Source organism: Anser brachyrhynchus (assembly GCF_964034855.1).
Source record: "Anser brachyrhynchus genome assembly, chromosome: 23".
NCBI classification, from domain to species: domain Eukaryota; kingdom Metazoa; phylum Chordata; class Aves; order Anseriformes; family Anatidae; genus Anser; species Anser brachyrhynchus.
In genome coordinates this window covers 1,984,306-2,045,253 of record NC_137716.1, presented here as the reverse complement: position 1 = coordinate 2,045,253, position 60,948 = coordinate 1,984,306, and the positions used below count along the sequence as shown (strand labels likewise).

Genomic DNA, 60,948 nt, shown 5'->3' with positions numbered 1-60,948 from the left:
ACCAGTTACTGCCTCTTGGATGAGAAACCCAGGCTCCAACACTTGCTCGTTTGGCACAAGTACGTTCCGCAGCCCCAGCCTGCTGGTCTACAAGCACGCCCTCACACAACGGGCCGCCGCAGGAGGGGTAAGAGCTTCTGTGTGTAGCGTGACTCCGCGGCCACACCAAGTAACGCCATTTGGCCCCTCAAGTTGTTCAAGCTGGAAGGACACGCGTCACACCCAAACCAACGCCATTTTCTCCTCCAATTAGCCATGCGGCGGCATTAATAAGCCCAGCATGCAAATTTCTGCTGATTAGCTGCAAGCCCTGACCACACGGTGCTTGTTCGGGAAGTTTCTCCCAGACGCGTACGACGCGCGCCGCCCCCGCCGCCAGGGCCCCGCCGCCAGGGCCCCGCCGCCAGGGCCCCGCCGCCAGGCCCCCGCCGCCAGGCCCCCGCCGCCAGGCCCCCGCCGCCAGGCCCCCGCCGCCAGGCCCCCGCCGCCAGGCCCCCGCCGCCGCCGGGCGCTGCCGGCCCAGCCCCCGAGCCGGGCCCTCCGCCGCGGCGCTTGGCAGCTGGAGGAGCCGCCCGCCAATCACGGCAGGGGGCGGGCCTGCCAGGCTTCCCGCCAACCGGGCCGCGCTGCCGCCGTCGCGCGGTCGGTGGAGAAGCTCCCGGCCCCGGGTGATTTGCATATTCCTCGCGTTTCAGCCAATCCGGTGCCGCCTGGCCGCGGCACCTTCCTTCCCTCACGAAGCCGAGCGCCGCCGCCCGCCCGGCCCGACCCGCGGGGGCAGGAGCGGGGCTGCCCCCGAGCCCCCGCTGCGGGCTCCCCTCTCAGCGCCGTTTTCGCACCGCCTTCCGCCCCCCTGCCGGGCCCGTGCGCCCCCAGCCAGCTTCCTGGTGCACGCCCACACCCGCTCCTTACGCAGACGCCCCCCCCTTTTACTCCCCACGCGGTCCGCGGTCATCTTTTGCGGCAGGTGCATGCAGAGGTTTGCAAAAGCAGCGGGGAGGGGGCTGAGGCTGGATGAAGGGTCTTTCTGTGTAAGCTTCTGTTCTTATCAAAGACTACTACGATCAGCTTGCAAATAAATCTTCTCCCATGTTGCTCCATTTCATCCCCTTCTTGCGCGTGACTCGTGCTTTCAGAGGTGCACGAAGTAAAGGTGCCGTTGACCAAAGCACGATGAAATTTGCTTCTCAGAGCCTCTCCGTGTGTGCTGAGCAGCCACAAGCCCTTAGCCATTACCGGGGGAGGAGGGAACGCACGTGTGAGGCATCCTAGTGCATGTCCCTTGTTGCGGTTCAAGCCCCACAGCTACTGGCCTCAGCAACGCTCCCAGGACCTCTGTTCCCAGCGCCCCTCTGTTGCCACTAGCGGTGAAACAAAACAGCTTTCTCAACACCAAAGACTGTTTGGTGTACTAGTAATATACACTCCATATCTGAATTAGTAAAGTAGACAAGGAAAAACCTATAAACCTAAGTTTTATTCTAGTTTTAACACACCTTTGAAAACGCAGGTCAGTAACCAGCCTTGCATGGTTTCCAGACACTGCTGTTTCTCCTCTACGGGAGAATCAGGAAGAAAGGAGCTAAATAAGAGTATCCTGGGGACAAAAAGCAGATGGAGAAAGAGGGGTGGGGAAAGGAAGAACGGTCTAAAGGCTTGAGTCCTTCCAATGAGGGAATAGGTGAGTGGGGATGAAAAAAAATCCCAGCAAGGACCGGACAATTGGGCTGACTCAAAAAGCCACAGGTCTTTGCATCTTACTGCCTTTGGCTTTTCCACCTTGAGTTCCTTCAAGGGGAAGCATAAGCAGGGAGGAAGGCTGAGGGCTCACCTGCTGAAAGCCAGACTCTCTGTACCTCAGTTTCTCCTGCCAAGAAAGGAAAACGTCTGTCCCGTTTTGGTGGAGAATTATAAAACACTCTGACTAAATATGTTCCTCAAGCAAATTTTAGCTATTAAAATGACTGCAATATAAAACCAGCAAAAGTATTGTTTTCACAATGCCAAACTCTCACAACAGTGTCTCCCTTTCCTCTTCTATTTTCTTTGCTCTGTGCACATCAAATTGTGCTGGCCTGGGAAACACCTTGATACACACACCCAGAAGCCCTTGGTCCCAGCAGGCTCTGGTCTTGTTACAGAGAGTACTGCAAGCTGCATTCTTCCTACGTGGAAAAAGACTCATACTTGGTATGCAGAAGTGGTGGTGCTGGTAGGGGGTTATTCTGCTTCCCCCACCTGGCTACTGCTCATCAGCAAACGCAGAATGTGGGCATAACAGTTCTGCTTGTCATTCCCAGAGCCATGAAAAAGAAAGAATCCCCACCTTCCTATCCAAGATATTTGTTCTTTACCCATGCTGGGAAACTGGCTGTGGAGGGAGGGAAAGCACTCAGCTGAGTGATGACTCGTTTTAGCACCCCAAGTACCTGATGACCAACAAGGGAAGGTGACTCCACTCCCGAAAAGCAACACCCACAGTAGCATGTCTCCATTAGCAAGAGGGGAAAACAGCCGTATGTGCCTGGTTTGCCATTCCCAAGCAATGCCCAATAACCCTGCAGAGCCCACCTCAGTTTTGGTGCCATACACTGCAGTATCTGTTAGAAAAGGTTGGAAGGGCTCTGAACACTTAGTTCCTGCTGAAGACTGCTGTTTGACCCTTGGCAGAGAATATGAGGCACTAATAACCTTCAGACATTACAGATGGAGCTGAGGGAAGAACTTGAGGTGGTAAGAGCAGACAGGTGAGGCTGAAGGAGAGAAAATGGGTGGAAAGCTCAGACAGTGGGACAGTGAACAGTGGGAATGGATCTCTGACTACTGGGCAGAAAAATCAGAACTATGACTGATGCAGGGTGAAAGGGAGTCCAAGCAGACTCTTATGAAATGAGCTAAGCTTACTTTTCCACCACTGCTGCCTTGCTCCCAACTGATACTGGTGGTTGACCGGAATGCTTAGTGGGACAGGGGTGACTATAATTAGAAGGGATGTAATACAGCAGAGGAGACTGAGACTGTGCAGCCTTCAAGGGCTGCTGTAGTTATAGAAACTCTGTAAAACCTGGTTCCGGTGGCAGGGGAACAAAACCCAGAGGCTGCATGTGTGCTGCAGCCACCACGGGTAGAAAACCTCCTGCACCTTGGTGGCACCTGCTTGGATGATGGCGAGTGCTGCTTCAGCAGCAGGAGAAGCAGTTAGGTACACTTTGCCCCTGGAAAGAAACAATCAGAGAATCACTCAAAGCTAGTCCCTGTTGTGGTTTTAACTATGCAGAATGACTACCACAGGGTTCTGCATGCTCATGTTCCACGCAGAGGTGGACATGCACAACCCATATGATGTACCCAAGCAGAGGTACTCTTCATGTTAGTTTTCCTGCACATCCAAACAGATGCCCACACCATCTTAAATACAGTTGTTTGCACTTCTTTGCATGCTTTCAAGGGACGTGTTCCTGCAGACACTCCCTCCCAGACTCTCACACCCTCCTCCAAATACATACCTGGTCTTCTCTAATGCCGTATCAGTATCAATCAGGCCCAAGATGCACAGTGTGACAGAGATGTTTCTCTTCTGCATGATGAGTTCATGGCGCAGTGAGCTGAAGAATCCATCCAGAGCAAACTTGGTGGCAGAGTAAGAAGTGGTGAAGGGAGTGGGTATTTTCCCTGGAAAGGAGAAGAAGAGAATGGAAAAGACCAGGAAAGTGGTTGTAGGAAGGATGGCGCCCCATTTCATGTAACCACATGGACTGGGTCACATGGTGGTACATCTGGCCATGGCAGTTCCAGTCACCCAAGCACATTAGGTCGCAGGGAAGGGCCACAGCTGTGGTGAATGCAGTGCCCTTGAGCAGACACACTGAAGGCTTTCTCCTGCCTTTCCATCCCGTACAGTAGGTACAGCTACTTCGCAGACTGTTATTTAGGCTGGCCAAAGCCAGAAGGCCTTAGAGCAGCAGGATGGTTTTAATGCTGTGTCAGAAATGCAGGAAATGGGCTTGGGTGTGAAGGACTGGATCCAAACAAGTAGATCAGGGTGCATGCTGAGTAAAGAGAAAAATTACAAGGGAATACAAAAAGGTGCAACACAGAGAAGGTCTTCCAGAAAGCAAGAAGCCCAGTCAGCCACCATCCTGCTTAATATTAGAAAAAGCACAGCTTGAACATCTGTTGAAGGACACAGAGAAACAGGGTGTGCCGGGAACCATGGTTTCGACAAGAACACCACTTGTGCCAGTTACAAACACTAACCTGTGAGGGAAGAGACGACCACCAGAGAGCCTTTATTCTTCTCCAGGGTGGGAAGAGCTGCTGTTGCGAGGGCCACATAACTAAAGAAATTCACCTAAAATGATAAAGTAGTTATGGAAGGAGTAAGATTGTTTGGAGAGAAGGTCATCATGAGCCAGGAAACTAACTCAGTGGTCAAATTAAATGGAACATGGCTTGGATTTGCAATTTCAAACATCAGGAGGAAAGAATCATCTCTGTGAGAAGAGGGATAGGTAGTGCATATGTAAACCTTTCAGATTCCAGAAAAAGCAATGGAGAAGAGTCAGAGTGAAGGTTATTCCTGGGCTTTAACATACAAATGTATTGACAAGAGATAATTAGCTGTCCCTGATTTCTCTGTATGCCATTCTTTACTCCACATTGTGCAACTGTCTGTACCTACCATACCAATTTCTAACAGTTCTGGGCTAATGGGAGATAAGAAGGACAGAATGAAAGAGAGAAGAATTGAAGTTTTTCCCAGACATTCTTCTGCACATATATACACCAGCATAACTAAGCAAAACACCTAGTCTAGTGACAAACCATTGACTTGACACATTAATGAAATAAAAGGTTTGCTCTAAACCATTGCCACAGGCTTGAATTTGCCTTTGAGCCTCTTGAAGTTGTCCCAGGAGAAGCTAGACTCACTCAATTCCAGATGAGCTCTTCCTGCTGGGAATCCTCACCTGCATGAGCCAGCGGGTGTATTCCACATCTCCATTCCACATCTGGAAAGGGGAAATGCCTATGTGGTTTAACACTAGGTAATCCAGTCCCCCTGTGGACAGGAGAAAAAACAGTGAAATAGGGTGGCTGTCCCCAGTCAGTCACTGAGGAACTCAGAAATGCCAGCAGGAGGAATGAACCTGCCCCTCAGGAGGCTGGAAAATGCTTTAGCACGGCAACATTAAACACGTCCATCTGACAGCAGCTGTGCCTGCTTCTCAAGGGTAGAACTGGAATGAAAGCTCTTTTTCTTTGACAGATGCTTTCTGTAATGAGATTTCAGGGTAATGCAGACTTGGAATTTAATTCCAGTGGTGTGCTCTATTTTTAAAGTTTTAAGTACAGAGAATTATAACAGAAAAATTAAGATTGGTATGAGAATGTATATGTGTGAAAACAACAGCAGAAATAGCAAAAGGGTTAAAAGAATGATAATATATTGATGGCTGCCGGATTGGCAGGTCATCCAGATCACAGCACACTTTAAGACAGTTTCTTAAGACACTCACAGCAAGAAAACCAAAAAAATAATGAAGTAATTAAGACACTCAGACAACGGACAAATGGACAGTGAGTACAATAGAAAATGTTGCCTAATAACAGCCTTAAGCGAATAAGATGGAGTGGAGAGGCGAATGCTTATAATCACTCAACTCTTACAGGGTAAGGAAGACAATCAAAAAGCACGTGGTCACCAACCAAGACCCAGGAAACATGATGAGGACTCTACAGCTGGTATTCCTTGTCCTTTATATCACCAGTAGTAAACCTGGACAGGGTACTTGGTCATACACGTCTTGTTGCCTGTTAGTACAAAAGAATGAGTGGCTGAGAATCTCTGAGGGTATGAGATGTGTGAATCACTTCTGGTTAAAATAAGAACCTCCTATGAAGTCTTGGACTGAGCTTTGCTAAAGGAACAGGTCACTGCTTTCAGACCTCCTAGTTTCTGTTTCTCTTAACACAAGACGATATGTCTGCTCAGGGCTGGGTGTGTGCAGCTGGTTCCTGCTCATGTATAGCAAATGTGTGAGGTACTGTAGCTGTTGCTATGAGGGCACGGTTTCAGCAAAGTACTTTGAGCAAATATTTTTTGCATATTTTTCTCCTCTAGCAAAATACATGTGTATATGCTGCCTGAAGAGCCCTCCTCATGAAAAGGAACTGAAAAGTCAGCCACTCCCAGACTGGTGTTTACAAATGCCACATCCTCTCTTCCTAAACACTCCCCTCAGTGAGGGACATGTGGAAGCTGAAGCAGGAGGCTCCTACTGGAATGTGAGTTATCTGTGTATCTGAGAGCCTGAGAGATGCCGAAGATGAAGCCAGAACAGGATTAAGATCACAATCAGAACCCCTCCTGGGTTCTGTCCTGGTTCTGACCAGGCAAGCAGTGAACATCTGAAAAATTAAGACACCTCTCCTTTCACAGCTTCCTGAACTCAGGTAAATTACAGAAACCCACATCTCTTGACTCCAGGGTTATCAGAGAGAAGCCAAGATTGGCAAGGCCAGAGGAGCTGGGATGAGGACTGTTATCAGATTTATTTCCAATCAGTTTCCTCAAACTCGGATGTCAGTATAAAGCAAGATATGGCTTGAGAACTATAATCCCTGAAGGGTGACCAGGCCAAGGTGTCATCTAAACCTTTACTGAACAAAGGAGTGTGGTATAAACTGAAACAACCAGCAAAGTTTGTTTTCACTCTTCAGTATCTGCCATTTTTCTTCTGCTTACCCAGTTTTTGGACAGCAAACTGAACCACCTTTTCAGGCTCTGAAGGGGAAGACATATCGGCCGGAATATAAAAGGTTTTCTTTGCTCCAAGTGTCAGGCATTTCTCCATCACCTTGAAAAACAACACTCCCCCAGAGATTAAACAAAATGGGGTGGGAGGGGAAAGAACAGAAGGGCACTGTAAGGAACTTTTTTCTCCCCACACTACAGTCAGTAACAGTCAATTCTAGACAAAGACACACACTTTAATTCTAAATCTAACACTATTCAGCCTGCAGAGGGCTCGTTTTACATCAAGACTTCATCTACCCAGTTAAATAGAGGTAACTCTTAGCAAGATGCAAATTCAATAAACCTTGGAAAAGGATCAAGAATCATCCAAAAAGACAATCTTCTTCAGGAGAAGTGTGATGAGTACGTGAAGGTGCGAATGGTACATCTAGCTATCTGCTGAAATAATGCCTGCCAGGCTTTAGGAAGTGTCCTAATGAGTACCATGCTCACTGTCCCTGACCCTCTTTTTGCATCATTTCATAATGCAGAACTTTCCAGGCAAGTCGCTTAACCCCACAGTCTGAAAGAGACCTCTCAATTTTGTCTCATTTTATATACTACAGATAAAGGAGTCTCATCTATTTGAGCTGTTCAAACATTATTACAGAAAGTTTGTAGTCTTTAACAAAAAAGATACAAATAGAATTGCTTGGACACTGAAAAGGTACGCAGTATCTTATAGGAACTGTAGTTCAGACAACATATATCCATGTTCCCATACAGGCCAAGCTTCCTTCTAAATAACATCTTCCTTCTAGATTACATCTCCCCAGAATGCCCTCTGGTAAGAAAAAGGTATATTGCAGCAGACATTGGCGTATGACAACAGAGACAGAGCAACCCATCCAGGTGACAGATAGAATGGTAGAGGACACTGACAGTGAATCAGGCTCAAAACATACTGCTGATACATTTTTTTTTCTTCCAGAAAGCGTTAAGGATTTTTTACAGTAATTCAGTTGGTGAGTAAAACAGTTGCATTGGAAAATGCCAATATTTGTGTGTGTATGTGTGTGTGTGCAAAAGTCCAAATCCCTTATGTTTTCCCTCAAACAAGGAAGTTCTTACCTTCTGCAGCACAGCTTCCCTCCTAGCAGTCAGAAGAATTTCAGCACCAAATCTGGCATAATGGTATGCCATCTGCTCTCCAATCCCACCACTGGCTCCAGTCAGGAGAACACGGGCACCAGAAAGGCTCTCTTATTCATGGGAAAAATGAGAAAAAGGTATAGAAGTAAAGGAAGCAGCAGAGCAGCTGTCCCTAGCTAATGGCAGAGCTCTAAAGTAGGAAGGTGTGTGTGTGTGTTCTCAAAAGACTCAGTGTTTCTCCAGAACTAGTAAAGAAGCAGGACTGTCCCAAAGAAGACATGAGATTAACACGGTGCATCTGATGCTAGACTGAAAATAATCAAGGATCATCACCTAACCTTTGAAGAATGAGCTACTTTTCTCTTCTGACAGGTGCCTGTAGCACAAAGCTAGTCATCAGATAACCAGCCACCTCATGTCAAGTAGCGAGCCACCTTGACCTGTTTTGGACTGGGTCACAGCAAAGATCACCTAGCTCACGAGCCCTGGCACATGGCAGTCAGCTCAGCCTAGCTCTTCTGATATATAACAGACAGTTCCTTCCTTCATCCTGGCAACCCCAGGCTCGCAATTCAGTCACAGAGTAGGAAGCTCAGTCTGACCCATCCTGCTCAGACAGTAGCTGACATGTTACCTGGCTCCAACTCTGGTAAACCATGGGCAGAAAAAGACCACCAGTCAGTTTGGAAATACAGTATCTTCTCTTACACATCTTATATTCTTGTTTGGACTGAACCCTGTGGTGAGTCTACCTGGGTTAAAAGTGTCTTTCCAGAAGAAAGCTAGAAGTACAGCTATAATCCCCGTGGCACAAAGCACTTTTCCAAGTGGCCTCATATCCCTCAAAGTCGTAAAGAACGAAGCCTCACAGCTGAGCACTGCAGCCAAAATACTGTAATCTCCTTCCTCTGATGCTGTCAGCCAACCTGCAAGAGACAAAAGGTTTTGTATGACAAAAAAGGAATTTACATATGTGAGGCACTGTGTGGAACTGAAACTCCACCTGAGGCTTCTCTCCACTGACAGCCAAAGCCACCTTTGTTGAGAATGAAATATGGGAAGGAGATTGACTTTTAACCCTTGGATAAGATGCTGCAAAGTTGCTGTTTCCCCACTGAAGGGAGAGGACACCACAGTCCTGCAAATGGTTTGAATTTGCCCAGGAAATACAAACTTGGTTATGCCAATTTTATGCAGGCATTCGTAAAGACTAAAGGGTTTGGAGCTCAATTTCTTTAAAAAAAGGGAAATAAAGGAAAGACAAAGAAAATACATCTGATTCTAAGAAAAAGGTCTTTCACTGTCAATTCCCACAGCTCTCTGAACTCAGACAGCCTCTATACAGTAAGAGTTCTCTCTATAGAAAGAAAACAAACAAAAACTTGTGTCTAATCTTACAGAATGTTTAATTAATGAAAGAATTATTATGCTCATAGCCGAGAATATTCACCACACAAAACCAGTGCTTCAGGATAACTGGCACATCTTATTGCACACTGCAGAAATGAAGCAGCAGACAGGAATAACAGGCTGAAGTCTTGCTACAAACATTGGTGCTGAAGACCTGGCTGAACTTCCATGCAAAGGGGGCAGGGGTGAAGCCTGGCAAGAGACCGCTTAAGGGTATGACTGCACAGCATGAAAAAATGGAAAACTGCAAACAGGGCAACTGCCATGGGAGGCAGGGATCCTGTGGCAGCACACGGATGTGTCTGGAGGCCTTGAGAGTGGCTGTAACTGTTCCCATCAAAGTCGGTCAACAAAACTCTCTAAGACTCAATTTGGAGCTTTAGAAAGCAGGCGTTCTTTAATTGCGGTGCTGGACGCACAAGGGATCGCTCCACCTAGTGCACGTGCCAAATTGCTCAAGCTACAGGGGTTAGATATAATCAAAACATACATATTCACTGGATTTCCAAGAAATAATTAACAAATTTGTACTTATTCCTAGAACTCATTAAAATATGTAACTGTCCCCTATGCACGTGCACTTGTTTCTACTGGTGGTCCTTTGGGGTCTTCTGGTGGTTGTCGGTAGTCTTCATTGCTGTGTTCACCGGTTGGACCCAGTTCAGCCCACGCTCAGGCCATCTCTGTGGTTATTAGGTTGAGAGAAGTTCTCCTCCCTCTCTACTCTGCCCTGGTGAGACCAAATCTGGAATAGTGTGTCCAGTTCTGGGCCCCTCAGTTCGAGGACAGGGAACTGCTTGAGAGAGTCCAGAACACTGTCATGAGGATGATTAAGAGAGTGGAGCACCTCCCTTACAAGGAGAGGCTGAGGGAGCTGGGTCTCTTTAGCTTGGAGGAGACTGAGGGGTGACCTTATTAATGCTTATAAATCTGTAAAGCGCGAGTGTCAGGAGGACGGAGCCAGGCTCTTCTTGGTGACACCTGATGATAGGACAAGGGGCAGTGGGTGCAAGCTGGAACATAGGAGGTTCCGCTTAAATATGAGAAGAAACTTTGTCACACTGAGCGTGACAGAGCACTGCAACAGGCTGCCTGGGGCGTTGTGGAGTCTTCTTCTCTGGAGACATTCAAAACCCACCTGGATGAGTTTCTGTGTGACCTGATCCAGGTGTTCCTGCTCCGGCAGGGGGACTGGACTGGGTGATCTTTCAAGGTCCCTTCCAGTCCCTGACATCCTGTGGTTCTGTCATCTTCTTCTTTCTTTCCTGGTTTCAGTTTGGGTGCATGTACCGGGCTCAGCCATTCGCACGCCGAGGGACATGTGCGTGTTGTGGGTCCTTCGCCTGCTCTGCTCAGGCTCATCCTCCAGGCCGGGGCTAATCCCGCTCCGGGACACTGCTCCGCGCGGCCTTACAGACGAGGCTGGCTAATTAATTAGCAAGGAAGGCAGCACCGCAGAGACAAACTTTCTGCTCTTCCCTCCATCTAACTAAACACAGCTTAGCTTCGTCCTGTACATTCGCAAAACTTTTCACACTAGGCTCTGGTACTCCGCGTCCCCGGCCCCGGCCCCGCACGGCCCCGACCCGCAGCGCCGCCCCCCCCCCCCCAACTTACGGCGCCAGGACCCAGCCGCAGGCACCACGTGACCGCCCTCGCACCTCCCCCGCCCGCCCCCGGGGGAGGGGCGGCCCGGCCACGTGACCAGCTCCCGGCAGCCCCGGGCCCAGCGCAGTGCCCTTGGCGCAGCCATGGCCGCCCGCCTGCTGCCCGCCGCCCGGTGAGTGCCGCCGCCCGGCCCGGCCCGGCCCGGCCCCGGCCGCCGCTCCGCTCGGCGGGAGCCCTGTGGCCGTTCTGCGGAGGGCACGGATCCGTGAGAGGCGCCGGGGGGTGGCCGCCCTGGGGCGCTGTGTGCTGAGGGGACGCTTTGTGGTCTGCACGTCGAGCCGAGGTGCAGGGGGAGGCTGTGGAGGGGCGCGTTAGGGAGCGAACAGTAAATCTTCGGTAGGGAAGTCCCTTTTCACCCAAATACTTGCGAATACGTGAATTTAAGTGTTGACTCTCTCCTGCCTCTCTCAGTGTCTGTATCTATCATAAGTTTTGTTGCATTGCTGCGATCTGGCGAGGTTCTTCCCCCCCCCCCAGGTGTTCAATAGCTTTGTATTTTTTTAATTTTATTTAGAGGAAATAGCTCGCTTTTCTATGAATCTGTAGAAGTCACTCTCCCCAGATCTTTCATAAATAACGAAAAAGTAAATAAGGGTTAAGTATTCGCATCTGTTTTGCGGGATGCCACCACAGCTGTAAAACTGTAGTGTTAGGACAGCACGTGCTCTACTGGGAAGCTTGAAAAGCCTTGGCCGTGTAGGCTTGGCTAAATGTTACCCGGACCATAATGAGCTAAATAAGATATTGGTGCCTATCAAATTAATCTGGTGACTTATTAACAAGATGGCAAGAACCATATCATTAATATGCTGAATCCTTTAGTCTTTTTTATCAAGGGTCTAAGCCAGTGGTTCTCATACTTCGAAAAGCGGCTCATACTTAGAGATTTTTGATGCTTCCATGTTTTTTATTCTTGAAAACTCTTGCTGATAAAAAAGGGAACAGGTATGCTTTCTCACAGTTGACAGGAACTACTTGGTCTAGGGAAAAAAAAAAAAGGATGATAGCCAGATACTTGTCTGCTGCTTTTTGTCTGAAGTAACACCTCACAGGAAAGCATTTGTGACCTTTGATTTCTTTATCGATCCTCTCTATTTTACAGTCACAACCTGCTGAGAGAGATGCAACAATACTCCTAATATGAACTGAAATGTTGCTACTTTTGATTCTTTCAGATTTATCATCAAAGGAAGTCTGGCTGGAGCTGCTGTATATGTGGCATATGATCAGGGGTTGCTGGGCAGTGGCGCAGAAGGTGCTGAAGCCCTCAAAAAAGCTCAAACAGTACTGCCTCCAGCTATCAAAGAATGGACAAGTTACATAGGCTGGGAGGTAAGGACCATGCAGATAAAACACAGTCAGCAAATTGGACATTCTCTGAATAAGGAGGAGAAAACATTGGGATGATATTCAGGTTCCAGTGACGTTAGCAGAAGTTTTGCTGTTTAATCTGATTTTCACACTAAGAATTCTTTGAAGAGAATTAGGGGAGAAAATTGTTTGTTGATGTCGTTTGAAAGCAGACAAGGTAACTAGCCTACGCAGGGTCAAAGAGGAGAGACTGCAAGCTTGATCTGGGAGATATTTCAGTATGCTTTTTATTGAAGGATCCTACATACTTTTAAAAAATTAAAGAAAAGATTCTTCTCCAGATTTGTCAGACTGCTAACAGTAAAGCTGAATTTAAATTGCTTGAAGAAGCCCTTGTCCTTGAGTAATTCTTAGTTTTTAAAATCCTCAGGACAAGCCTTTGCTGAAAGTTGGAAAAGTATTTCCCATATTGGAAACTATAATAAGCAAATATATAACTGTAAGGAGTAAGTAATTAAATATTTATGGAGGTGATTTTTCAGGAGTACCCAAATGTTAAGTACTACCTTCTGCCTCTACTTTATACTGCAGGAAAGAAAAAAGTCCAGGCTTTAGGGCACATATCTGATGCTTTTTGAGACTTAAAGGTATTTCAGTGCTTGCTCTCTCTGAGATCTGAGGACACGAAGAACATGTCCAAGGTGATGTGGCTTCTCGTGTAAGTGAAACCTCCAAGTGCTGATATTTTGTCTTTTTCTTTCTAGCTCCCGCCCACTCCAAAAATTGACTTTTCCCCCTCTGATTCCTGGAATAAAGGTAAAATAATTTTACGTTAAACTGTGAAAGGGGCAAAGGACCAACAGTGATGCAGCTTATCTCAGTACTGCCATCCTTAAGCGAATTATGGAGAAAGGGATGATTGTGTGGTCTGGTAGAGGGAGCACTGGATGTTGGACTAGGGATGTGTATTCTGCTTCAGGTTCCACAACTAGCACACTGAGTGACTGTGCAGTTCATTTTATCTCATTACCTTAATTTCCAATTGTGAAATCAAGAGGAAGATGTGCGCCCATAAACCTCTTTGCCTTTTCTAACTGGAGGAGCTAATACTTCTTTTACCTACAAAGCTTGCTTGCCTACTGGTGGGTACCGCCAGTGCCCCAAGGTACTCTCTTATATCCCAGAACGTAAGATTGAATGTTTCAGTAAAGTATCGGGGTGGGGGTCTGTGGCTCCAACAATAACTAGACAAGAGTTTATGGACCAGTAACATGAGGTCATCAATAGTCACAGTAGCGATCAGGGAAACTAGAGCATAAAAAATAAGTCATGACCTACTCTTGAAAAAGGTGAATCTTTTATAAACTCTTCATATACTAGTGTCTGAACTCCATTTCTGACTTTTGAGAGGGGATGAGTATTCCCGTAATTGCTAGAATTTTAGAGATCACGTTTGAAGGCCAAAACATGTTATAAATACCTAATAACTTATAGTTCTTATGGTGCAGCAAATAGTCTTAATTTAACTGTGAGGAAACAGCCCACAAACACTGTGACATACCCAAAACCACATGTGGAACCTGTGGCAAGACCAGAAATGAAGTTGAACTTAGATGAGTATCAGTTCCTTGTTTTAACCTTGAAATTGTCTATCCCTTATACTGGTCCTGAAGCTGGAATTTTTCTGTCACGATACTGAGACAATAAAGCTGCATTTGAACCAAGGATTACTCAGGCCTCAGGTGCTTGAAAGCTTCTCAGAAAAAGCTAGATCTTTACCTCTGTCTTTAAAGAGTTCCATGATGCTAGAATAACATTAGGAGTTTTTGCTTGAATGATGCTCTTCCTGGGAAAATAATTCTCTGCTTTCTTTGCAGGAGTGCAGACAGTCATGTCTGCTTTATCTGTAGCTCCCACCAGGGCCTGTGAATACACTCTGGAAGGCTGGAAGTATATGAAGGATCTTGTCAAATGAAAACATTCTCCAGGATTCATGGTTCTCTCTATGGTGTATTCTTTTTGGGATGATATATAGTCCATCCCTCTAGATGGCAGCTCAGCCATGCAAGGGCTACAATAAAAGACTGTGGAACATCCGTTTCTGTTTGGGTTGGCTTTAGCACGCACCTTAATGATTGCTTTGTGCCTTACTAATGATTAGGCACATCAGCAGAGATCACAGAAGATCACAGATCAGCTGTACTGAAGCATTGGTTATATGCTGAGGTACAGCCTCTGCAGCTGTGCTTCTAAGAGAGGGACAGAGATTGTACCTGATGTTGGCAGTGGAGGCAGCACTTCTGCCACACTGATGTGCTGACACGGCCACGTTGTTTTTGTCTGTGCTAGTAGCAGAATGAGCCAAGACAAAAGAACAAGGCAGAAAATAGGGGGGTTAACAGAGAGAATGGGACAAATGCTTACTTGGATCAGGCAGCAGATGTAAAACACAAGAAGGAAAAAGGATTTGTAGGGATTTTGTTTCCCTTTTAAAAAACGTTTTATGATGAAACTTCCTGCCAAGGGATTTCAGAGTTGGCTAAGGTATAAATGGCTTTAAAAAGTGCTTAGGCTAATTCCTAGAGGCTAGATCTGTCAGTGGCTCTTAAACCTAACGGTCTAGATAGAAGCTAAAGGTCAGTAAACCATGGAGTGCCAGAAACTGGGAGTTTATCACCCAGTTCAGTAACAATAGGATTGCTCTGTATGTACTCTGTCCTGACATACTTTTCTGTAAGTATCTGCCACTAGAAGGGAAAGAATACTGACTGGGAAGAGCCTTTTGACCTAGTCCACCTATACTCCTCTTACTACATCTTAATGGCAATGAATATATTCAGTAAACAACTGATCGTTTCACACGATTGCTGAGTTTAAGTCAAATGTTTTGCCAAGTCTGGTTTGTGACCTATAGAAATAAAAGTAGGTAAGATGGTGTGAATTGGATTCCTTTGCTGAGCAGACAGGCTGGATGGCCTTCTTCACCACTTGTTCTACAGGATCTTTAAATCAGTTTTGCAGTGGAAGATTGCTCGAACTTTGACAACTGCAATGTATTAATTTTCTCATGCTGGTGTGTATGCTAATTGATTTTAAAACCTGTAAAGTAACACTCTATTTCAATGTATTTCTGGGAGCTGTCTGCTACTGAAACTGCAAAGGGAGGCCTGTAAGGCATTCTGCTCTTTCATCTTTGAAAGAAAGTTACATAGTTTAACATATAGCTGAATAAATTAGCTTTCCAGGGACTACTGAAACAAATCAAGTAACTGTAAACTTTTTTATTTATGGAAAATGGAATGCTTCATTAACAGACATTTAAAATGGGATATGAACAACACATTACAAAAACAAATGAGTTCACATTGGATTGAGTGACATAATATGGCAGCAGCTTAAAAAAAATACACTTACAGTAACCCTTAAGTTACAATTAATGGTAACCCTGGGTGACAAATTCATTTCAGTTGCCACCTTGCGTTAAAAATTAAAACACATTCAATAGCGACGGTTGAAACGGGGATCATTGGGTCTGCTTGCTCTCTCCTGGCCAGCAAATCCTTCTCCTTGCATTCCTCCTCCATGCATCATCTGACTTTGGTTGCCACCTTGGATGAAACCTCCCCGCCTAGAAAGTGATTCAGAAGTTATTTTTTTCTTCTGACTGCGGTAGTCAGATTGAAATAATGGGTGACTTTTTTGTTTTAATACTTTTTGTGTGATTTCGTTCTCTTCAAGAAGATGTACTATGTAAGAACCACAGGAATATTTTATTATTCGTTGACATTTAAATAAATTAGATAACTGATGTTTCCATAAAATGCTTCTTTGGCTAAGTTAAATACAAGAGACACACCTTAAAAAGGAAAAGAAACTAACATGAAGAAATGCTTTGCTCTTTTTAAACTTCTTACCCTGACATGCCTCCACGATGCATCACATGGCCAGGTCTCCCTCTACCTCCACCTTAACAAAAAAAAAAAAATTCTTTAAATCCACGGTAAATTTTACTTCATATCCAAGGATAATGCCTGTATTTTCTGCTGTAAGTACTACACCTAATGAGCCATTGTGCAAGAAGCATACCTTGCCATCTCTCGTGATCCCGTCCTATCATTCCTCCATCCACACTGCTCTGCCATGAACGATCTTGATGTCCTTCAAACTTTCGACCATGATCTCCCCAGTCACGTCCATCCCTGCAAAAAGTATTAAAATCATACCTTTTCACATTAGGTAGGTAGAGCACACAAAATAAATTCAAGTGAAAACACCTGTCACAAACTTATTCAAATAATTTACCAAGGTATATGCCAGTCTTATATTATCTATTTAGTCAAATCTTAGTAATAGGCCTTCAATCCCAACCTCTCTACAAGGACAAATATGAAAATAGATTTTTTTCATCGGGTTTATGCTACATTGATGTCCTCGTTTCCTCCAAACAATCTTAGATTGTGGTTTTGACCAGTCAAGTTGTTTATGGTGTTTTCTGTAGGCTGGCTTACTCATAGCATTTATTAAAAAATCCACAATACACACAATAACACCCTCTCCCCATTCTGTAAGCATTTCATTGACTGGTGTTCTTTTCAAACATCTGACAGGACGATGCTGTCAGCAACTACAAACCTTGGAAGAACCGCTATCCTGAAAGTGTCAAGCTTTGACAGAAATGTTAAGTAAAATTAACTGAAAACACGAGGACTTTCAGACAAGAAGTTACTTTAAAAAAATCATGCCAAGATACGTATTTCGATATACAAGGCAAGCTGAAAGAGCTACTCAAGTGTAGTCCCCTCCAAAAGAGAACAAACTCAGGAGTGAAACTTGGAAAAAAAGAATTGTACTTTCAAAAAACACATCACACTTTCACATACAAAAATATTCACTAAACGCACAAGAAAAAAATAGTTTCAGTTAAATGTACTGACCGTGACTGTGGGGGTATCCCCCTACTTTCACTCATTCTTCTATCAGATCCATAGCTACCCCAACTTTCCCGAGAGTCTCGTGAGTGACGGTCTGGTCCTCCGTGGCGCTCATCTGGATAATGCTAAAAAGCAAAGAACATTTATATGAGTGCCCCTAACTGACTCTATAGTTCTTGAAAATTGCTTGGACATAATTATTCACTCTCACAATCGTTTAGGATGCAAGGCATCTCCTGAGACCATCTAGTCTAACCTTCCTAACTCAGAAAGGGTCAGCCAAAGCAGGCTGTCCAGGACCATCCTTGGGTTTTGAATATCTCCACAGCTAGAGGCTTTACAACTTCACTATGCAACCTGTTCCAGTGTTAGATCACGTTCACAGTTTAAAGAAGTTTCTTTTTCTTCTCCTTTTTCCTTCAGATGAAATTTCATGTGTTTCAGTATGCCTGTTGACTCTTGTCTTCCAGCAGGCACTACTGAGAAGAGCCTGGCTCCATCTTCTCCATAGCCTCCCATTAGGTAGCAGTGCATATTGGTAAGATACCCCCTGGACCTTCTGATCTCCAGACTGAGCAGTCCCAGCTCTATCAGCCTCTCCTCACGGGAAAGATGCTTCAGGCCCTTAATCATCTTTGTGACCCTGTGCTGCATTTGCTCCATTAAGTTCTGTTCTTTCTTGTTGTGGGGACTCAGTACGGGCCACAGTACTCCAAATGTGGCCTCACCAGTGCTGAATAGAGAGGAATGATCACCTCTCTTGACCTACTGTGGCAACATTCTTCCTGATATAGCCCAGGATGCTATTGACCTTCGCTGTGAGGATGCACTGCTGTTTCACAGTCAGCTTGTTGTCTACCATGACGTCTCAAATCCTGCTCTGCAGAGCTGTTTTCCAGCCGGTTGGTCCTCAGCCTGTAGTGGTACACAGCGTTATTCCTCCTCAGTGGCAGGACTTTATTTCTTCTTGTTGAATGAGATTCTTCTCTGCCCAATTCTCCTGCCTGTCCAGGTCTCTCTGAATCTCTAATCTGAAGCTCAGCCATCAGTGAAGGGCAGCTGAGCATTCAGTGACTCCACAACATTCATCTCGCACTGCTTGAGCATGTCATGAAGGTCCTTTCCCCTCAGATCCCAAAAGCACATGAACATCTACGCTAGTTTTGCTGTTATTTCCATACTACCTTATAGAGTAGATTTTGTGTTCCTGTACTTTTGCCTTCTCTATAGCAATCTCTTCTATAATCTACTTCTTTGACATACTTCACTTGTTTTGTTTACTGAGTAACAGAGTAACTGTATCTTACATAGTAAGTCTCTGAAGTACATTTCATTTTATTAATGAAAATGAGACTATCTTGTTATGCATACATACATCTGGCATTATGATTTACTTATTAACTACTAAATTTTGATTTGAATCACACTATGTAAAACCTATTTATAGGAAGTTATTTTTGTAGCTTTATAAAGCAACTCACTTGTCCATCCCGATCTCCCATCATTGTCCTTGATCCATCTCTCCTACAAACAGGCAATTAAAATCAGACCATAGTAGTAAAACATACAGCAGTGTGTATGTGTAACAACACCGATAAAAAAATCGGTGTTGTTACACAGATTTGTGTAACAACACAGATGAAAAATCTGAAAAATAGCAGGAACATATGGAAGTTATGACACATTTTAGCTTCCTGGAAAATCTAGTTAATTCTAAGGTATGAAACAGAATATTCTCTGCTAAGATGCTAGGTACCTACAATATTATTTAGAGGGTTTTTTTTTTAGAATCCTACAAATCTGTCAAACAGCTTTACAAGCAGAACACTCTGAACAAGCTCTGCCGGAAAATTTAATTCATGGCACAGATCTCTTCATGGTTGCGTATGGCCACAGCCACTAAATCATGCTTAAATCACAGCCAAAGTCCACAGCCACTAAATTATGCTTAAAATTATGAAATGCAAAATAAACACGCAGTGAAGAAAAAGCAGCAAAATATGACACTAAATACATTTTTCCCTTGATTTCAGACAACACAGTGGAGGTAAGACACCAACCTGTCTATTGAATGGTCTTGGTAACGGCCACGATCCCTGTGATCAAAGTCATGGAAGCGGTCCTGGCGACCAAAATCTGAATGGTACCTATCGTTCATTGCCATTCGTTTTGCTTCTGGCCAGTATGGATCATCTCTCCTGAAATAAAAGGTACATTGATTTTAGTCAGGTTAAATAACTTTTGATATTGTTCCTTCCCTCCACAATACGCAAACCAAAAGCATGTAAATAAGTTCAAAAAGGCAGCAGAAAAAAAATCAGGATATTTGGAGGTTTCCACACACTATCATCTCAGTGCAGTCAATGACAGCAGATTAACAGAAGCTGAGACTATATGGAGTTTTTCATAGCGCAGGCTGATGAGACACAACCTAGCAGCAAAACGTTCTCTGCTTGTATCAGTTGGCTTTACCTGCCATCTATGTCATATGGTCTTCTCATTGCAGACCGACGTTCTTGTTCATAGCGCAGTTGTTCATGCTGGCGTCGCAACTCTTCTCTTTCTCTCTGAATGCGATCTTGTTCTCTTCTCCTTTCATGCTCTATATGCATCCGTTCTCTCTCCAGTCTCTCTCTTTCCATTCGCTCTCGTTCAAGACGTTGCCTTTCAATTTCCAGTCTTTCACGAGCAATCTCAAGCCTCTCCCTTTCTTCACGTTCCCGGATAGTCTGCAGATGCTGCTGTCTCTCCCGACGCTCACGTGTACTATTTTAACGGAATGAAAGGTTACAGATCTGATACTTCAACAAATAAAGGAAGTAAAAATGGGAAAAATTTAAACCACAGTGACTGCAAACTTGTGTGAGCTCCTGTAAATTAGTTCTGGGGTGTGGGGCAGTAAGGGAAGACACTCAGTGTACACACTAATTACTTATATTTAGAGAGTGATCTTATTACTTCCACAAAACCCACCTTTGGGGCAAATAATCCTATATGGTCAGGAGAATATTCTGAGAAAAACAACCTTTCTCCTGTTCTTTCCCTATGTATTTCAGTGTGGCAAGTTTAGAATGATTATTTCACCTCTAGTATAACGTGTGCTCAGCTAAGGAGAGCTGATTATCTAAATCTAGAGAATGGAAAAAGACCAAAAAAGAAACTGCATTTTTTTTCCCAAACAAATTCAAGCTCAGTATTAATAGTCAATAATCCATACCTTCCCAGTTCAGTAGGTATGTGGCCCACACACATATAACAAATGACAAGTAAAAAAAAAAAATAAAACAAACTCTCTCTTAGACAGTTTAATTAAAGAAAATTGCATTAATTCTATAAAAAAAGACTTAAAACAATTTAACTGTTGCTCTTACCGGCGCTGTTCTGCCTCCCTCATTTTTCGCTGTGCTTTAATTTTGTCAAATGGCACAATGCCTTGTCTCTCTCTGCTCTCTGATTTGCGATCCTGGCTCTTAATGCTCTGTATTTAATATTGAAGTACAGAAAAACTTAATGGAGTACATTTATGAAAGGACAACTATTACAAGCAGTACTCAATGCTCTATTTCCATTCATACATACCATGTCCCAAAGCTTGGCCCCAACTTTTTTTTTTCCTAAACATTGCAGACACATAACAACACAGTACTTACCTTCCCACATTTAGTTTGGCAGGATTTCATTGCTGAGCACATATCAGCTGTATGAAAAGTATTCTACTAATTAAGATCTAAATCCAGATTACAGAAACTCTGATTAGACAGATCAGTAAGACAAATGTAGAAAGATGCATCTTAGTGGGATTCCTTATCTGTTTTGAAGGAAAATTTATACATCATGTTTCCTATGCAAAAACATTACTTACTCTGTCTTTTGATGCAGTTGATGTTTTCACACTGATAACAGGTTCTCCTTTGGATTTATCCATTACTACAGTTCTCTCTGTTCCTTTACTTCCTATATAAATCAGAGGTTGAACAGAAAGAGGTGGAAAAAAGAGTCAAACTACATAGCATAAGCCACACGTTTCTATGCTAGAAGCTACCTCCTCTGGAACGTGAAAATAGGCATTTAAACCCCTCTTCAAAAAGCATTTTTTCACTGCACCTCTTCCAAGTGTTTCTGTTAAGGCTGATAAAATGTCAACAGCCCTCCATTACACTATCTGGACTTCCAAGTTAGAACCTGAAATCATTCCAGAATATCGGTAGCCTCTGGAAACTACCTATAATTAATTGTTTATATTTAACCATATCTTTTATTCTAAGAAAAAAGAATAGACAAATTACCTGATTTGTTAGTTTTAGGTTGATCTGATGAACCAGGCTTCAGTTCATCTTTATCTTTTCTTTCTTTTTCATCTTTGTCTTCAGTCTTTTTAGAATCATCCTTTTGGTCAGATTTCTCATCCCTTTTAATACTGCCCGGTCTATAAATAGATATTGATACAGATTAGACTGATACAGAGTAAGAGAAAAAAATAAAGAAAGATGCTAGCAACATATTAACAAAGTAGAATTCTGATTTGCTAAGACAGACATAGTTAAATTCCCACAGATTTCTTTCTATAACTTTTTCCACCGTAACGTAAGACAATCAGACCATGCTGTGCAGTTTTCATAAAAACCTGGCTGAGATTCAGATATCTCAACGGGAGGCAAAAGGGAAATAAATAAATAAATCAACCACACTACTATGTACTTAATGCCCACAAAGATTCTTATAAGACACGACAGTTATGAAACGTAAACGTGAACCGTTTTTGCAGTGGAACTGCCAAGCCACCAGTAAGTTAACACTAGTGCCCAGGCAAGCCTTCCCAAGGACTAGGTGAAATGAAGGCAAAATCTTCTCAGCAACTAGCATTTAATAGGTGTTACACCTCAAGAAGATTATTAAAGATAATTAGTGTTTTATTCACTCTTTCATAGTGTCTTTTTCAGCTACTTTAAGTAGTTCTGAAGCGAGAAAAAGCATAACACTGAAGAGGAACACATTCTGGAAACATGATCTTGGGCACCTGATCTTTCACTGTGATCACATCAACATGAGAAAGCCCTGTTCTCTAATGTAATGAAGAAACAGCAACATATCAATCAAAAATTTCAAATAGCCTGTAGGTTTATGACACAAAAGCACCACTCTGTACCGGAAAAAAAATTACAGTTAAATGGAAAGGTATGCTTGCAAATGCAATACTTCCAATGCCTACCTTAAAGCATGTAACAGAAACAACTAAGTTAGATATGGTGCATCAAGAGCAATCTTGTACTAAGAGTTAGAAAAATGTACTTTTTGTCACAGAAATTCTTACTGTAACTTTTTCCCTGACAAATCAACATAAACTGAAGAACAGCAAAATCTCTGAACACAGAATTTTTCAAACAGTACCTCTCACTGACTGTTTCTTTCTTCACCTCGTTCTCTTTTTTTTCAGTTGGCTTCTTCCCAGCAGGTTCATTTTTTGCCTGAAATTTATTTTGCACATCAGCTGAGATTGTGGTTTCAATTATTTGTACAATGTAATGGTAACAAGATATCTTCGAGGATCAATACTCACTTTTTCTACAGAAATTATTTTCCCATGTAACTCTGTTTTGTGGAGGTGAGTAATACACTTTGTTGCTTCCTCAGCTGTAGACATCGTAACAAAGCCGTAACAGCGAGCACCAGGGCTGCGAGCATTGGTGACCACTTTTGCACCAACCACCTTTCCAAAAGAAAGATACGTTACACTCACCGTAACAAATGCCCACCATTTAACAACAAGTACAATTGTAGAATATCTGGAGTTGGAAGGGACCCACAAGGATCATCGAGTCAAACTCCTGGGTCTGCAGGGGACCACCCGAAAAATCAAAAAACATGTCCAAGAGCATTGTCCAAACGCTTCCTGAACTCCAGCAGGCTCAGTGCCATGACCACTGCCCCGGGAAGCCTGTTCCAGTACCCAAACACCCTCCCAGTGAAAAACATTTTCCTATTATCCAAACTGAACCTCCTCTGATGCAGCTTCACACCGTTCCCTTGGTCCCATTAATGGTTACCAGAGAGAAGATCGGTGTCTGCTGATCCCCCTCATGAGGAAGCTGTAAGGCTGCAAAGTCGTCACCATTCAGTCTCTTCTTTAGGCTGAAGAGCCTCTCCTCACACATCTTTCCTCAGCCGCTCCTAACACATCTTTCCCTCTAGACTCTTCACCATCTTCGTTGCTCTCCTGTGGCCACTCTCCGATAGTTTTATGCCCTTCTTATATTGTGGTGCCCCGAACTGCACACAGTACATGGAGGTGAGGCCACACCAAAGCACAGCAGGACAATCCCTTCCCTCAACTGGCTAGTAGCGCTGTGCCTGATGCATCCCAGGCTATAACTGGCTCTTTTGGCGGCCGGGCCACACTGCTGACTCATATTCAACTTTCCAACTTTTCTCAACTTAGTCCTAAGTATGTCTTTAATAAATAAGTGTTCTTTGTTTACTGTGAACTTCCAGTGAGCAAAGATACTATACTACATCACAGGACACAGAAAAATACATAAACAATGACTGGCTGTTTACATAAGGACTGGAAAAAGATTTTTATTTTTGTTTGGAAGTAAGAGATAAAATAAAACAGCAGTCATTTGGACTTGTGCAGGCTTTTTTCCTGTTATCCCACTGACACTTGCAGTGACAAAATCATATAAAGTCTTAAGACAGTTAAAGGGGAGGGGACAGGACACAAACACAGGAAGACCCTTACCTTCCCATATTTGCTAAACAGATTCTTCAAATCTGTAGCTCTGGTAGTAGAAGCAAGTCCACTCACCCAAAAGTTTCTACCAGAACTGCTGGCAGTGCAACCTAATCAGGAAAACAAACAAACACACACACACACACCCCAAATCCTAATTATTTCAATTATTTCTGAACTAAAACGAACAGTTCCACAAATCTTATTTTTTACATCATAGAGCAAAGGAAATGTAAAGTGTAACAGTCATCCCCTAATAATTCACATTCCTGAAGGCAACTAGTATTAAAAAAACAAAACCTTTAAGATAGAACTACAGGCTTTGTTCTGTGCAACAGAGGTATGTCAGATCATTCCTCAAGAAAGAAACTGGACTATGGCATCTCTGAAATAACTGTGGCTGTTCAGAATGTGTAAGGATAGGTCCCAGTAACTTTGCACTTACAGGAAAAGGTTGAAGACCGGCTAGGCTTGTGGGAACTGTGACAGTACCCACATATGCTCATGTCTTGCCTTTACCTCCTCAATTCTTAAGGAATGACAGCGGGATGCAGATTAACTGTACCTCTCAGGCAAAAAAATTCAGCATAAAAGCAAGAAAATCTCTTCCTGAATGTCTGCCTACATGGATTCCACAGCTGGGGTACGAATGGTTCACATGAGACTTCAGTTACTGGAGTCAGAAAAGACCTAGCATTGTTCAACTATGCAACTATTCTTCAGCTATGCAAGAACTACAGAACACTTTCCCAGTTTGGCACCCAAAATGGAAAAACAGTTTTATAAACGTGTAGGTACTTGAAAATCCATGGCCTAGTGATTAAAAAGGGTCCAAGTTAAACTCTGGCACTCATAAACATGTCTTAGACAGTGAGAGATGGTTCCTCATTGCCCAGATATCTGTTATTCCTAAATGACTGACTCAGGAGCATCTCCACAAATTGTGACAAGCAAGTCTAACCAGCTCTTCCATGATTTCACTGATTCCTGGTTTAATTCTTCTTTTATAGATAAATGTACTATTGGAAAATAAAAAATAAATAAATAAAAAAAACAGGGAATGATCTTTAAATTTAAATCTTCAAAAAACATTCTGTTATTATTAGGGTAACAAAGATGGTAAGGTATCTAGAGGGGAAGATATATGAGGAGCGGCTGAAGTTACTTAAGATTATTCAGCCGGGAAAATAGGAGACTTTAGGGGAGACCTCATCATGGTCTACAACTTCCTCACAAGGGGGAGCGGAGAGGCAGGCACTGATTTCTTCTCTCTGGAGACCAGAGATAGGACTCAAGGGAACGGCTTGAAACTGACAGGGGAGGACTTCTAGAAACTTCTAGAAGACTTTTTCAAGTGTCCCTCCCCCCCTTCCCCCAGAAACTCTTAAGTCCTTTGGTAAGTGAGAGAATCCTTTCAACGGTCCTTAAAATATTCTAAAATAAGAGAATAAAAGAATACAGCTGAGAGGTAAACAGATCCTGATGGAGCTGATGGTAAGGTCTGGTAGCTTGTACAAACAGTCATAATCCAGAATCCTGGAATAAGCTGCTGATGGTGAATTCATACTGTGTTGTAAAACTTAATTAAAACCAAACAAATCCTTTCTTTTCACTCAGTAGACAGATCTCAGAATGAATTTCTTGACAGTTATAAGAACTGATGGGAATTCCATGCTTGCTGTACTGAACTACCTGCCAGCATCAGGTAAGCAGAATTTAACAGCCAGTTCTAAGTTTGCTGCCCTGGACGGGCAAGAGAGAAAAGAAAAGCAGGGTGAGCTACGGAGACTCAGCAGCCTGACATATTAAAACAAAGAAGTATGATGAAAAGAAGGAGCAGGCAAGACCCCACCTGGCACTGTTGATCGAGAAATTTACATCTTGTTTATCGTGCAAATTTGCACTGTGAATAGGATCTGAGTGGATAGAGATTTAATAACATAAATCCAATTGGAAGACAATATTAAACTGTAAGTTTCGGTGCCATTTAAATATGTGAATACTACATTTCAAATTATTTTCGCAAAACAGAAGATTGTATAAAGAATCACAAGTATATAGTAAACCAAACAATCATTAAAGGCTCTTAACTCACTAACTGCTGTTGGTAAGTATCTTCAGTGTAATGAAGGACATGTTTGCCACGTATTAACATCTGCCTTTGGAGATCAAGATATAAACAAAAGGGTGCGACACAGATCTCCTTGTATAAAATAGTTTGTTGTAATTACATTTTTAAAAGTTCAGAAAAAAATGTAACATGATATTTAACAATTGCACAGATTCCAACACTCTCATGCCAAAACACTCCGTCCAATACAAAAACTGCTTCGCCAATGAATATTTTTTTCAAATGTTATTTTTGAAAATAAACATACCTTTCTCATCTTTTGAGATTATCTTTGTATCTCTGTCCTCCTCAACAGGGCTAAAGACAAAACATCCTGTTATTCAAGTCAGAGAGAATAACTACTAACTATAAATTATTAAAAATGCTAAAATTAAATACCTACCAGAAAATATGTTGTAAACAAAAACACACCTTTATATACTTGATTTAAGAAATCTGACAAGAAATAAGGAAGGTCAGATTCTTAAACAGACTTATATTAGGAAGAAGTTTACAAATAACAGTAATTTAAGAAAACAACCTTTGAAGGTTGAGGAAGGAAAGAAATCAAACCCTCTGCGTTTAAAAAAGTCTGCACAAGGAGAAATAAAACAGATTCTTTAGGAATAGGCTACAATTTCATGAGTCTTGGTGGCCAATTGAAGGAAACAGCTTATTCGCATCACTTAACGACCAATGAAAAAAGATAGCATCTGGTCTATAACGGAGAAAAAACAAACCTCTTTTTCTGATCACCGCCCTCACTGGTTGAGGACTCTCTAGTAGCAGGGGATTCCTCAGAATTAGCTTTGTCTTCTGTTTTCTTGGCATCTTCTTTGCTATCTTTGCCTTCAGGACCTGCGCCTTTTTCCGCTGTTTCCCCACTAGAGGCTTCCAGGCCTTGGAATCGTTTGCTACTCTGATCGCTTAGGGTCTCTAATACTAAAGATTCAGAGTCCAGTTTCTCTTCCTCTATTGTCTGTTCACTTCTCTCCCCTTTTGCTACAACTAAACGCTTTGCCTCCTTCCTTGACATAGCTTGTGCCGATTTGCTGTCCAAATCTAAAGCATCTTCCTCCAACTGAGCGGCAGCAAGAACATCCTCTTCCTCTGCTAGCCTCTTGCCTGGCACCACGTTACTTGCTTCCTGTGCATGTGGCTGCTCCACTTCGGAAGTTTCTTCGTTAAGTAGTTCAGATTTACAAGTTTCCCCCAAAATGTCGAGTATTTTCTCATTTTCTACGGATTTAACAGGAATAGAATGGCACAAGATTTAATCACCAGGGAAATACAGCAATCACAAATGTGGAACTGGCATGGCTGCCACACTAACACCAAGAGAACTTCTAAGCTACACAGAGATTGGAAAACCCTAGTGTACACAGTGTTAAAAGTGCTATGCTAACTGCAGTCTGACAAACTACCTTATCAGCCCTAAAATGTTAACAGGGAAGAAAAACGTCCCCACAGATTTAACAAAAACCTTCTGGCTGATCCTTGGTATTCTTCATGAAATCGTTCAGCTCTGTTTCTTCTCTAGTTAGCTTCCAAAGTCCAAGATGCTTAACTGAACATATCAATGCACTGAGAGTTCAATTTTTAAATTTCTGTGAAATTCTTTTAGCAGACAGTCCAACACGAAAATTGGGCATCTTCTGATGGTGCATGAGTGTGTTTGCAGTCCAGAAAGTGAAAAGTATCTGTATGAAATTTCCATGAAGAAACTCTTCTTTCTTCTGTATCCAGTAACTAATCTTTACTTTTTAACGCCCTAAAATAGCTTTTTACTGCTTTCACTGCTCTCTAAAGCGTTAAGGTGTGTGCGATATCACAAGATCTGTTTACAGGTAGAATGTTTAACTCTTAAACTGTGATTAACTTCTCTAAATCCATTTATGTAGTTTAACAGGTTTTTAAACCATTTCATTTCACTGAAAATATTTCAAAAATGACAAGCATCACTTCACAGATCTGGGGATATGATTGGGTTTCCAATCTCTATGACCCTGCATGATCTGGGTTGTCCATCATAAAAATAATGCAAATGATATGTTTGTTTGTTTGTTTGTTTTAAAATAGTTAATGGTTTAAAAAGTATTAGTTGAAAAGACAGGAATATGCTTTTCTTTAACAGTACCTGGCTCCGAGTGTAGTTTCTCCGTTTTCTGTTCAGGAAATAAACACAGAATAAGAATTTTATAGTACGTATTTTGTAACAGAGAATAATACCAACCCCCCAACCCAACTCCAAGATTTAAAAATACACCGGTTCATCTGCTGCATTTAGTGTTGCTTCTCAGCATCCAGTGGAAATAAATATTTTATATAAGCAGTTTTGGTCAAATTAAAGCCAAAATTTCATCCACTATTATCCTCATAACTGGGAATATTAAAGCAAAGGGGGCAAAAAAAAGGGGGTTTATGTACCACATCAACTAGAGTGAAAATCAAACCCAGCTACTACTTCATATAATCAGCAGGAGAAATAAAAAAACTGTAATTTTTAAAACATCACTTCTCCCAAGTAAGATGGTTTCATTAGAATACTTTTGGTATATGTTTTATGTTTTGGTAGGGGCACAGTTTCCTTTACAGTACAAGAATATTTTTGTTTGAGAGAAAAGACGAAGTCTTGATAGCAGACTGAAAAGTAGGGAAAACAAAACAAAACACTCATTTGACAGGCTGTACTCTAAGCAAGATTACTTATGGCTTGGATTCTGTTAAAAATTCGTATTAGTCATTATTTTCTATTTTGTAGTATGGTCACAGAGTGAATAGCATTAAAAACCCATCTGAAATGGTTGCATTGTCAATTTACCTTCATTTCAATTAAATCAGAAGAAGAGGAATCTACATTGTTTTCAATTTCATCATAATCTTCCTGAAAAGAATAAAAAAGAAATTATAGCATTCCCTACAAAAAGCAAAGTTAGCTTACTGAGAAATACTACTGTAATTCCATTTTCCCCAGCAATAATATGAGAAATATTTTTCAATACTTAGAAGATCTCGATTGCTAGTTAAGAATGTTACCCAAGAGGACTAACATATAAATATTCTTGATCATTAAATCCTAGCAGGAGAATATTTTTTCCAGTTACCTTTAATTTCAACATAATATTGTATACTTCAAAGTTACTCTGATTTAGAAGGAAGCCTGGTATTTCATGTTTCTTTGGTTATTTTGCATAACCTGTTTTTTCCATTTCCCCCCCCCTCCATTTTTTAACTTTATTTTCTAACTTAAAGAAGCTAGAAGTGAAGTTGACTTAGGTTTCCACTTTTCCAAAAAATGAAATGCCCCCAAATCTCCCTTATCTAACACAGGAGCACAGGACACAAGAACTGTTAAAAATGAAACAGAATCCACATTATATGCATGTCCTATATTTTATGGAAGTAACTCATTCATGTGCCCATTTACGTATCAAATATCTTAAAATTCTCAAAGACCTTTACTTGCCTCATTTTCTGTTAGCTGATCTGGAAGTTCTTTCATCTCTGCATCAACGTTGTCTTTATTATCAGACAGTGAATCAAGAATATTATCAGGACTATAGTCTTCTCCACAGTCTACAGCACTGCTGTTGTCTATTTCAGCTTCATCTAACACACTAATATCCATCATGTCAATATCTTGTAAGGTATCCAGGCTTGCTTCAATATCTTCCTATAGAAACAGAAAGGGTAGGTGTTTATTTATTGAGTTTTAAATGATGCATATGCTTAGTAAATGCAATCCTGGTTTCACTTACTTGCCCATCTCTGGAGTTTTCTTCTAGTCCATTGTCTTCAGCACCTTCCTCCTCTGGTTTTCTTCCTGAAAAAAAGATATAACTGAAGTGAGAAATAGGACTAAATTTCGTAACACATCAATTCTTTGCCAACTCATCTAGTTAATACTGTTTCAATGAATAATCATTAAGACCCTGATTCAGAAGTCCAGGTCTGTCTGGATGTAAGTGAAGACTAACTACTCTTTACAAGTATATGGCATGCACATGAAATTGAAGTAGCCCAGTTAGGTGAAACATCTTGAGCAGGGGAGGTGCTGGTCTTCCTCCCTTCACCCATGACAGGACATGACAGGAAATGTGGGAATGGTTCAAAGCTGCACTTGGGAGGTTCGGAATGGGCATTAGGAAATTTATTTTTACTGTGAGGGTGGTCAAACACTGAAACAGATTTCCTAGAGAAGTGGCTGATGCTCCACACACCGGTGTTCAAGACGCATTTGGACAATGCCTTCATTAATACGCTTTAGCTTTTGGTTAGCCCCGAAGTCGTCAAGCAGTTGGATTAGATGATCTTTCTAGGTCCCTTCCAATTGAACTACTCTATTCTATTCTATTTTTCAACAGCTAAGCACCTCTCATGACACAACACTACCAAGACTTAAAAAGGCAACATTGCCTAGGAAGGTGTTACGTTCAGAAAAATGAGTTGTTACAAAACCTCCTGCTTTTCATTTAAGAAATTAAATAATTAAACTGATTTAGAATTCATCTTCATGTCTAAGATCCTGGACACACTGACTGTGTTCAGCCATATTTGTCACCAGCAAATTTGTAACACTGCTAAAAATCAGCTGCTCTTTTTTTTCCCCTCCCCTGTGTTACCTTAAAGGAAGCAGCTTGAAAATAAATTTCAGAAAGTCTTTCAAAAACTGGCTATGAGCAATGACAATAAGCCATGCGTAACATGACCAACATCAATATTTAAAGTTCTTGAGGCAAAACATACTTCAATCAGCAATGAGTAATTCAAAATAGTTTTTCAAAACAATACAGTTATAAAACGAAGCATGACACTAACAAAATTTATACTTGTTTTTATTTGTGCAATAATGCTTTTTGATTATTCCTAGAGTACTGTAATTCCTTGCACTTAAAAACATGTCACGATGATGGAGGTTCAAGAGCTTCAAAGAAAAAAAAGGAAAAACTACATGCATAGTTCTGGCAAAGAAATTAGTAACTGGGGTGTTGCGGATCCAGATTAATATACATTGGCAGAGCTTGCAATGAGAGCTCACACCACAGCTGCTTGCTCTGTCCCAACACAATTCTGAATTCCTGGTCACAAGTAGAGAAACACCTGCAACTTTAAGTCCTTGTCTACAGGTTTCAGGACTTGCTAATGGAAGTACACCTAGTTGTCCTATTATTGTTGTCCTTGCTCGCTAATGCAACAGAGTTTTACCATTCTCTGCAACATAAAAGGCACGAAGCTTTTATTTTTTACATAAGCCAGCAAAATAAAATGAATGACCACTGTACTGTTAAGTTCCAGCTACAATAAAATACAGCTGTATTTGTCTGGATTTTGTACCTTTACTAGTTCTTTTTGGCATTCTCTTGGTCAGTTCTGAAGCCACAGGAATTTCATCAGGATCTCCTCCTTCATCCTCAATTGCCTGTTGGAGACAGCAATACAATATGTGTTGTACTGTTTGCTTGTACGCACTTTTAAGAATGTCAGAAGGAAATAACAGCATCTCCCTCTAGCTCAGATCATGCAGCCAGGCAGCCACATCAGCCATCAGACACACAAGCAATAAGGTGCTATAACACAACCCCCCAGACAAGTCAACCTACAGTTCAGGAGCAAAGTCCTCCCCCATCTGTAAACAAGGCTCTCTATCCAGTGGATAAGCATTTTGTCAGGAAAAAAACCAAAAAACGAAACAAAACAAAACCAAAATTGACAACGACCACTACAGGAACTCACACACTTTTTTTTTTCCCTTTAACGTGCTGAGGGCTATTAGAAGCCATAGAGGAACCAGGACCGATTACACTGTTCTGGCCTTATAGAAGTCTGCGAAAAAGGGGTACACTCTCAGCAGGGAGGCAAACGAGGTGAAGGGCGCGCAGAGTACGCAAGAGAAAGAACCGGGGGAAGGACGCGAGGGGAAGATCGCGGGCTCGGGGAGCGAGGTCAGAGAACTGCACGTCAAAGGAATGGATCCAAGGAACCCCGCGGGTAGGCTCGGCGTGACGGCAGGAAGCAGCACCGCGGCACGGTGCTGCGGAGGGAAGCGGCGGCCCGGGAGGCGACGGCGGCGCCGCTGCGACGGCGGCCGCACCCCCCCGCCCCCCCCAGCCGGGCCGCCGGGCTGCGCCGCCAGCGCGCATGCGCCCAGGGGCCTCGGCCAGGGAACAAAGGGCCCGGATGAGCAGCGCGCCCTTCCCCCCCCCGGCTCGCGCCCTACCTTCCTGAGGCGCTCCGTCAGGACGCTCTTGTTGCCGCCGCTGTCCAGGTTACGGCGTTTGAGCTCAGCGCGCAGGTCGATGACCCGCAGCTCGCTCAGCCGCCGGGTTTCGGGTTCCGAGCCGAGAGCTGGGGCTCCGCCGAGGGTGGTTAAGTCCCCCAGCCCGGCCGCGGGTTGACTTTCCGCCATCACGGCCCCTTCGGTATCCCGCCTCGAGCCCAAGCGCACGACAGGACGCGGCGCAAGCAGGGAGCTAACCTTGCGATCGCAGCACAAAATGGTGGGGAAGCCGAAACGCACTGAGGGGAGGGGGAAGACGAGCCCGCTCCGCGCAGGCTCGGAGGGGAGGGGGGCGGGAAGAGGCGGAGCCTGGGACGCAGCGTGAGCGGCAGCGCAGGCAGGGGGCGGCTCGCCGTAAGGCCTGCCGGGCCGCGCATGCGCCCGAGCGCCGGGGCAGGCTGCGGCTGCGCGCTCCTGCGACGAGGGCGGGGCGAGGAACAGCGCGCCTGCGCGCCTCGTCGCTCCGTCGTTACAGGCGGGCGCGGTTCCGCGCGCAGGCGCGTAGGCTGCCGGCTGGGGCGTTCGGCTCTGCGCGCGTGCGAGCTGCGTTTCCCTCCCCTTCTCCTCAGCGCGTCCCTTCTCCGCCACCATTTTGTGTTGTGACTCCGGCTTTCCGCTGTCGCCTTTATCCCGTCTCGCTCCACGCGTGCGAGTCGAAACGACGGCCCCATGGCGGAGAGCCAGCCAGCGGCCGGGCAGGGCGAGCCTGTGGCCCCAGGTGGGCCCGGAGGCCCCAGCTCGGAGCCGGAGACCCGGCGGCTGAGCGAGCTGCGCGTGATCGACCTGCGGGCAGAGCTCAGGCGCCGCAACTTGGACAGCGGCGGCAACAAGAGCGTCCTGACCGAGCGCCTCAGGAAGGTGAGTGGGCGCCGCGCGCGGGCCGCCTGATGGCGAGGCGCAGCCGGCGCCTGCGCGGCCCCGGCCCTCCCGGCGCCGCTGAGGAAAATGGCGCCAAGCGGCGGCGGGGCTGCGGCCGGGCCCCGGGCGTGCTTCGGGGCTGCCCCCCCGGGCCCGACGCGAGCGTTCCGCACGGGACGAACGTCCCTGAGGGTGCTGGCCGCTGCTGGCAGCGTGGGGGTGAGTGGCGTTGCCGGCTCTACTGCGAGCCCTACTCCAGTCCCTAGACCTGCACGGCGCAGTGTGCGTGCTGTGGCACTCGGCTCAGGTGTTTCCAGTGCCGTGCAACGGTGGGTTGTCTGCCCTCCGTTGAGCTTCTGCGTTTACAGTTCTGTGCACTGGGCTTTTTGCAGTGTATTGATTTTTCTGACTTTCGGAAGAAGTTGGCAACGTGGGCGCCACATCCTAATCAGAATACTTGGGATGCAAGTTGCACATAGACATCTTCCGCAGGATGCTGTCTCCAGGATCCAAGGCTCTTACTGTGTCATGACATCCTGGTGCTTGTGTACCTGTGCATTGTTGCAAATGCCATACCGCTGACTACCACAACCTAGTTGGTCGGATATTGCTTTACTTCCCAAGCTTCTGCTCTGTTTTTAACTAAAACTGAAACAGTATTTTTATTTTTTGGCTATAGGTTACACTGCTGACTGCCTTCCAGAAACTTTATGCCAGCACGTTACAATTTTACGTGTGCTAGATGCTTTGACGCTGGTGTCTTTTTATTGCATATCCAAGTTCCTTCTGTGTAAATCAAAGTGTTAAATTCTTGTTTCATTTTTTTTTCTGCTGGCTGGTGTACAGTGTGTAAAATCAACAGAGAAACACAAATAGATTTTTTATATCTGTTTTTATATCTATCTTTATTTTTTTTTCCTGAATAGGCTATTGAAGAGGAAGGGGGGAATCCTGATGAAATTCCGGTAGTTTCAGAAATTGTCAACAAGAAAACTTCCAAAAGAAGCAGCAAAGGTACAGGGGATTTAGAGAAGATCTTCACCTGCCTCCCCATTGGGTTTTCTGTTAGATTTTATCCGTGAACCAGAATCTTGCTAATCTCTTTTTAAGTCTGCCTTGCCTTTTGGAAAAGCGCACTGTATAATTTTGGTATTGTTGTGCACTGAATGTTTTGCAGTTGCAAGGCTGTAGCTAACAGTACTTGCCTGAGCCAGATTTGGATAAATCCAGTCTTCTGGAAAAGCTGGAACACAGCTGAAGTTTCTGTTCCTTGGTTCTGACCTTTAATGCCATAACGCCTTATTTTAAAATAGGTGATTATTTCTTTACATGACTGTACCTTTACTTTTGAGAAACAGTGTAAGTTTTTTTTTTTTTTTTTTCCCCCAAGGTAGAAATACAGAGTTTCTAGCAAATTCAAAACGACCTCTGTAGTTTGTTGTGCTTACGTTTCATAGCTAGTAGCAGTCTTGTTTTTTCCCCCAGAAAACCAGATTTTAATCGATATCGGAAGTTTGATTTTTTTTTTTTCAAGGCTTTCCATAGGGAAGGACGTGTGTAGACATAATTTCTGGATGGTGAGAAATAGTCTTACATAATGCTTATTTTTCTAAAAATAGTTTGCTATTTTTCTATAATTTAATTACGTTAGCACAGTTTGAGCTTCTGTTGTAATCAAGTAATGTTGAAACTTGCTTTCATATTAGAGCTGAACAGAACAGTTATTTAAAATGAAAGATTATAATTAGGTACTTAATTTTGGTTTATATGAAATGTAAATTTTTGAGATGAAGCTTAAACATTTTACTATTTTTTTTGACTCAGATTTTTGTTGATGCATCCAACATTGTATTTACTTGCAAACTAAAATGGGTAATCATAACTGCAAAGAAAATGTCACAATTGTCAGTCAGTTGTGAAAAAATAAGAAAAAGTAGGTAACTAAGTTGAATGGAATACGTATTCTGATGGAAAAATGCAACTTGAAGATGCATGTTTGTACCTTTTTAAATTCTAACAATCAGTGTTGCTAGGACGTAGACCAGATGAAGAGGGAGTTGAAGACAATGGCCTGGAAGAGGATTCTGGAGATGGACAGGTATGCGAAGCTGTGTTGGAAGTGAAGCAATAATGGTGTTGTTTTCAAGTTACAATGACTATTATATATACTACTTTTCTTTTTACAGGAGGATATCGAAGCAAGTTTGGATAACTTGCAGGATATTGACATGATGGATATTAGTGTGTTAGATGAAGCTGAAATAGATAATGGCAATGCTGTAGATTGCGGAGAGGATTGCAGTGCTGATAATATTCTTGACTCGCTGTCTGACAGTAAAGAAAATGCTGATGCAGAAACGAAAGATCTTCCAGATCAGCCTACAGCATATGCTGTACGTAACTTGGAGGTATCCCCACAATTTTCTGAAATTAAAGAAGAATCAAGAGAAATACCAGTAGCGATGGTATGCATCTCTTATGTGTGTGGAATCATTTTTTTTTTAAATAGTATAACTAGTTAGAGTGTAGTTGAAGTGATTTGGGTCTCTACTGGTTCTCATAATCATTGCTTTTTCTTCTTTTACATATGTGGAAATATCATTCTTGATTTTAAATGCTTAGATGTTGTTTGTGTGCATTGTATTACTGTACAAATTAATAATGCTTTGAACTCAGTACATCGCCTTATACTTGCAATCACATTTTCATATCTTTATGTAGGAGGATATGTGAGACAAATAAGGCTGCAGCATTTATATTTCACTTCAGCTAAACAGCAGCGTAGATATATTCTGGATACTTTTTTTCTTGGTTAGGATAACAGTCTTAGCTTACTTAGGTTTTGAAAGTATTTTTGTATTGGCTTTCTGTGTTTGTCTGTTACACTGCTGTTATGAAGTTGCTCATAGGGGCAAGAAGATAAACTTTTTCCTCAAAGTCAAGTGTTTACCTTCTGAAACATATGACAAAAGGCTCAAAAAGTTATTTGTATCCAGTCTGATAGGGAAGTGTAGTTCTTTGTTGTGTGTACACATTGTTTCATCAGTCTAGACTATAAAATTCCAAAATGGGTATTTTTTCCCCCCCTATGTCTTTAAGCTGCAGAAGTAAACAACCCTCCATCTCCAGTCATTTCCCCTTTCCCTCATGCAAGTCAAGGGAGAATAATGAAAAAGTTTTTTTTTTCAGCGTTAAAAGTGCCAGAGTTTAGGTCAACTCCTGCAGTCTTCTTTTCTCAGTAAAAAACATGGTTATCTAGTCACATAGACTTCTTGGCTCTATGTTCCTGCTGTAAATAAGAGAGAAAAAGAAACATTGCTGCCAGAATCAAAGACCTTAAAAGATTTTGAGGCAACCAACATATTTCAGAGGTAATGGGAAAGCTTATTCATATGGTGGGGATGGGTAAGAGGTGTGGGAGTCATCAGTCAGGTTTTTAACCTCTTTGGTTGTTTTGCATGCTGAGAGATTTGCTTGATAGTTGTCAGAGGAAATATAATTTCTAATCTTTGATTTCTCAGTCAGATTTTGTTTGGAATACCGTTCTTTTATAGCTAATGAAATGCTTTCTGTTTTTCAAGGTAGAGGCTGAAGACGTTGGAAACAGTTTCAATGCTGCTTCATCTGATTTAACTGTAATAAAGGTAAATTGTGTACGTACACGTACAGCTTCGAGTCTTGTTATCCATTGTATAAACTATCTTGATACCTTATATTTAACTTCCTTTAAAAGAGTATGTATCCCGTTTTGACAATAAAGCTGAAACTGAGCTGTTCTGAAATATGGGCCTCATTTCCAGGTCATTCATTCATGGTTGAGTAAGGACACTTGTAGCTTCAAGTGAGGCTGGTGGTTCTTTCAATACCACTTTCAGAAGGCAGACTTTGTAAAGTAGACTCTAGAGAAGGATAACACAAAGATAAAATACGGTCTATGTCACTTATATTTGGTAATTTATATACCCATATTAATGTGAGTAGGGTTGTAGAAGTATTACTGTGTTGTATGTTTAAAAAAAAAACAAACAAATGTTATCAGTGTTGTAGTTGCTTGAAACTGACCACCAGTTTGCGGCGTCTGTATTTGAGAAATAATGAAATACTACTGTTTCATAAAGCATGAAAACCTTTAAAAAGTAATGTTAAACCATCTTGTGAGAAATTTATTTAAAATTCAATAATTTCAAAGTAGAAATGGTATAAATCATAGTAATGCTTTCCTCCGAGGTGTAGGGGGGTAAGCAATAACATCTTGACCTTTTTTTTGAATACTGATATTTCTCTCTCTCTGTTGCTTTTCTCCACAGGAAACTGAAGAATTACCTCTGGAGCCAGGTACTGTGGTGTTTTTTTTTTTTAATAGATGTATTGTGTTGGGAGGGGGAGGGTCCAGGGCTTTGAAACAGTTTCATTTTTCATTTAATTCTTTTTGTATTCCTGTTTATTTTTTAATGCATTACCGTAGTGTACCTTGTTATGGTGGACAATCCAGGTCATGCACGATCATAGAGATTGGAAACCCAGTCATATCACCAGATCTGTAGAGAACTACTTTTTGAAAACTTGTATTTAATGGGAGGAAATAGTTGTATAGAGCTCTCAACTACAACGGATTTAAAGAATGAGCCTTAAAGATGCAAAGGTTCTGAATATAAAACAGATCTTGTGATATCACACTATATTGCAGTTCTGTGAATAAATAAAGGAATGCAGGTAATATAAAACTTTGGTAAAGAACATAAATTCTGGTGACTGAATGTCAGAAGAAGGAATAGAGTGTCGTCATGGGAATTTTCTACAGATCATACTCGCATTCTGGGACTGCGAACACACTCATGCACCATCAGAAGATGCCCAATTTTCGTGTTGGACTGTCTGCTAAAAGAATTTCACAGAAATTTGGAAATTGAACTCTCAGTGCATTGATATGTTCAGTTAAGCATCCTGGACTTTGGAAGCTAACTAGAGAAGAAACAGAGCTGAACGATTTCATGAAGAATACCAAGGATCAGCCAGAAGGTTTTTGTTAAATCTGTGGGGACGTTTTTCTTCCCTGTTAACATTTTAGGGCTGATAAGGTAGTTTGTCAGACTGCAGTTAGCATAGCACTTTTAACACTGTGTACACTAGGGTTTTCCAATCTCTGTGTAGCTTAGAAGTTCTCTTGGTGTTAGTGTGGCAGCCATGCCAGTTCCACATTTGTGATTGCTGTATTTCCCTGGTGATTAAATCTTGTGCCATTCTATTCCTGTTAAATCCGTAGAAAATGAGAAAATACTCGACATTTTGGGGGAAACTTGTAAATCTGAACTACTTAACGAAGAAACTTCCGAAGTGGAGCAGCCACATGCACAGGAAGCAAGTAACGTGGTGCCAGGCAAGAGGCTAGCAGAGGAAGAGGATGTTCTTGCTGCCGCTCAGTTGGAGGAAGATGCTTTAGATTTGGACAGCAAATCGGCACAAGCTATGTCAAGGAAGGAGGCAAAGCGTTTAGTTGTAGCAAAAGGGGAGAGAAGTGAACAGACAATAGAGGAAGAGAAACTGGACTCTGAATCTTTAGTATTAGAGACCCTAAGCGATCAGAGTAGCAAACGATTCCAAGGCCTGGAAGCCTCTAGTGGGGAAACAGCGGAAAAAGGCGCAGGTCCTGAAGGCAAAGATAGCAAAGAAGATGCCAAGAAAACAGAAGACAAAGCTAATTCTGAGGAATCCCCTGCTACTAGAGAGTCCTCAACCAGTGAGGGCGGTGATCAGAAAAAGAGGTTTGTTTTTTCTCCGTTATAGACCAGATGCTATCTTTTTTCATTGGTCGTTAAGTGATGCGAATAAGCTGTTTCCTTCAATTGGCCACCAAGACTCATGAAATTGTAGCCTATTCCTAAAGAATCTGTTTTATTTCTCCTTGTGCAGACTTTTTTAAACGCAGAGGGTTTGATTTCTTTCCTTCCTCAACCTTCAAAGGTTGTTTTCTTAAATTATTTTAATTTCAGTCATCTGCAAAACAGAATTAATTGTCCGTTCAAGTATACGAGTCCCATATTTTCTCTTGTTTTTCAAAAAATTTGAATGGTATCTTTTATTTCAGAAATAATTCACTGGTAGGTATCAAATTCTAGCGTGCAATGTAGAATTTCATTTATGCTCTTGCTTGTTTGGATAACGGGATGTTTTGTCTTTAGCCCTGTTGAGGAGGACAGAGATACAAAGATAATCTCAAGAGATGAGAAAGGTATGTTTTGTATTTTTTTTTTGTTTAAAAAAAAAAAAAAGTACGTGTGACTGAAAAATTTTTCTTGGTCAAATTTAATCATTTCTTTGAAGTCAGTTTTCGTAAGTGGATGTATGAAGGAGTGAATGGAGCAATTGTAGTTATTAATTTTAAATACTTTGACTTGCTTTTCTTGTGATCTTTGGTTTCGTTTTAGTGTGTAAGTGTGCACGTATCTTCACTGTAGTTTTTGTACTGGAGTCTCCCACTAGGTTTCTGAAGTGGTGGTAGGTACTGACAAGAATGGTATTTGTCAGAAAATGTCAAAGATGTGTAATCTCTATACTCTGTATGGTGTTTCTGGTGAACTGTGAATTTCAGTTCCTAATTGACAAAGTAGAAAAAGTTCTGTTGTGAATTAATGTTTAATACTTCGTAGTTCTCATCAAAGTGATTGAAATGTAGGGGGAAATGTGTAGATGAAAACTCATTAAGACTGTTGAAATGCATGTCAGGTGTGGAGGTCAAGAGTTAGTTTTTGAAGGCTGCAGTGTGTTAGGTGATTTTAAGATTGTTTAGAAGAGGTAGAGTTAAAATCGTGCTTAAAGTGGTTCATGAAGAGAAAAAGTGGAGTTTGTAGAGCACTTGCTTTTTCACTGTTGCATTCCTGTGTAAATGTATTTTTTCTTTTTCAATGTTTGGCTTTTTTTTCTTTTGTAAATTAGGTCGTGCAGGTAGTGGTTCTGGCAGAAATTTGTGGGTTAGTGGACTTTCTTCATCTACTAGAGCTACGGACTTGAAGAATCTTTTCAGCAAGTATGGAAAGGTATGTAGCAGATATGCAAGCTAACAAATTGTTTAATCAGTGTTTGGTTTATAGTTTTTCAGAGCTTATGTGCAATAATCTTAAATTTAACCTTTTTAGCTCTGTTCATGTTGCTGTTGACTTAGGTGTAACACTGGTAGCATTACATTTAGAATAAATATAAAGAAGAAATTCTTCGTGATGAGGGTGGTGAAGCACTGGAACAGGCTGCCCAGAGAAGTTGTGGATGCCCCATCCCTGGAATTGTTCAAGGCCAAGTTGGATGGTGCTTTGAGAATCCTGGTCTAGTGGGAAGTGTCCCTGCCTAGACAATTCTGTGATTCTGATATTTCTGTCAAATGTTCCTTAGTGAAGCACTTCTAGAACATCATGGACACGATACGGGTCACGGACAGTATACGGGTCAGATTAAAATGTGAAATGAGCTTAACAATGTTGTTGTCTTAAAACACTAATGGAATATTGTGTGCCAAGAATGTTTCCTCCCTGTTAAAAGTGGATAGGTACTATACTATTACCAATACATGGAGCTGCTCAAATGATAAGTTAAAATTCATTTTGTGATGGATCTGCAAATGCAGAACAGATGTGTATATATATATATTTTTTTTCCCCCTGTAGGTGGTTGGTGCAAAAGTAGTGACAAATGCTCGCAGTCCTGGTGCTCGTTGTTATGGCTTTGTTACAATGTCAACATCTGAAGAAGCCACCAAGTGTATTAGTCATCTCCACAGAACAGAGCTGCATGGAAAAATGATTTCTGTGGAAAAGGTAAATGGTAGCTATTGCGTGATAGTATAATGAAAATAAAAGTGCATAAGTTTAGTGCCTGTCTTCTATTATTAAAAATATTTCTGGCTGAAATTCTAGGCGAAAAATGAACCAGCTGGGAAAAAGCCTGCAGACAAAAAGGAAGGCGAAGCAAGGAAGGAAAAAGACAGGCACCATTCAGCAGATTGCAAATCTGAGAAGTAAAGTGTTTTTTTATATTTTCCTGTTTAAAACTCGTTTGAAACGCAGCCATGTGACAGAAGGGAACAGTAATTGTAATAAGTCTTGATTTGCTTCATGCTGCATCTGAAATAGTAATAATACTAGGAAATTTGAAATTGCTGTTCTGTAGCAATAAGCACACCTTGATTGGCTCTCTGTTCAGAAATACAAAGCTTTTCAGGTTTTATCAACAAAACTTGTCAGTTACATGAGGAGATAGTTCATTTTTACGTTAACTGGTATTTTTTGTCAGAACTGTTAGTCCCGTAATCTGATTCTGACTTGGCCTGTTCTTTTAACTGACAAATCTTTCTAGTAATTTGTCTTTTTGATGGACTGTTTGCATGGCTAGTAAGCTGTGTTTCAATATTTGTTTTTCAAGTGCTCTGGCTTTTTTGAAAGAGGCATTTTGCTTTACTACACTTTGTTCTCTCATAAAATTATAAAAGACTTGGTAAAAGAGATGCTTTGGCAGACTGGTCTGCTTTGCATCAGGTGCTAAAGGTGTCTGTTCATAAAAACTTCTTTTCTAGTGGGGATCAAACCTATACCTGGGTGGGCCCTCTTCTCCCTGTTCTGTGTGTGAATGTTACTTATAGGCAGAACAGAAGGCTTTTATTTCTGGCACTCAAATGCCGAATACTCAGAGAGATCATCTGTAGTTTCTTCCTTTTAGACAGCTTTAGTGTAGTATTGTTTGCTAGTCTTAAACACATGTACAAGTATGCATTGACATACTGCAAATGCTCAGCAGCATGGAAGACACTGGACTGTGTTTTTGAGTGTTTTCTTTTTTTTTTCTTTTTACGTGATTGACTTGATCAGTAAGAATGGTTATGTAGCACTTCTTGTTAGAATTTATATTAAAGCAAAGTTTGTCTATAGGTCTGTTGGTATTAAAAAGGAGGAGAAGACTGACAAAAAAGATGATGCTAAGAAATCAGAAAAAGACGGAAAAGATGAAGGAAAAGAGAAAGATGATCAGAAAGCTGGACCCTCTGATCGATCTAGGGCAGGCAAATCAGGTAATTCTAGTGGTCCTTCAGAAATACATTCAAAGATACTTGTTTTATTTTTAAAGAAAATAAGTTGATAAAAGCTTCATCATAGTTGCTAATACTGTATTTCACATCCAAAAAAGTTTCCTTGATTGGCTAACAAGCATTAAAACATTAAGAACTGTGGCTGGTCAGAAAACGTCCAACTTTTGCATGATTCATAATTTAGTAAAAAGACTGAACTGTACTTTGCAATACTTTGTTTTCCTGATTGACAAAAAAAGCCATACCACAAAATACCTTAGAACTTTTTTTTATTTATTCCAACTTTGAATGCTAGTAGCTTAGCAACACAGTTTTTGTTAGTGGGCCTTAAAGGATGCATATGGTAATCTGTGAATTTTATGGAACCGTCACTGGGTTTAGAGCTGATGCAGTGTTTTTTTTGTTTTGTTTTGTTTTTTGTTTGTTTGTTTTTTCTTTTCAAATGTGGCAAAAGTATGTATTTTGCAGACCTAAGAACAAACTTAAATTTGTTTTTTTTCTAACTGCCATCCCAGGTAGAAAGTGCTACTTATAAGTTTACTGCCCACACCCCCAACTTAGCAAAATGTCGGTAAGCTACTTAAATCATAAATACATTCTTCCATAGGACATTCAAGAACCTCAGTAAAATAACTCTTTACTACTTCATATCATAATGGTCTAAACTATTGCAAGAATTTTTGAATGTCTTGGGTATTATTTATTCCTTGGGCATATTTTTGTTTTCTAGCAAGTCGAGGAACTGAAAGGACTGTAGTAATGGATAAATCCAAAGGAGAGCCAGTTATCAGTGTGAAAACTTCTGCATCGAAAGAGAGGGTAAGTACAGCTTTCAGAGAAGTATTTTTATAATAATAGGTATAAACCAACTTTATATGCAAATAATTGAAGGTTTTTTTTGCCTTGTGTATTGGGAACAGCTATCCTTTTATTGCATTTTACAAAACGTTAAGATGATGATGTGAAAATAAATGCTTATATCTCGCCATATTATAGTCAGTTGCTGCTGCTGTAGTTGAGGTAGTAGAAATGTACTTTGTAAGCGAAGTTAAGATAATATATTTCAACCAGTATGGTGACCAGTGACCTTTAAAGTGGTATATCATTTCTCACCAGTGCAAGTCAGATCTTGTGCCTCTAATATTTATATATATTTAAACTCTTTAGAAGTTCTAGCCAGATTCTGGGTGCTTCTCCCTGACTTTTCTGTGGAATTTCAATATTATTTGCCTTTGGGAAGCTGTGAGAGCCTGTTTTGTTCAAGTTGGCATAAGGTGGGCGTTTTGCCTAGGAAATCTAGCTACAAGTGGTCTAAAAGCTAACGTATTGTTTTGATTTAACTCAGAGTACGAAAAGCCAGGATCGTAAATCTGAGAGCAAAGAGAAACAAGATATTTTATCATTTGATAAAATCAAAGAACAGCGAGAACGTGAACGTCAGAGACAGAGAGAGAGAGAAATCAGGGAAACGGAGAGGCGACGGTGAGTTTTTCACTTCTAAACTTTGAATGGCATTTACTCATACCTCTCTTACCCGTGTTTTTTGAACAGGCTTCAACATAGTTGTGTGCTGGACCTTCCACATTTGTATATCAGATGAATTTGATAGTAAACTATTGCTAGAACAAATGCAATGCCAAATTATGAAGATTTTTATTACTGAAACCAGTTGTCTCTAAGCCTGTGCTTCTAAGGAGACTCTCCTGAATAACAACTTTTGTAGGTACTTTCAGGTCTGTTATTCTACTCAGTCAGAATTGAATTTTCATATACATGTGTTTTCCCTGAAAGTTTGTAACTACTTCCTAAATACTTCCTCAGTTCTGCATTAGGACATGCTGTGCTCTATGAAAGCTTTTTCAGTCTAACTTAGAGTAGCTGCTGTGTTATTTATGCAGAATCCTTATCCTTACTACTTTTTTTAACCTATATGGACTAATTTTTTGTTTAGGTGGCTGTGATTTAGTTGAATATACACCATTTGTGTTTAAGCAGCTAGTGGGAAGAATATAACTTTCTAAAAAGGCAAACAAATACAAACACCCAAAACAAGCAATAAAGCCTAGACTCAAGATAATTGAAAACAAAATATCTGCTCTTTTAATTAGAGAGAGAGAGAGGCGAGAACGAGAACAACGGCTTCAAGCCATTCATGAACGGGATGAAAGACAGAGGCTCCAGAGAGAGCGGGAACGACTTGAATTTCAAAGACAGCGTCTTGACAGAGAACGCTTGGAGAGGGAGAGATTGGAGAGAGAAAGAATGCACATAGAGCAGGAAAGAAGGAGAGAACAGGAACGAATCCAGCGAGAGAGAGAAGAGCTGCGACGTCAGCAGGAACAGCTACGCTATGAACAAGAACGGCGATCTGCAATGAGAAGGCCATATGATCCTGATGGCAGGTAATAATAACTGGGATGAGATACTGAAGTCTTTGGCCACATCCATGTACAGATACTTAGGCTTTAGAATACTCTAATTTGAAAATACTCTTGCTGTAACTGTCATTGGGGTTCACAACTGAAAGCTTTCTACTTTGTTGCTGTTAACAGTTCAATATTGATCTTTAGAAAAAGTAAATGTTGTACTTAAGTACCTGTAAGCACAACTTTATTATAGAAGATTTGAAAGAATTGGGAACTATTTTTCAAAGACGAGTGACTGAGAATAGAAATCCTTCACTTAAATGGGTATAGAATGTGATGGAACAGTCTTAGGTTGTGCCAAGGGAGAATTAGATGACACATTAGGAAAAATTTCTTAATGGAGCGGGTGGTCAAGCATTGGAACAGGTTGCCAGGGAAGTAAGTGGTGGAGTCCCCATCCCTGGAGGTATTTTAAGAGGCATGTGGACATAGCACTAAGGGACATGGCTTAGTGATGGGACTTGGTAGTTCAGGTAGACGGTTGGACTTGATGATTTTGAAGGTCTTTTCCAACTTGGGTTATTCTGTGTTTCTAAACTCTAAAACAGGGATGCCAGCAGGAACAGGTACTTACTAGACTCCTCTCACGTCCAGCTGTGCTGAGGTTACACTTTTTGTATGGTGTTCATGCAACTAGCTTCCTTTCTGAAACTGAAATGTGATGTCAGTTTAACACTTCAGAGTTTTTAATTATAAATCAAAAATAACTTTTTGAATAATTGGACTGAATGAGGTTTGATCTCAAGATCTTGTTCAAGAGAGCAAGAAAGGAAGACTGCTTTGAGACTTCTGTTGTGTCTTTTCTTTCAGGCGAGATGATCCTTACTGGCCAGAGACAAAGCGAATGGCAATGGATGATAGGTACCACTCTGAATTTGGTCGTCAGGACCGCTTCCATGACTTTGACCACAGGGATCGTGGCCGATACCAAGATCATTCTTTGGACAGGTCAGTAAGGAGGAGGCTCTTCTTTCTATGCCTTTATGGAAATTAGGTGTCTTTTCCTGGCTTACTAATGGCTTGAACAGTGCTAAAAACAAATGACCCTTTTGCATTTCTTGTGTCTAAGTTTATACATGCTTGCAATTCTGTCTCCCTCACTTAATATATATTAAAAAAGGTTGCTTAAATACTATAAGCTAATTTCTGTTGTCTGTGGTGGTGCTGAGGGAGATCCTGTAACTTCTCTCAAGATGGATGGAAATCTGATTTGTGAATCCCCATTCATTAGCCAAAGATTTAGCAGTTTCCTTTGCTTTAAAACTTTCCCTACTTTCATCTTCACAGCCTAGCTTACACTGACTTTACTTCTACAGTCTACAAAAATGCTTTCTGCATAGTGCTGTTGACACTTCTGGTTTATTCTCAAAGGAGCTTTGGCAAGAACTGTTCTACTTTGCTTTTGCTTGTAACTCATTTCTGATGCTGGTTGGTTCACTCTATATTATTCCTTGGTTCAAGGCCTGGCACAGTGTTCTTCCCTTAGGTTCCTGACCGTGTCTCAGTGACACCTTGCTTACTAATATTACTGTAAGTGTTACTTTGATGTCTTTGTATGCTAGGTTGTTGAAACAAAAAATCATTTAAATATCTTACAGCCAAACAAGTATTGGTGTTCTCAGTTTTAAAGCCTAACAAAGATAAATTTCCACATGCTACTTCATAAAAACACCAGAACTATGATTGCTATGTTGATTTGACTGAAACTTCTTCTCTTACTTTCTTCAAGAAGAGAAGGTTCGCGAGGGATACCGGATCGAGATGGGCAGGTGGGTCATACCCGAACAATCACTTCAGTTTAAAAAACAAACCAGTCCCAAAGCAGAAGCAGCACAATGTGCATGATACCCATTTCTTAAATGGAATTACCACTAGAATTAAACAGTATGTGTTCAGTCACTAACTGACTTAGTCTAGTAACGTGCTAACATAAGTTACTTGCTCACTAGGGCATTTAGCCATAATTGAGGAAAAAATCCTCAGAGTGATTAGAGCTGCAGTATGGTGTTTCTTCAGACCAGAATATGATATGTGGTGATAGAAGTTTTGTTTAACAATCGTAGGTGACTGCAATATGTAAAGAGGTAAATGCTGTAGTAATGTATCCATAGTTGGCAAGGATTCCCTTCTCTGATGTGTATCTAAACGGTATGTAGAAAATAAGTGGTGCCATGATGCGACAAGACTGTAAAAGGACAAGTGTGAAAACTGGTATCACAAAGGTATACTAAAACTTCCCTTCCTTCCTCTCTTCAGAAACGAGGGAGGCATTCTAGTAAAGGAAAAAAAATCTGTAGCCAGAATTTAAGCCTTAAAAAAAAAAAAAAGCACCGGCACAACCATATACAAAGCTTCCACCTACCAATAACTGGAGTAGAATACGTACCGTGAAACAAAATTAGTGCCTCAAGTGAACTGTACACAGTAGCAACTATGGAAACAGTGAAGCATGAGACAGCTGTTTTATTTTCTGGCACATAATGAAACTGCAACCTCTGAGAAGCTGAAATTTTGATATCATAAAAGAAACCTGCATCAATTCTTAGCAGAACTCTACCATTTGCTTTCCAGCATTACCCAGATGAACGCCATGGAGGGCCAGACCGTCATTCCCGGGACTCCCGGGATAGTTGGGGTGGCTATGGGTCTGACAGAAGAATGAATGAAGGGAGAGGGATACCTCCACAAACCCGGTTAGTGTGTAAGAAATAAGGGAAGCAATTTATTGAATCATAATTCTAATGCTCGGTAAACCTTTGAAGGGGGTGACAGTGGAAGCAGTTTCCCAAGTGTGAATACTTTCTCCAGGTAGTTTCTTCAAACATCTATTCTCATCTGAATAAGCAAGGAATTTAGTGAGTGAAGAGGTACTGCCCAGGTAGCTCAGCTGGAAACTGGTTCTCTTGTAAATTTCCTTTTCTACAGATAAGATTGAGTCCTATGCTAGATGGTCCAATAGTGCCCACAAAAGTTGCATTTGTGACTAACAGGTTTTAAGGAAATTGATTTTCTTTCCTGCAGTAGTGGGGGACTGAGACTGTTCTTAGTGGTCTTCAAATCAGTGAGTTGTCAAGCTAGGTGTATTTCAGATGCATAACGTTCAGTTCTACATAAATACACCAGATAGAGGAATGGTGGCTGATTAATTGCTCCCTGTGTAAGTGCTTTAGTATATTGTGATGCTAAATATGTCTGTAGATTGGAAAAAAATGGGCTTTGTGTGGAGGATGTTGTTCAGCAAGTTTCTCATTGTTTGACTTTGAACAGTTCTTACTGCAATGACTGGGTGGATACAGATACAGCTTGACTAATGCCTTAATACACTCTTTTATGGGGTATGGTGTTTGGCCTTACCCTATGCTGTTAAATTGATAAGGGACACACCTAGAAGACTTTCTTTTATTTTTTTAAGAGATGGACGTGACTGGGGAGATCATGGTCGAAAGTTAGAGGGGCATCAAGATCGTTCATGGCAGGGAAATGTGGATGGAGGAATGATGGGACGGGATCATGAGAGATGGCAAGGTACACTTGCTGCTTACCAGTGTGATTGTGGTTTTTCTATGAATTACTGCTGCTGAACTTCTAGTGGTAGTTAAAATTCCTACAGAGCTTTAACAACATTGGCAAGAAAGCAAATACAATTCTGGAAACAAAATGTTGCTTTTTTAATAGGAAAACATGAATACCTCCCCCCCCCCTTTTTTTTTTTCATTAGGTGGTGATAGAAGCATGCCTGGTCAGTCAGGACCAGGCCATGTGATGAATCGAGGAGGGATACCAGGGTAAGAAGCTGTGTTTGGACTGCTTATGAATGTTTCACAATAGCTGACATCTGAATAAGACACTAAAATCCTGTGTCAATAGTATAAAATAATGCTTTCAGATTCTACCCAAGTATGGATTTGCAAGTAGAAAAAAAAAATAAGCAAATGCCTTTTCTCAGATTTGTAGTAGTATTTAGTTGTGTCCAATTTTGAATTTGCCTGGTCTTGTTTTAGGCGTGGAGGCTTCACACAAGGTGGAAACCAGAGCCAGATAATGCAGAGTGGTGGAATACAAGGAGGTTTTGCAGGCCAGGAGAGAACAAACAGACTGACTGAAACCCGTTTTACCCGCCGCTACTGAAAGCGCTATAAATAATATATATTTATATATATAAATATATAAATATATATATTTTTTTAATACAAGATGACAATGGTGGTGAATTCTATTAAGCAGGGTCACCTTGAATTTGTGCTTACGAAAGCAAGATTGCTGCCATATTGTAGCCAAATATATCAGCTGTTTATTTTGTTGTTGTGAATGTGTTCTTGGACAAGTGTTAGTTAAAGTTTCTTTTAGTGAAACATTCCATTTTTCAAAAATAATAAAACCAGATTATGGCTAACAATTCCATCTTCCTGTAGTCTTCCTTGGCGCACAGGACGAGGTGCTGTGCAGTCAGGTGCTTCTGGGGAAATGGCGAGCAGCAGTGGGGGGAGAGTGTTGTCTGTAGGTCGGGAGAGGCAGCAGGGGGGACATGGAGGGAGAACGCTGCTCCCAGAGTGCGGGGAGTTTCAAGGTTCCCTAGTTCTCATTACAGAGCATCTTCAGTTGCCAAACTCGTATCGATTGGTTTTCACAGTCCATTTCTGCCTCAAGCTTACCACGACCTTTCCCTGCTGGAAAACTTCATCCCAAACAGTTTAGCTCAGACTGAATGAAGCAGAGGAAAAGCATACCCTTCTGCCCATTTTAAACTGCACTTGACTGCTGTACTTTCTCTAGGAGGTTTTCCTCTCCCTCTTTCTGAAGCACAGAGTTGATACTTGTCAGGGAGGCTTTTTACCATACGTCTGCTTTCTCTTTATTTAAGGAAAAGGCGCTACCGATGGTTACCCTGACAGTTGAGGCTTGCCAGAGTGCAGAAGGCAACTCCACCTCTCTACTGACCATGCCAGCTGTGGCATGTCTTTGTTCCCTTGCAGATGTGGAAGCCAGGCGATGGGAGCCTTGATGCTGTTCTTCAGGGGCCTCTCTCCCTGCTGCTGGGTCTAGCAACCTCGAGAAGGAAGCTTCTTAGGTGCAGGTGTGGTGTACCTGGGAAGAGGAGTGGAACAAGCAATGGAAGAATGTCGGGGAGTGTGTGCATGCTGAAGAACAGCAGCTTGTGCTGTGGGTGGGTGCTGAAGGTCGCAGCCTACAGTTGGTTTCTAGCCTGGCTTCTAAGGGTTAGCACAGAGGTTGTGCACAGAGATGCTTGGTATTATCTGCAAGAGGAATCTGCCGAAATCACTAAATACTAGCGAAGGGCTATTGCCAAAGGAAGGTAAGAAGTATGCCTCGCTGTTTTCTGCAGCCTTAGGTCTCCCTGTTGCTTCCCTTCTGTCCAGCAAAGGGAGAATGTAACCTGTTTGCAAGCTGCACTGGATGGCTTTGAAGGTGCTATAACAGGTCACCAAAGGCCCGTTCTTTGGGAACCTGTCTGCATGGCCAAGACCTCCTTGGTCAGCCCCAAAACTTCTAAGTTGAATGTATCTTTCTAAAAAATTAGAGATTAGCCTGAGGGCAAAAGATGCTTCTCACTACTTGCGTATCCAAGTCCCTGTGCTGGGGACGGTCGCTGGATGTGTTTGCCTGTATGCTAGGGGAGAAGTCAGGATCGAGTGTTAGTGTTAAGATGAAGTGCTAGAATCAATCTCTATTAATTTAAAATCTTATGTACTGTGAAGCATGCATAGGTATGTATGCAATGGTAGCCTTCTTTTTTTCCGCTTTACCAGGGCAAAAGCAGCTACCTGACCCCTGGGGGGAGGGTTGTTGCTGAGCAGAGGTGTCACAGCCAAGACAAGGTTTGCACAGCACTGCAGGAGGAGAGGAATGCTGCTCGACGTCTGTGCCCTGCAGCCCCCCAGGGGAAGGGGAGAAGGTACTGGCAGGAGCCCTGCTGCAGCCTCCACCCGGGAGTCCTGTGCACAAGTTAACAAAGTTGGTTTTCTCACTTGCGCTGCTCTTGGGGTGCGTGGCCCTAGTACATGGCAGTGTTACTGCGCAACAAGCCGGGGGGTCGTTTTTGGGGGTAGGGCTGCGCAACAGGGGGATTGTGTGTGTGGTTCTGAGGGTAGGGGTACGCAACAAGGGGGGGTTGTTTCTGGGGGTAGGGTTTCACAACAAGGGTGTGTGTGTGCTTCTGGACGTAGGGGTGTGCAACAAGGGTGTGTGTGTGTGTTTCTGGGGGTAGGGGTGCCCAACAAGGCGGGGATGTTTCTAGGGGTAGGGGTGTGCAACAAGGGTGTGTGTGTATGTTTCTGGGGGTATGGGTGTGCAACGGGGGGCGGTTGTGTTTCTGGCGGTAGGGCTGTGCAACAAGGGGTGAGGTTTCTAGGGCTAGGGCTTGTAAGCATTTTTAGGGTTAGGGCTGTAAGGATTCTCTTAAGTAAGAGAAAGAAACTCTTCAACTCTAGAAAGCTCAATAAGTTCTTTTGCTGCAGAAAGAGGAAAACGCATATACTCCCAGTGAGTCAACAACAGTTTTTACTCTGAGCCATAATTTGTCCATTGACAGAAAACAACTCCTCACAGTGGACCTTTTTGGGAACACACATGTCTAAAAGATGTGGGGAAAAGCGGGGGCCGTGTAGGCCACAACAGAATTAGACCTAATCATCTAACCTTTCTACCTGCACAAGCCAGGACAGGCATCACAATCTCACACCTGCACTTGGTTTAGAATTTTGGCTAGAATTTGGCATAAGGCGCTCATGCCTCTTACAAGCACCCAGGATTGAGAATATATTTCGGTTGTGGTGAACAGCACTGCTGTTGCTGTGTGAGCAAACCTAAACTGCTTACTGCTTGGAGAAAATGATTTCAAGGTCTTCGTGCTTTTGAGACCCCACCTGGAGCACTGCATTCAGCTCTGCGGCCCCCAGCACAAGAAGGACATGGGCCTATTAGAACGAGTCCAGAGAAGGGCCAAAAAGTTGACCAAGGGGCTGGAGCCCCTCTCCTACAAGGACAGGATTAGGGAGTTGAGGTTGTTCAGCCTGGAGAAGAGAAAGCTGTGGGGAGACCTTATAGCAGCCTCTCAGTACCTAACAGGGGCCTACATGAAAGGTGGGGAGGAACTCCCCAGGGGGAGTAGTGATAGGACAAGGGGGAATAGCTTTAAACCAAAAGAGAGGATGTTTAGATTACGTATCAGGAAGAAGTTCTTTACTCAGAGGGCACTGAGGCACTGAAACAGGTTTCCCAGAAGCTGTGGATGCCCCATCACTCAAAGTGTTTAAGGCCAGGCTGGATGAGGCTTTGAGGATCCTGGTCTGGTGGAAGGTGCTCCTGCCCGTGGCAGGGGGGTTGGAATTACATTATCTTTTTAGGTCCCTTCCAACCCAAACCATTCTGTGAATCTGCAACAGTGGTAGCTCAGCATAAGGCAGCTAAAAAGTTCACCAGTATTTTGAACTCTACATTGCTGCCGCTACAGTGCTGTCCAGAGTCAGGTTTGATAAAGCCTCAGAACAGAATGTAAATATATCCTTCAGAATGTAACTTTAGTACAAGTCCAAGACTTTTTTTTCTGGATTAAAAGCAGTACAGAGGCACAAAAGAGCATTGTAAATTACAAGTGTTCCAGTCAAAATAGCCATCTATGGTCCTCAGTGACATCTCCTGATGGTGCGCACACCAAGATGCATACTTAGAGAAGTCATCTATATTCAGATTTCACCATCTCTAGGTATTAATACTGTGCATTTTCATTTTCTTGACCGCCTTAAAAACATATGATGTGCTTAGCAGATGATGCCAGGAGAAAAAGAAAAATCACTCAACCTCTCAGAACATCCCAATCCCCTATCGCACCCCAGTCGTACCAGTGCACTCATTTGCTTGTCACCACTGACATGATCTTCCTGCATTAACCTTAAGCCCAAAAAGGAAAACATTTGCATGAACTTCTCCAGTATAAAAAGTGATTATAAAATAGAATAAGTTATTCTCTATCTCTAAACTTTACTTCCCATGGGAAACAGATTAAAGTGATGGATAGGATGTGACCTTCGATTTATTAATGATTTAGCACAGTCAACTGTGATTACTTGTACAGAGACAAGCATTTGAATTCACACCAGGAACCCTGCTCACAGACTGCTTCCACTTTCCTCTGCAATACGCATATCCTTACTTTAAAACAGACTCTAATTCATTCAAAGATACCAAACTTGGTATGTCAAAAACTCATTGATGTGAGCAGCTCAGTTTTAGAGCACTTGCATGTTTAAACAGCTGCAGCATTGTATGGCTCAAAGCTTTTTAGTTGTGTAATGATGTTTCAAGTTCTGTTGAACTTGTATTCTACATAATTGGCTTGCAGAGTATTACCAGAAAAGAAAGTAAACTTTGTCAAACATGCAAATGTATGTGAAGGACAGGGTAGAGCATTTTGACTAATCACAGTGAAGAAAAGTTATAACCATTTTCAAAAGCATGCTAGAAACAACTGACATTATTATTATTATTATTTTAATTCAAAACTCACACCAAGTTCAGTCATTTGGGAAACTCATCTTAGCATAACTGCCATACCAACACCTTTTAGCATGCTCCTTTCTCTTTCTTCCTCTGATTGAAATATATGTCAAGTAATTACATACAATTAACTGTATTCTTTTCAATGCTCTTCCTTAGTTCCTTTTTTGATTTCACTACAATTACTGCAAGCTTTCTTTTACTAGTCAACTTGCACTTTTCATACAATTTTGCACACATTTCACGCACCAAGAGGAACAATACAAAATTTTGTTGCTCTTGCAGAATGGTCGCCTTGGTCGTCACTCTTTACATTGGAAGCAAATCAACTAAAAAGCTACTTAGATACTAATCTTTCAACTGTTTTTTTTATTCTACACAGAATTTGCACAAGAACCTTTCAAGGAGTAGGATATTTGTAGTCTTCCCTGACAGAAAGTTATTGCACACTGGAAATTTGTCCTGCCTGACAAGGGTCTTGTAATGGGGTCCACGCAGTAGAAAGAATGAAATAATCAAACTGCAGTGCAAAATGGATTTTCTTCCTTTTACTGCAGGTTAGTATTTACATGAAACACTAACTACTATGGAACTTCACAAGCTACAGTATTGTAAAACAGCTCATTCACTTGAGACAGCAGCATAAAAAACACGTAGCGTTCTCCAGAAGAACACACCCCATCTCTGCTACATTGAATTATGTCTTGCAGTAAAGACTACCTTTTGCTATGTTCTTAAGCCTGAGTATGTCCTAAGGTCTAGTAATACCACAATGCAAACAACAATAAATGCTCATAAGTCAACATAAACACACAAAGGGCAGGATCTCCCTCCATTATCAAATCATAATTGTGGACATCTTCCTAGTCCCCTGTATTCTAGGAACACAAATCCTTTGCAGCCACCATTAAGTGACGCGTTACTGACATCTCTCTATTGCCAAGACAAAGTATGCTACAGCCTTAACTATGATAGTTGTAAGTCCCATTCCTATTTTTCAGAGGTTGCCTGTCCAGATTCCATTAAAACAAGATAGTAGCTGCTGCACCACCTGAAATGCATGGAGATTAATAATAACTGCTAACAACCCTTTTCTTTCTGGCTTCTTTCAATACTATCACAGTTGTTTCCACTCCTTTCAGCAATTAGATTGCCACAAAAAACAAAACAAAAAAACAGGAACCTATAGATGTAGAAGACATCCACGCCTCTGGATATATCCATATTCTAAGCACATAATGCCATCATCTAACTTTCTTAAGTGTTCTCCACCAGCATAAGAGAACAATTCAGCACTTCATTCCTTCCTAAAGCTTAACAAACAAACCACCCAAAGACACCAATAAACCTTAAGCTGGACCAGTCCCCTCTAAATAAATAAATAAATAAATAAATAAACAACAATTAAAAATACCTAGTGAACAAAGTAAGTCTGATGGAGCTTGCTTCTATATATAGCAGGCTGATGAGCGCCACCCAAAATGCTGCATCCAATAATTGTGTCATCGTGATGGAAGCTCACCTGCTTGACTGACTGCTGAGACGAAAGGGAAGGCTGGTAACAGAGGCTGTAATTAGAGAGAAGAAAGTATTAGAAACAGCTGAAAGAGCTGATAGGTGGTAGCTCCCCACCTGAGCTTATGCTCCTAAAGTAGTTGTTACTTGTTTTGTTCTAAATCTTATTTTTTTTTCACTGTTCTGAGAAGAGTTATTTTCAGATCAAAAACAGCCACTGGTGCTGCATTGTAGAACACCAGATGCGGTTATCTACAGGTGGGGTGTGTTTTTGATTGTATTGTAATTTTGAACACACAATAAAACTAACAATAAAAGTAAAAAAACAAGAAACACGTGGGGAGAGCAGCTGTGGCATAGTCCTGCGTTCAGGCTTGGGTCACTGTGAATGACTTAGGGAAGCCACTGAAGTATTGCAACCAATCATAACTTGTCTGCTAAAACAAAGGTGTGCTGTTCCTCCATTTCCAGGCTCATATAACCCAGAAAACTGCCCATTCCATTCCTATCGCAGGATGGTCCTTTCTTGGAGTCAGTCCAGTAACAACCGTAGCAGAATCAGAAATAAGACACTGTGAAAATAAGTATCACTTAAAGGAATAGTATTGGTTTATATAATGTACTGCCAACTTAATTTAGCTGTATCTTCTAACGCACATAGACATTGTATGTAGTTCATGCGTTCATGTAGTTCATGTAGTTCATTGCATGTAGTTCATTTTTGGCTGTTTTTTTCTCTGGAAATAGTTAAAGTAAAGGGTTATGTCAGAGCTTAAAGTTAGCTAGAGCTTAGAAAACTGTATCTTCAGCAGCTGAGATAATGCTTAGATCCTACAGATGCCAGAAAATAAGGAAAATGGATGACGATGATAATTGTGATGATAAATGTGAAGAAGTGTTTCAGCTTGCCGCTCAGCTTCCCAGCCGCGAGCGGCACGTTGCTCAAGGCAGACACTTCCTCCCTGACGCGGCGTGGGGTGCGAATTTCTGCCCTTTTCGTCTGTGCTTTTTCCGGGAAAACGGCGTGGGAAGCCGTGCCCGCCGTCCTCGGGGCGCCCCCTGCTGGTGAAAAGCGGGTACTGCAGGCTGAGCGGCGCCGCGCATGCGCTTTTTTTTTTTTTTTTTTTTCCCTGCGTGTGATGTTATTACATTGTTTTTTTTTTTTTTGTAATCTGTTATGTTCCTAGATTTTTCTTCTTGTGTAAAAGAAAGGATGAGCTAATTCCAGTTGAAAAAGTTTCAGTTACTTGCTTGGTCATATTGTCGTTTCATTATTCAAAGCTGAAGCAAAAGCTTAGGGATTTTTGCTTCTAGAGAACACCAGTTCTCTTGTCCACACTCTGCATGCTGTTCAGCTAAGCTAGGAAAAACAACAACAAAACAACAACAACAAAAACACCACAGCTGCTGCACCTCCTGCTCTCTTCCTACTTTCTTGTGCTTTGCCCCTCCCCTTTCCCAGGTGATTGGGTTTGGGTGCCGGGCGGGGCTAAATGGTATGTGAGCCCTAGGCAAGCCATCAGAGAGCTTATTCTGCCTGGGTGCTCTTTGGGGTAAGTGCTTTGTTTTTCCTTCAGTCAGTTGCAGGGATCTTTAGGTGGGTCAGAGTCTATGGACTGATGCGTTTTCAGGTAGAGACCGGTATGTGCTTCTTCTTGAGGTAACAACTAGTAGAATCTATAATCTATAGTAGAATCTATAGCAATCTATATAGTAGTAGGTGCCTGTATTGCACGCAGCTCCTCTTCAGGTGAGTAATTGTTATAGTATGTTTATGGATAGGATGAAAATGTTACTTTGTTTGCTTTGTCGTTCTAGGTCCCTTATGATTTTTGCAGCATTACAGGGCAGATGCTACGTGGTATGCTAAATGCATACTTGTATACATTTATGGCCTTGTTGGGTGCCCAGAGCATGCCGGGAGATGTAGTTCAGTAGGATTTTAGGGTAAGGGGATCAAAGTTGTGGGAATAAAAATGTTTTTGCAGAGAGTTACATCGTTTAGAGGGAAGGAAGGTGGTATTGAGATATGCTTGCAGTGATAAGAAAGCTTACCAGACAACCTTGTAAAATGCAGACAACCAGAATCCTTAGAGCAATTGGGTGGAAATCACAGTGTAAGAAACATTACCACCTCAAAGAGGAAAACAGTCAAGAAAAAAAGGAAATTGACTTGTAACAGGCCAGCAGCTGTGTATTTTCTGTGAAGCACCGGATAGATTGTGAACCTGGATTACCCAGTCAGTAGGGAAACTGGGGAGGGTCCTGGTCACCGAGAGGAAAAAAAAAATTATATAAACTGTGTTATGGAACTAGTAGGTGGCTTGTGGGACGCCTGCCATTGCAATCGTGAATAAAAATGCTACCTCACTGAGATCCTTGCCTGAGCCTATGTTATTTGTTACAGAGTGTTTCTAACAAGGTGTTAGGGTTTTAAGGTTTCAGGGCTAAGGCACTAGGGTTGGGTTTATGGGTTAGGGTTTCCAGAGTTTAGGGTTAGGATTTTAAGGTTGTTAGGGTTGGAGTTATAAGGGTTAGGGTTTGGGGGTTAGTGTGTTATTTATGGACAGGTATTTAGGGTTAGCGTTTTAAGGTCTTAATTTTTTTTTTAAGGTTAGGGTCTCCAGGGTTAGGGCCTTGAGAGTCTTAATTTTTTGGGTTAGGGTTTAGAGGGTCTTAATTTTTAGGGTTAGGGGTTTTAGGCGTAGGTCTTCAGCGGTTTAGTGTGGTAACTTTTATCGGGTTAGGGCTTTAAGGGTTTTTAGGGTTAGGGTTTCTAGGCTTTTTGAGGTAGGGGTTCAGGTTAGATCCGTGGGTGCCATAGGGTTAGGGGTCAGGGTTCTTAGGGGTTAGGCCTAATACTAGGACGGAAGGCCAAAATAAGAGGGTGGGAGGACGGAAGGCCAAAATAAGAGGGTGGGACCCCCCCAAACTTGAAGGGTTGAAGCCCCAAGGTAGGGGAAGGAACCTCAAAATTGTGGGGTCCCCGAAAATTGGGCGGAAGAACTCTTAATATTAGGGGGAAACCCAAAAAAGGTGGGTGGGGGACTCTAAAGTTGGGGGGGACCCCCAAAATTGGTCGGATCCCCCCAAATTAGGGGAGGAACCCCCCAAAGTGGGTGGGCGAACCCCCAAATTGGGGGGAAGAGCACTTAAATGGAAGTGTGAAATTCCAGAATTGAATGTGGACCCCCCAGAACTGGGGAGGAATCCCCAAATTTGAGGTGGACCCCCAAAATTGGGGTTAAAGCCCCAGGTCTCGGGGACCGAAGCCCCAAATTAAGGGAAGGAACCTCAAAAATGTGGTGAGAACCCCAATATTGGGGGAAAGAACCTTAATATTAGGGTGGAAGGCCAAAAAAAGATTGTAGGGGACCCCAAAATTGTGGGGGGCTTGGAATTGGGGGGGAATCCCCAAAATGGAGGGGGAACCCCAAAACTTGGGGGGCGAAGCACCAAATTAGGGGAAGGAACCGCAAAACTGTGGGGAAGAAGCCTGAAATGGAGAGGTGAAAACCCGAAATTGAGGGGAAACCCCCAAAACGGCGGGAAACCTCCATAAACACAAAACGGAACGGGAAATGTAACAGAGCAAAAAAATGGCGTCCTACGGCAAACTGTGAGGCTCAATTTACCGGGGAGTGCTGGGAAATGTAGGTCTTGGGCACCGGGTTTCCGGGAGACCATGTTGCCTGCCCAGAGCATTTCGGGAGGTGTAGTTCTCGAGAAGCAGCTTACCGGGCAGCCATGTTGGGAGTCCAGGGAATGCCGGGAGATGTAGTTTTCCGGCACTAGACTTCCGGGAGGCCATACTTGTTTTCCAGAGCAAGCCGGGAGATGTAGTTCTCGGGCACTGGATTTCCGGGAGGCCATATTGTATTAGGGTTAGGGGTTAGGGTTAGAACCGCGGGGTTTGGGGGGTTACGGTGAGGGTTTGGGGGTGTTTGGAAAGAGTGAAGACGCAGAGTCCTGTTGAGTGTGCGGTTGCGTAAAGGCTCCCCCAGGGAGTTCAGGTGTACCCAAAGGCTTCTGCTGAGAGCACTTTTTGATGGCAGAAAGTGGCACCGTCCGTGTTTTTTCGGGTCTAACTCGGGTTCAGCTTCTTGTTGCGGTTAGGGTTATGTTTAGGGTTGTTAGGAAAGAGTGAAGACGCAGAGTCCTGTTGAGTGTGGGGTTCCGTAAAGGCTCCCCCAGGGAGTTCAGGTGTACCCAAAGGCTTCCGCTGAGAGCACTTTTTGATGGCAGAAAGTGGCACCATCCGTGTTTTTTCGGGTCTAACTCGGGTTCAGCTTCTTGTTGCGGTTAGGGTTATGTTTAGGGTTGTTTGGAAAGAGTGAAGACGCAGAGTCCTGTTGAGTGTGGGGTTGCGTAAAGGCTCCCCCAGGGAGTTCAGGTGTACCCAAAGGCTTCCGCTGAGAGCACTTTTTGATGGCAGAAAGTGGCACCGTACGTGTTTTTTCGGGTCTAACTCGGGTTCAGCTTCTTGTTGCGGTTAGGGTTATGTTTAGGGTTGTTAGGAAAGAGTGAAGACGCAGAGTCCTGTTGAGTGTGGGGTTGCGTAAAGGCTCCCCCAGGGAGTTCAGGTGTACCCAAAGGCTTCCGCTGAGAGCACTTTTTGATGGCAGAAAGTGGCACCGTCCGTGTTTTTTTGGGTCTAACTCGGGTTCAGCTTCTTGTTGCGGTTAGGGTTATGTTTAGGGTTGTTAGGAAAGAGTGAAGATGTAGAATCCTGTTGAGTGTGGGGTTGCGTAAAGGCTCCCCCAGGGAGTTCAGGTGTACCCAAAGGCTTCCGCTGAGAGCACTTTTTGATGGCAGAAAGTGGCACCGTACGTGATTTTTCGGGTCTAACTCAGGTTCAGCTTCTTGTTGCGGTTAGGGTTATGTTTAGGGTTGTTTGGAAAGAGTGAAGACGCAGAGTCCTGTTGAGTGTGGGGTTGCGTAAAGGCTCCCCCAGGGAGTTCAGGTGTACCCAAAGGCTTCCGCTGAGAGCACTTTTTGATGGCAGAAAGTGGCACCGTACGTGTTTTTTCGGGTCTAACTCGGGTTCAGCTTCTTGTTGCGGTTAGGGTTATGTTTAGGGTTGTTAGGAAAGAGTGAAGACGCAGAGTCCTGTTGAGTGTGGGGTTGCGTAAAGGCTCCCCCAGGGAGTTCAGGTGTACCCAAAGGCTTCCGCTGAGAGCACTTTTTGAATGCAGAAAGTGGCACCGTACGTGTTTTTTCGGGTCTAACTCGGGTTCAGCTTCTTGTTGCGGTTAGGGTTATGTTTAGGGTTGTTAGGAAAGAGTGAAGACGCAGAGTCCTGTTGAGTGTTGGGTTGCGTAAAGGCTCCCCCAGGGAGTTCAGGTGTACCCAAAGGCTTCCGCTGAGAGCACTTTTTGATGGCAGAAAGTGGCACCGTCCGTGTTTTTTCGGGTCTAACTCGGGTTCAGCTTCTTGTTGCGGTTAGGGTTATGTTTAGGGTTGTTAGGAAAGAGTGAAGACGCAGAGTCCTGTTGAGTGTGGGGTTGCGTAAAGGCTCCCCCAGGGAGTTCAGGTGTACCCAAAGGCTTCCGCTGAGAGCACTTTTTGATGGCAGAAAGTGGCACCGTACGTGTTTTTTCGGGTCTAACTCGGGTTCAGCTTCTTGTTCCGGTTAGGGTTATGTTTAGGGTTGTTAGGAAAGAGTGAAGACGCAGAGTCCTGTTGAGTGTGGGGTTGCGTAAAGGCTCCCCCAGGGAGTTCAGGTGTACCCAAAGGCTTCCGCTGAGAGCACTTTTTGATGGCAGAAAGTGGCACCGTACGTGTTTTTTCGGGTCTAACTCGGGTTCAGCTTCTTGTTGCGGTTAGGGTTATGTTTAGGGTTGTTAGGAAAGAGTGAAGACGCAGAGTCCTGTTGAGTGTGGGGTTCCGTAAAGGCTCCCCCAGGGAGTTCAGGTGTACCCAAAGGCTTCCGCTGAGAGCACTTTTTGATGGCAGAAAGTGGCACCGTACGTGTTTTTTCGAGTCTAACTCGGGTTCAGCTTCTTGTTGCGGTTAGGGATATGTTTAGGGTTGTTAGGAAAGAGTGAAGACGCAGAGTCCTGTTGAGTGTGGGGTTGCGTAAAGGCTCCCCCAGGGAGTTCAGGTGTACCCAAAGGCTTCCGCTGAGAGCACTTTTTGATGGCAGAAAGTGGCACCGTCCGTGTTTTTTCGGGTCTAACTCGGGTTCAGCTTCTTGTTCCGGTTAGGGTTATGTTTAGGGTTGTTAGGAAAGAGTGA

At 42.5% G+C, this 60,948-nt stretch overlaps 4 protein-coding genes across 10 annotated transcripts; 2 read left to right on the top strand and 2 right to left on the bottom strand.

The window, feature by feature from the left end:
* Positions 1-1,458: 1,458 nt before the first annotated feature.
* HSD11B1L (hydroxysteroid 11-beta dehydrogenase 1 like) lies at positions 1,459-11,054 on the bottom strand (the record flags this gene model as incomplete). 2 transcript variants are annotated; one of them, XM_080565749.1, is made up of 8 exons in its annotated part: positions 1,459-3,215; positions 3,507-3,672; positions 4,258-4,351; positions 4,971-5,062; positions 6,749-6,860; positions 7,871-8,001; positions 8,644-8,817; positions 10,919-11,054. In XM_080565749.1, 8 exons carry the CDS (start codon positions 11,052-11,054, stop codon positions 3,029-3,031), a joined length of 1,092 nt encoding a protein of 363 aa, XP_080421875.1. In that variant the 3' UTR covers positions 1,459-3,028. The 2 variants fall into 2 exon arrangements, with proteins under 2 accessions (XP_080421875.1, XP_080421876.1); XM_080565750.1 differs by lacking the exon at positions 10,919-11,054 and adding an exon at positions 10,440-10,869.
* Positions 10,947-14,376, top strand: MICOS13 (mitochondrial contact site and cristae organizing system subunit 13). The gene is made up of 4 exons (XM_080565756.1): positions 10,947-11,081; positions 12,145-12,301; positions 13,045-13,096; positions 14,158-14,376. The coding sequence occupies exons 1-4, from the start codon at positions 11,053-11,055 to the stop codon at positions 14,253-14,255; spliced, it is 336 nt and encodes a 111-aa protein (XP_080421882.1). The 5' UTR covers positions 10,947-11,052; the 3' UTR covers positions 14,256-14,376.
* Positions 14,377-15,546: 1,170 nt separating this feature from the next.
* Positions 15,547-32,696, bottom strand: LOC308181910 (scaffold attachment factor B1-like). Its single transcript, XM_080565716.1, has 21 exons — positions 32,269-32,696; positions 31,386-31,470; positions 29,810-29,874; positions 29,514-29,724; positions 28,873-28,931; positions 28,189-28,216; positions 26,792-27,290; positions 26,320-26,369; positions 23,951-24,051; positions 22,769-22,918; positions 22,600-22,676; positions 21,498-21,637; positions 21,074-21,165; positions 20,583-20,689; positions 19,684-19,977; positions 19,272-19,409; positions 18,693-18,735; positions 17,215-17,336; positions 16,367-16,479; positions 16,195-16,246; positions 15,547-15,908 (listed from the first exon to the last, which is right to left on the bottom strand). The coding sequence occupies exons 1-21, from the start codon at positions 32,455-32,457 to the stop codon at positions 15,779-15,781; spliced, it is 2,745 nt and encodes a 914-aa protein (XP_080421842.1). The 5' UTR covers positions 32,458-32,696; the 3' UTR covers positions 15,547-15,778.
* Positions 32,697-32,828: 132 nt separating this feature from the next.
* LOC308181911 (scaffold attachment factor B1-like) lies at positions 32,829-49,078 on the top strand. 6 transcript variants are annotated; one of them, XM_080565719.1, is made up of 21 exons: positions 32,829-33,186; positions 34,113-34,200; positions 35,220-35,284; positions 35,373-35,651; positions 36,768-36,830; positions 37,494-37,521; positions 38,450-38,948; positions 39,366-39,415; positions 40,120-40,220; positions 40,842-40,991; positions 41,091-41,191; positions 42,099-42,238; positions 42,987-43,075; positions 43,602-43,738; positions 44,365-44,658; positions 45,493-45,630; positions 46,412-46,451; positions 47,254-47,375; positions 48,095-48,207; positions 48,401-48,467; positions 48,684-49,078. In XM_080565719.1, the coding sequence occupies exons 1-21, from the start codon at positions 32,998-33,000 to the stop codon at positions 48,808-48,810; spliced, it is 2,880 nt and encodes a 959-aa protein (XP_080421845.1). In that variant the 5' UTR covers positions 32,829-32,997; the 3' UTR covers positions 48,811-49,078. The 6 variants fall into 6 exon arrangements, 5 of the variants coding, with proteins under 5 accessions (XP_080421845.1, XP_080421847.1, XP_080421846.1 ...); XM_080565721.1 differs by having other exon boundaries at positions 35,211-35,284; positions 35,373-35,579; XM_080565720.1 differs by having other exon boundaries at positions 35,211-35,284; positions 35,373-35,594.
* Positions 49,079-60,948: the final 11,870 nt, after the last annotated feature.

What these genes read in the sequence shown, in the direction of transcription:
- MICOS13 (XM_080565756.1), top strand. Translation starts at nt 11,053, where the DNA reads ATGGCCGCCCGCCTGCTGCCCGCCGCCCG. An exon ending in CAAGTTACATAGGCTGGGAG is followed by an intron (nt 12,302 to 13,044) that starts GTAAGGACCATG and finishes TTTTCTTTCTAG; the next exon opens with CTCCCGCCCACTCCAAAAAT. An exon ending in CTCTGATTCCTGGAATAAAG is followed by an intron (nt 13,097 to 14,157) that starts GTAAAATAATTT and finishes CTTTCTTTGCAG; the next exon opens with GAGTGCAGACAGTCATGTCT.
- LOC308181910 (XM_080565716.1), bottom strand. Translation starts at nt 32,457, where the DNA reads ATGGCGGAAAGTCAACCCGCGGCCGGGCTGGGGGACTTAACCACCCTC. An exon ending in TGACGGAGCGCCTCAGGAAG is followed by an intron (nt 31,471 to 32,268) that starts GTAGGGCGCGAG and finishes TGTCTCCAACAG; the next exon opens with GCAATTGAGGATGAAGGAGG. An exon ending in TGGGAGATCGGGATGGACAA is followed by an intron (nt 17,337 to 18,692) that starts GTGAGTTGCTTT and finishes TTTGCTTTTTAG; the next exon opens with CATTATCCAGATGAGCGCCA.
- LOC308181911 (XM_080565717.1), top strand. Translation starts at nt 32,998, where the DNA reads ATGGCGGAGAGCCAGCCAGCGGCCGGGCAGGGCGAGCCTGTGGCCCCA. An exon ending in AGAATTACCTCTGGAGCCAG is followed by an intron (nt 37,522 to 38,449) that starts GTACTGTGGTGT and finishes TTAAATCCGTAG; the next exon opens with AAAATGAGAAAATACTCGAC. An exon ending in TACCGGATCGAGATGGGCAG is followed by an intron (nt 46,452 to 47,253) that starts GTGGGTCATACC and finishes TTTGCTTTCCAG; the next exon opens with CATTACCCAGATGAACGCCA.